The sequence below is a fragment of the Castor canadensis genome, chromosome 14, assembly GCF_047511655.1.
Source record: "Castor canadensis chromosome 14, mCasCan1.hap1v2, whole genome shotgun sequence".
In the NCBI taxonomy this organism is placed as follows: Eukaryota; Metazoa; Chordata; class Mammalia; order Rodentia; family Castoridae; genus Castor; species Castor canadensis.
In genome coordinates this window covers 36,735,644-36,807,732 of record NC_133399.1, presented here as the reverse complement: position 1 = coordinate 36,807,732, position 72,089 = coordinate 36,735,644, and the positions used below count along the sequence as shown (strand labels likewise).

Here is a 72,089-nt window from a genome sequence, read left to right as displayed (position 1 = left end):
ACTATTGTAACTCAGCTAATACTAAATTGCACATAGTCCAGGGACAGAAATGGTACCTAATGGAAATATGGGAATATGAAAAAGGGAGGGAAACCAGTCTCCCCTCCAAAATAAATTAGTACAGGATTCAGAGGAAAATGATGAAAATGGATATCCAGAGCCAGACTCCAACAAAATAAAGATAAACTATACCAAGGAACCCAATGAAGCCCAGAACACCACTCTGAAAGAAGAAATCCTGCAATCAATCAATGAGGTTTTCATAGAGATGTTACTAGGCATGGTCAATCAAATGTACAGGAGGCACTCAAGAAAATCCAAGACAAAAATAAAGAATATGAGAAAACACAAAAACAAAGAAATGAAATCATAGGAGCCCTAAATAAAAACCAAAGTGAAACAGAAAACACTATAAATAGATAAATGACAGGGATCACCATATACCTATCAATACTAACATTAAAAATTAATGGACTAGATTAAAAAGGAAGATTCAAACAATATGCTGCCTACAGGAAACCCACCTCATTGACAGAAATAACCACTGACTGAGAGTGGAAGGCTGGAAGAAGATTTACCAAGCCAATGTCACCCCCAAAACAGGCAGGGGTAGCAATACTTATCTCAGACAAAGTAGACTTCAAACTTACATTTATCAAAAGAGATAAAGAAGGACACTCCATACTAATAAAATGGGAAATACACCAAAAAGGAAATAACAATTATCAACCTACATGCACCCAATGTCAATGCACCCAATTTCATCAAAGATACTCTGAAGGATCTAAAAACATATATAGATTCCAACACAGTGGTAATGGGAGACCTTAATACCTCCCTATCACAATACGTAGGTCATCCAAACAAAAAAATCAATAAAAAAATCCTAGAACTAAATCACACCGTAGATGAAATTGACCTAGCTAATGTCTAAAGAATATTTCATCCAACTTCTGCACAATATACATTCTTCTCAGCAGCCCATGGAACCTTCTCCAAAACTGATTATATCTTAGGGCACAAAGCAAGCCTCAGAAAATATAGGAAAATAGAAACTATCCCGTGTATTCTATCTGACCACAATACATTAAAACTAGAAATCAACAACAAAAACAGCAGTAAAAAAATGCAAACAATTGGAAGCTGAACAACACAATGCCCAATAACGAATGGGTCATTGATGAAATAAAAGAGGAAATTTAAAGGTTCCTGGAAGTTAATGAAAATGAAAACATGACCTACCAGAACATATGGGACATGGCAAAGGCAGTCCCAAGAGGAAAGTTTATAGCCATGAGTGCATATTTTAAAAGGTCAGAAAGATCTCAACTCAATGATCTAATACTACAGCTCGAACTCCTAGAAAAACAAAAACAAGCAAGTCCCAGAACAAGCAGGAGGAGAGAAATAGTTAAAATAAGGGCTGAAATTGATGAAATAGATTTTAAAAAATACAAAGAATCAATGAAACAAAACGCTGCTTCTTTGAAAAAATAAATAAGATTGACAGACCCCTCACAAACCTGAAAAATGCAGAGAGAAAAAACCCACATTGGTAAAATCAGAAATGCAAAAGGGGAGATTAAAAAAAAACACCACAGAAATCCAGGAAATCATCAGAGATTACTTTGAGGGCCTATACACCAATAAATTTGAAAATCTTAAAGAAATGGACAGATTTCTAGATACATATGATCATCGAAAACTGAACCAAGAGGATATTAATAGATCTATAACAAAAAATGAAATTGAAGCAGCAATTAAGAGTCTCCCAAAAATGAAAAGTCCGGACCTGATGGATTCATTACTGAATTCTATCAGATGTTTAAAGAAGAACTAATACAAACCCTCCTTAAACTATTCCATGAAATAGAAAGGGAAGGAAAACTGCCTAACTCATTTTATGAAGTTAATATTACTCTTATCCCAAAACCAGACAAAGACACCTCCAAAGAAGGAGAACTATAGGCCAATTTCCTTAATGAACATTGATCCAAAAATCCTCAATAAAATAATGGCAAACTGAATCCAACAACACATCAGAAAGCTCATATACCATGATCAAGTAGGCTTCCATCCCAGGGATGCAAGGGGGGCGTTCAACATAGGCATATTATTAAATGTAATACAGCACATCAAATGAAGCAAAGACAAAAACAGCTTGATCATCTCAACAGATGCAAAAAAGGCCTTTGAGAAGATCCAACACTACTTCATGATAAAACATCTAAGAAAACTAGGAATAGAAGGAAAGTACCTCAGCATTATAAAGGCTATATATGACAAACCTACAGGCAATATCATGTTTAATGGTGAAAAACTGAAACCATTTCCCTTAAAATCAGGATTGAGACAAGGGTGCCCACTATCCCTACTCCTCTTCAACATAGTACTGGAATTCCTAGCCAGAGCAATTAGGCAAGAAGAAGAAATAAAAGGAATACAAATAGGTAAAGAACCTGTCAAAATATCCTTATTTGCAGATGGTATGATTCTGTACCTTAAAGACCCAAAACACTGTACTCCACTGTACACCATAAACAGCTATAGCAAGGTAGCAGGATACAAAATCATCTTACAAAACTCATTAGCTTTTTTATACACCAACAATGAACAAACTAAGAAGGAATATATGCAAACAATTCCATTTACAATATCTTCAAAAAAATCAAATACCTAGAAGTAAACTAAACAAAGGATGTGAATGACCTCTACAAAGAGAACTACAAACCCTTGAAGAAAGAGATTGAGGAAGACTACAGCAGGTAGAAAGTTTTCCTGTGCTCATGTATTGGTAGAATCAACATAGTAAAAATAGTTACACTACCAAAATCAATCTACATGTTTAATGCAATTCCCATCAAAATCCCAATGACTTTCATCACAGAGATTGAAAAATCTACCCTAAAGTTCATTTGGAATCACAAGAGACTGTGAATAGCCAAAGCAATACTCAGGAAAATGAACAATGCTGGAGGTATCACAATACCCAACTTCAAACCATATTAGAAAGCAATAACAGAGAGGATTCCAAGATGGTGGCTAGAGGGAGGAAGCAGAAAGTGTGCCTCCTGTAGTGAAATATTGGAGAGACACTGGAGACACACCTTACAGGCAAAACCACCGAGAAGAGGCAAAACTTTGACCCCTCCACACCTCCAGCCAGCACAGAGCATCTCCACTTCACATTAAATGGAGAAACCAGAAGGGCCCCCGGCCACCAGTCACCCTGCTCAGTTGCCTTGGGAAGATACGGAAAAGTTTTGTTCTACTTTATGTGTACCCTTTGATGAGACAACTACAGAACAACATCTGATGCACCATCTTCAGGATTGGAGACTGAAACAGACACCAAAATTATTAAGACTGAAACTTCATTGCATTTGAACTTGGAGGGTTTTTTTTCCTATTTTTCATTTTGTTTTATTATATATATATATATATATATAACTTTCATTTACTTATTTATTTTTATTCTTTTTATTTTTTATTTTCATGGAGATCCTCTCTCAATCTCTTTAATGCCTGTTCAGCTTACTGTTGATTAGTACACTAACGCTCCCTGTTTAAACCTTTGAAACTTTTTTGTCTGATTCCTGGTTTTGTTTTTTCCTACTTGTCTGTTTGTTTTTTCCTTTTCTTTAACTTCTTCCTTGCCATCTTCTCTCACCCTTCCATTCTAATTATTACCATTGTTTTTATTACAAGATAGAAAATGCTTAATTGCACACAGTACAGGGACAGTAACAACATCAAGGGCAATAATAGGAAGACAGAAAAAACAGGGAAACCAGTTTTCCACAGCAAAAAATTAGTGCAGGAACCAGAGGGGAATGAAGAAAACAGATACTCAGATCCAGACTCTAACAAAATGAAGATAAACTATGCCAAAAAACCAAATGAAGCCCACAAGAATAATTTAAAAGAAGACATACTACAGGTACTCAATGAGAATTTTATACAGATGATACTAGATATGGTCAACCAAAATGTACAAGAGTCACTCAAGAAATTCCAAGACAACAAAAATAGAGAATTTGAAAAAGCAAAAGAAGAAATAAAGGAAACCATAGAAGCACTGTATAAACACAAAAGTGAAACAAAGAACATGATTAATAAACAGATAAATGAACTCAGGACAAAAATAGACAACATTAAAGAGGAAACCACCCAGGATATGGAAAACCTCAGAAAAAAGAATGAAACAGAACTACAAAACAAAATGGAAGGCCAATCCAGTAGAATAGAACAAATGGAAGACAGAATCTCAGAACTTGAAGATGAAACAGTAATTAAAGGAAAAACCAAAGAACTATTAATTAAACAACTCAAGACCTGTGAAAAGAAAATGCAAGAACTCAATGACTCCATCAAAAGACCAAACTTGAGAATCATGGGCATCGAAGAAGGAAAAGAGGTGCAAGTGAAGGGAATGCGTAATATATTCAACAAAATACTAACAGAAAATTTCCCAAATCTAGAGAAAGATATTCCCATACAGATGCAAGAGGCCTCCAGGACACCAAACAGACCAGATCAAAATAGAACTCCCCATGACACATCATCATTAAAACAACAAGTTCAGAAACCGGGAAAGAACATTGAAGGCTGTAAGAGAGAAGAAACAAATAACATACAAAGGTAAACCCATCAAAATCAGAGCAGACTTCTCAACAGAAACATTAAAAGCAAGAATAGTGTGGGGTGAGATCGTCCGGGCACTGAATGACAATAACTTCAACCAGGATACTCTATGCAGCAAAACTATCATTCAAAATAGATGGAGCAATAAGTCTTCCATGATAAGCAGAAACTAAAACAATATGTGATCACAAAGCCACCAATACAAAAGATTCTTCAAGGGATTCTGCACACAGAAAGTGAAACCCAACTTAACCATGAAAAGACAGGCAGCACCAAATCACAGGAAAAGAAAAAGCAAGAAAGTAGAGAGTAACCTCAACTTAGGTACACACAATCAAACCTTCAAACAACTAAGACAACTAAATGACAGGAATCACCACATACCTATCAGTACTAACACTTAATGTTAACGGACTTAATTCACCCATTAAAAGGTACCGCTTGATGGAATGGATTAAAAAGGAAGATCCAACAATTTGTTGCTTACAGGAGACCCATCTCACCGACAGAAATAAGCATAGGCTTAGGATGAAAGGCTGGAGGAAGATTTACCAAGCCAATGTCCCCCAAAAACAGGCAGGGGTAGCAATACTTATCTCTGACAAAGTAGACTTCAAATCTACATTGAAAAAGAAGGACATTCCATACTAATAAAAGGGAAATAGACCAAAAGGAAATAAGAATCATTAACCTGTATACACCCAATGTCAACGCACACAATTTCATCATACATACCCTGAAATACCTAAAAGCATATATTAACGCAAACACAGAGGTTGTGGGAGACTTTAACACCCCATTATCATCAATAGATAGGTCATCCAAACAAAAAATCAATAAAGAAATCCAAGATCTAAAATACACAATAGATCTAATGGACCTACTTGACGTCTACAGAACATTTCATCCAACTTCTACACAATATACATTCTTCTCAGCAGCCCATGGAACCTTCTCCAAAATAGATCATATCCTAAGGCACAAAGCAAGCCTCAGCAAATATAAGAAAATAGAAATTATACCATGCATACTATCTGATCACAATGCAGTAAAAGTAGAACTCAAAAACAAAAGTCAAGACAAAAACATGCAAACAGAGGGAAACTAAAAAACTCATTACTTAACGAACAATGGATCATTGATGAAATAAAAGGGATAATTAAAAAGTTCCTAGAAGTCAATGAAAATGAAAACACAACCTACTGGAACTTATGGGACACAGCAAAGGCAGTCCTGAGAGGAAAGTTTATAGCCATGAGTGCATATATTAAAAAGACTGAAAGATCCCAAATCAATGACCTAAGATACATCTCAAACTCCTAGAAAAACAAGAACAAGCAAATCCCAAAACAAATACAAGGAGAGAAATAATAAAAATAAGAGCTGAAATTGACAAAATAGAAATTAAAAAAAACATACAAAGAATTAATGAAACAAAAAGTTGGTTCTTTGAAAAAATAAACAAGATCGACAGACCCCTGGCACACCTGACTAAAATGAGGAGAGAAAAAACCCAAATTAGTAGAATCAGGGACGCAAAAGTGGAGATAACAGCAAACATCATGGAAGTCCAAGACATCATCAGAGACTACTTTGAGAACCTATATTCAAATAAATTTGAAAATCTTAAAGAAATGGACAGATTTCTAGATACATATGATCATCCAAAACTGAACCAAGAGGAAATTAATCACCTGAATAGATCTAAAATACAAAATGAAATTGAAGCAGCAAGAGTCTCCCCAAAAAGAAAAGTCCAAGACCTGATGGATTCTCTGCTGAATTCTATCAGACCTTTAAAGAAGAACTGATACCAACCCTCCTTAAACTGTTCCATGAAATAGAAAGGGAAGGAAAACTGCCAAATACACTTTATGAAGCCAGTATTACACTTATACCAAAACCAGGCAAAGACACCTCCAAAAAGGAGAACTATAGGCCAATCTCTGAAATGAACATTGATGCAAAAATCCTCAACAAAGAAGGGCAAACCGAATTCAACAACACATCAAAAAGATCATTCACCACGACCAAGTAAGCTTCATCCCAGGAATGCAGGGGTGGTTCAACATACGAAAATCAATAAACATAATAAACCACATTAACAGAAGCAAAGACAAAATCCACTTGATCATCTCAATAGATGCAGAAAAAGCCTTTGATATGATCCAATATCATTTCATGATAAAAGCTCTAAGAAAACTAGAAATAGAAGGAAAGTACCTCAACATTATAAAAGCTATATTCGACAAACCTACAGCCAGCATTATACTTAATGGAGAAAAACTGAAATCATTCCCTCTAAAATCAGGAACCAGACAAGAATGCCCACTATCTCCACTCCTATTTGTACCGGAATTCCTAGCCAGAGCAATTAGGCAAGAAGAAGGAATAAAAGGAATACAAATAGGAAAAGAAACTGTCAAAATATCCCTCTTTGCAGATGACATGATTCTATACCTAAAGACCCAAAAAACTCTACTCAGAAGCTTCTAGACATCATCAATAGCTACAGCAAGTTAGCAGGATATAAAATCAACATAGAAAAATCATTAGCGTTTCTATACACTAACAATGAGCAAACTGAAAAAGAATGTATGAAAACAATTCCATTTACAATAGCCTCAAAAAAAAATCAAATAGCTAGGTGTCAACCTAACAACAGATGTGAATGACCTCTACAAGGAACACTATAAACTTCTGAAGAAAGAGATTGAGGAAGACTATAGAAAGTGGAGATATCTCCCATGCTCATGGATTGGTAGAATCAACATAGTAAAAATGTCTATACTCCCAAAAGTAATCTACATGCTTAATGCAATTCCCATCAAAATTCCAATGACATTCACTAAAGAGATTGAAAATGTACCATGAAATTTATATGGAAACACAAGAGGCCACGAATAGCCAAGGCAATACTCAGTCAAAAGAACAATGTTGGAGGTATCACGATACCTGACTTCAAACTATATTACAAAGCAATAACAATAAAAACAGCATGGTACTGGCACAAAAACAGACATGAAGACCAGTGGAACAGAATAGAGGATCCAGATATGAAGCCACACAACTATAACAAACTTGTCTTTGACAAAGGAGCTAAAAATATAGGATGGAGAAATATCTAAAGTTGATATAGCAAAGAGTAGGAAATACTCTGGAGTTAGTAGGTATAGGTAAGAACTTTCTCAATGAAACTCCAACAGCACAGCAACTAAGAGATAGCATAGAAAAATGGGACCTCATAAAACTAAAAAGCTTCTGGTCATCAAAAGAAATGGTCTCTAAACTGAAGAGAACACCCACAGAATGGGAGAAAATACTTGCCAGCTACACATCTGACAAAGAACCAGAATATATAGGGAACTAAAAACTAAATTCTCCCAAAACTAATGAACCAATAAAGAAATGGGCAAGTGAACTAAACAGAACTTTCTCAAAAGAAGAAATTCAAATACCCAAAAAACACATGAAAAAATGCTCACCATCTCTAGCAATAAAGGAAACACAAATTAAAACCACACTAAGATTCCACCTCACCCCTGTTACAATAGCCATGATTAGCAACACCACCAACAACAGGTGTTGGCAAGGATGCGGGGAAAAAGGAACCCTCTTACACTGTTGGTGGGAATGTAATCTAGTACAACCACTCTAGAAAAAAATTTGGAGGCTACTTAAAAAGCTAAATATTGATCTACCATTTGATCCAGCAATACCACTCTTGGGCATATACCCAAAAGACTGAGACACAGGTTACTCCAGAGGCACCTGCACACCCATGTTTATTGCGGCACTATTCACAATAGCCAAGTTATGGAAACAGCCAAGATGCCACACCACTGACGAATGGATTAAGAAAATGTGGTATCTATACACAATGGAATTTTATGCAGCCATGAAGAAGAACGAAATGTTATCATTTGCTGGTAAATGGATGGAATTGGAGAACATCATTCTGAGTGAGATTAGCCTGGCCCAAAACACCAAAAATCGTATGTTCTCCCTCATATGTAGACATTAGATCTAGGGCAAACAAAACAAGGGGGCTGGACTTTGAGCACATGATAAAAGCGAGAGCACACAAGGGAGGGGGTGAGGATAGGTAAGACACCTAAAAAATTAGCTAGCATTTGTTGCCCTTAACACAGAGAAACTAGAGCAAATACCTTAAAAGCAGCTGAGGCCAATAGGAAAAGGGGACCAGGAACTAGAGAAAAGGTTAGATCAAAAAGAATTAACCTAGAAGGTAACACACACGCACAGGATTTTAATGTGAGTTAACTCCCTGTATAGCTATCCTTATCTCAACTAGCAAAAACCCTTGTTCCTTCCTATTATTTCTTATACTCTCTGTTCAACTAATTAGAGATAAGGATAAAATAGTTTCTGCCAGGTATTGAGGGGGTGGGGGCGAGGGAGGGGGGAGGGGGGAGAAATGACCCAAGCCTTATATGCACATATGTATAATAAAACAATAAAAAAAGAAAAAAATGCTGGGTGAGGCATTAGAAATAGAAAAGTCACCCTGAAGCATTTTGCTCACAGTCTGTGAACCCCGTGCCAACATACATCAGGAATACATCAAAAATGGATTTCAAGAAAATAAATAAAGTTTCTTATATAAAGATGATTGTGAACACTGGCCCTCCACTCCAGAATCAAAAAGAATAAACATTTTATGAAACAATTTGCACTTTCTTTCCCCCTTCCCTTATTTTTACACTTTTAACAGGTTTTAATGGGTTAGGTCCGCTACCTCACACATAGGCATGATAGTCAATATTATTCACCCCTTTCATACATAGACGAAATCCTTTTTGCTATGATTCTGTAGCCCACAATGCTCTTTCCCTTGAGGTGTTAATTTGATCAAATACAATACATGTGTATGGAAATACCATCATGAAACCCCTTTATACAATTAACACAGCAAGTGGTACAATAGAAAATGCTTTTCCATTTTAGTATGATCACTAGCAACATGATTTCACTGCTGAAATCTCAACTACATATTTTATTACATCTCTATTTTTATTTTTCTTCAGTATATCTCTGTCATGTTATTGTCAATACTGTTAAAATCCAAACCCTAAAGCAATGATTGTTAAAGCTGAGCACCAGAACTCAGCTGTGTCCTAATGCTTCCTGAATGTGTGACTGGTATAGTCATTCTTATGTGGGATTGATTGTGTTCCCTTTGCTTTTTAATATTGACTGAGAAACAACTTTATTTGAGTGAGAAAGCTTTTATATCTTTATCATGAATTATTTAGTACATATGGTATTATATGACCTTTACTAAATATCTACTTTCAAAATCCATGTTGCTCACCATTGATACTAAAGATTCTGCTCTATATGTAAGAGCAATAGAAATGACAGGTTCAACCATTCAAAAAAGTAAACTTTGTGATACAAATTGCTCCAAATGGAAGTACATTTAAATATCTGTTTATGAAAATGGATGGTACTGGAGATCATGATGTTAAGTGAGATAAGTGAAGCTCAGAAAGACAAATATCACATTCATTTGCTCATGTGTAGAACCTAGACTTCAAAAAATGTGCCTGGCTGGGTGCTTTGGTTCATGCCTACAATCCTAGCTAATGAGGAGGCAGAGAATGGGAGGATCATAGTTCAAATCCACTTGGGCAAATAGTTTGTGAGAGCTTATCTCAAAAAAAAAAAAAACCATCACAAAACAGGGCTGGTGGAATGGCTGAAGTGGTAGAGCTAGAGCACCTGCCTATCAGGTGTGAGGCCCTGAGTTTCAAATTCTGGTACTGAAAAAAATAGTAATATGATATAGACTGTAAAAGAGAGGCTGTGGACAGGGAAAGCAGGAGGTAGGAAGTGGTGGAAAGGAGATGGTGATGGGAAATGGGAAATGACCACTAGAGAAGTGTTTATATATAGACACATACATATATATATATATATATATATATATATACACACACACACACACATATACATATTTCAAATATATATATTTTTTCAAACACATAGTTTTCAAATATATATATATAGAAATATATATATTTGAAAATAGAAATGAATGTCATCAAAACCAGTAAAAAAAGGAGGGAAGAGAATGGACATGGTCAAAAAAGAGTAATATAGACAGAGGGAATTTGGTTAAGGTACATCATATGGATATTATAAATTAATTTATATATGCTGTCCAATTAATTTATGCTACTAAAAAGCAATTTATAAAAAAATACATTTAAATAGTTGAAAGGTTTCAGTATTACCATTACTTTGCCCTGAAGACCTTGATATGAATTTACAGTGACAATGTCATTGGTAGCATTCATTTTTCACAAAAAAGCTATTTACAAAAACAGGGTTTTAAAATTGAACATTCACCACAGAAGTTTCTGCTTTTATGTTTTACTATCCTCAATTTCTCACTTTGGATCTCCCTCCTATATATGCTTATGATTCATAGAAATGACTTATGAGTCTTGAGATATTTAATCAAGGTTCAAAATGCTTATTGGAGAGCTCTCTGCCTTGACACACATTCAGGAGGGGGAGGTAAATGGTTCATTAAGCCCAACAGACTGGCCCCACAGCAGGAATGCATGTTTATAGAAAATAGCCCACTTTAACTCCATCTGGTCAACCAGTTTATTTATTTGATGCACCTGCATAAAGTGGTTCTTCTTCCAGTACCTATTTAATTCAATGATGTTAATCAATCTTGCATCAGATGTCTAACAGCAAGTCAGAGAATGTAATATATAATGATTACAAGCAGTAAAGAAAGTTACTTACTTTAAATGTGTCCCATTTGAGCTGCTTTCATTTCTTCCTCTTTCCTTTCTTCTTCCTTTCTTTTTTCTTTCTTCCTTTCACTCTCTCTGTCTCCATTTCTTCTTTCTTCCTTTCAGTATCTCTCTTTGTCCCCCTGTCTCTGTCTCTCCCCTCTTTCAGGGATTGAATCAAGGTTCTCCCTCATGCTAAACACAAGCACTATCAGTGATCTATTCCTCCAGCCCCCCGCTCTTATTTCTTGAAGACTTCAGTAGAGACAATACACAAACATTTCAACTATCTAAATGATCAAGACTGAAATTATGAAACAGAAAATCTAAAAAAAGCAATCACACACAACTAAGGTTTGGGGAGTTCCTTTCGCATTTTATTGGATACATTAGCCTATATAATAGGCAGAATCTAGTTCTTTAGGAATCAAACTTTGTACGTTTTTCATTTAACAAACATTCACTCTGTACTGGGCATTGACAGCTTTATGTGTTAACTACTGAAAACATTCCCTCAGTTTAGTGCAGCAGCATCTCTATTTTATAATGTTGCATTCTACTAATTCATCTCCTTCCATTTATTGACACACTTCTCACATTCATCCACCACCACATTTGCAGTGATCTATCTGCAATTCAAAAATGAACATTGATGTCCAAGCATCTTTGAGTTACACGTAAGTCCTATCATAACCTGACTTCTGCCCAACTCCCCATATTTAGTTATTTTTGTTGTCTGCACTTTTCTCTGGAATACTACAGTACTGGTGATGCCCTCCTCACCAATCACTACATTTTGTAAAACATTTATTACTTCTCATCCTCTCATGCTACTGTGTTTTATGTTCTCACGCTTCTCTGCCCTCTATCAGCCCAGTGTCACTTTTTAAATGTTAGGTCAGGCATTAGAAATAGAAAAGTCACCCTGAAACTTTCACATAGATTGTGAAGCATTCACCGTCTATGAATCCAAGTGCCAGCACATATCAGGAATACAACATACAATGGGTTTTTCAATGCAGTACAATTTCTTATAAATAGATGATTTAAAAGACAATGCCCTCCATTCCAGGAGCAAAAGTGATAAACATTTAAAGGAACAATTTATTCTTTCTTTCCCCTTTAAAGAGTTTTAACATTTTTATTGGGTTTCATAATGCCACCTCCATACATAGTCATAATGTTCCGTATTATTCACCCCTTTCGTAATAAACATTATCCTCTCATATTCTCCCAGTCCCCACAGTCGTCATCTTTGATCCCTCTAGAGATGTGAATTTGATCAAAAGAGAATAAATGATATACAGAATTAGCACAGTGAAACCTCCTTTATACAGTTTACATACACTAGTAAAAATAATTTACACTTCAAGTGGTTTAAATACAATTGCAATATAAGGTTTTAAGGTAGCCCAAGGAAAGCAAGTTCTGTTCAGGGAAAGAAAGCCACAATCAAGGAAGACTAGAGATAGTGTAGTGCCTGAAAAGAAAAATGTTGACAGAAGCATTTCAGATGTAAGGAACACACTGTTTACAAATAAAGGTGAAAATAACAGCATGTGATGAAGAAATTGCTTAGCAGGTTGTTTAAAATTACTATTATGAGGCAAAGACTAATCTGGATGTGAATGTATTCATTTCTGTAGTACTTTAAAATTTTATTTCTGAATATAGCTGAAAAATTTATTTCTGAATATATGGCCACTTACATTAATTGGATAAATTTATGGGCTGAATTCCACCACTGGTTTTGCTGGTCCATACCTTACAAATAACACATGGTAGGACTTTTTTTTTGATAGTACTGGGGTTTGAACTCAGGGCCTCATGCTTGCTAGACAGGCTCTGTACCACTTGAGCCACCCCTCCAGCCCTGATGGTAGAAATTGTTGGCCACCATAATTGTGGAACCAATTCCTGTGACAAATCCCTCAGATCCCTATGTCCTATGAATTCTACTTCTCTGGAGAATATTTTCTCCCCAAACATTTCTTTTTCTTTTTATTCTATCTGATCATATTTCTGGAAACATTCTCTCAGTTCAAGCTTATGAATTCTTTATTTTGCTGTTTCCTCCACACATACAGTGGATGCAATATGAATGTTGCAAACATGAATGCACCTTAATGAGCATATGTTTTATAACCTGAATCCTTCCAACTCTCTATCTTCAGCCCTTTCCTATCTGTCCTTTTCTCTGGCATGACTAAACTGCTGGCAATACTACCAATCACGGTATTTTCACACAAACATGCACACCATGCAACACTTCTCTTCCTCTCTTACTACAGCTTTCCATGACATCACACTTTCCTGTGCTAGATCTTCCTAGAACCTCACTTTAAATGTAGATCAGGCATTCTTAAGAGAAAAGTCATCCTGACACCTTTTGTTTGCATTCTTCAAATCCCAGTGACAGCACATATCAGAAATAGAATGAGTTTTGAAGTAAACTAATGACTGCTTATAAAAAGATGACTTAAAAGATTGTTCTGTCCACTCCAAGAGCAAAAGGGAGACATCTTTAAATAAACAATTTACAGTGGAAAAAAGTAGAAAAATAAATTACAAAGTTGGCTGTAGGTAGAGCCAGGCTTTTTCATTTCTTATCAAAGTAAATTTTTAGTTTTTTGTGTGTATCTTGAAAATCCTCAAAGATTTTTATAAAATAGGTTTTTGAGAATTAGCTATCTTTAAAGGACAGCTAATGGTTCTCTATACAAACAGTTTGAATATAGACTTGTAGAAGGGTAGTTCATGAAACTATGCCTTTTCTCAACACACATGGGGCGAATGGTATAACTACTTCTCTCTGTTACTCTAGCTCACACATCATAAATTTCTTGATTCACAGAGGTGAGAAGGTATATGAACCTCATGTAGAAAAACTGCAAAATAAGTTTTCAGTATTGAAATATGACTGTTAAAAGAAAGAATCTGAATTTCACAGAATTATTAAATACTAACCACCTGATCCATTTCAAGCAAGGAGGCACCTTAGAAAGAGAGGTGACAAACTAATACCAGCTGTGACCTAAGTGAGAATGTGAGCCTATATAAGACCAGCTCAGTCCCTTAGAGTGTCAGCATGGGATCAGTACACAGATTTCCAGCTAGGAAGTGGGCAGTTGGTGTCCTGTGCAGATAGACACTGTGGCCTCCTGGGTGTCTCTTTCACCATTTACACAGAAGTTACATTTGGAACCAAAAACCAAAATGGGCAGGTCCAAAATGCCAGATTCTTGGATTTAGGGGCATAGTAGAAGCACTCACAAACACACCCTGAGTGTGGGGTTTGACCATCTGTGTAGATGGATCCCTACAGATATTTCTAGCTGGACTGAGGCACCTGGGCACAGACAACTGCCAAAACAGAGAGACAAAGGTGAGTCTCAAGTGGGCCCAGAACTTTCTGGCCTCTAGCACTGGGCAGAAGGGTGAGTAAGAGGAGGAGGGCAGCAAACAGAGAGTGCACTATGCTCTGGTCAAGGCCATGACCAAGTCTTAAGATTTCTGGGGTCCTTTGAGAACCTGAATCCTTGGTGTTCATTTGTCCACATGCAAAAGAGCATAATGCAGTCCTTCTCACACCCCTGGAAGGCATTCGTGCTGCTGATCATCACCTCTTGAATGGGACTCCAGATCCCCTATCAGACATAAGGCTGCCCCCAGTGAAAGGTAGGCAGGAATTCCCCAGGACCCAGGACACATGGAGGGAGTTGAGACATGCCATTGAGTGCCACTAGCAAGCGGGGGCCTCCCACCTGCTTGCTGTGTCTACAGGCAACCTGGAACTTTGACTACCCTGTCTGTACTCTCCTGCCTCTCATTTTCTTTCTTGCATTTTTCAGCACTTGGGTATGAACCCAGGGCCTTGCACACATTAGGCTCTCTGCCTAATTAGCTCTCTGCCACAGAGTCACATCTCAGCCTGTTTGCTTACTGTTCAATGATAAATGTACACACATATCACCAAAGACGACGTAGGAAGAGAATAGCAGGCACTCACAATGCTTCTGAGCCTCTGCATCTGGGTTCATTTCCACATGGAGGAGGAACTAGCACCCTCTACTGTTACCACACTTGAGGGTACCCTGTGAGGTTTATGAAGGACAAATGCTGTGTCCTTTGTGGGCAGCACCAACTGCACCATTCCTGTCTAACCTTAAAGAGTTTACTATGTTTACTCCAAAAATACCCAAGAATACCACTTTGAAGCATGCACACACTTTAGCCCATGGTTCTGACTCTGTGTCTCATGCCTGATTGCAGAAGACACTGGCAGGGACACTGGTAATGTGCGATCAAATGGCCTCCCAAACTGCTGGATGATTCATGATTCTGCAAATGTTCTGAGCTCAGCCAGTGATGGGCATTCCTCACAAAGGCCAACTTCAAGGTAAACATCTGTTATGTGATGCAGAATGTAATGTGGCACCCAGGCATCGGTGGCAGGGCACCTGAAATGGACGTGGCTAGTAGCTCATGGTGTGCAGAGAGTCACTGAACCACATGTACTGCGGAAGCAAGGAGCATCTGCCCTCACAGGCTGTGATGGTGACAATCTTGTCAGGTATGGCACCTGCTTTCAGCAGATTCCTGGTGATCCTCTCCATGTTGGCAGCTTCTGTCCTGACAAGACCGAATTTTCAGATGTGGGCTCTTCTGTCCCAATAGAGGCTGTTCTGGGGTAGGGATACCCAAAATCCAGCCTGGCATTTCCCAATAGCTACCCAGGGGACAAATTGAGGCACAGAGACATCATAAAGGTCACATTGGTATTGCCCACTCCACAACCTGTTGCCTATAGTGGGCTTCCTAATCCTTCAGTATTGTGGTCAGAGGAATGGAAAAGACTCACTTGGGGCTTAAAAAGGAACTCAGATAAAAACAAACATATTGGATACATGTGGAAATGAAGTGCTATAAATCTACCATCTGAAAGACTTTCAGTGCCCCACACAGGTGGCCCCCAAAGCCTGCAGATGTTTACCTGTTCAGATAGGATGTGCTGAACTGGCCATCTTCTCCTGGCCCTGAGTCATACAGAAGAACATGGGTTTATAAGGCTGGGTGCCCTGGAAGTCACAGACTTTCTGCACATGGTCCACTACCAGCAGGGGAGAAAAAGACACAAGATATCATATCAGAGACACACATTTCAGTGCCTGCCATGTCGACTGAACCCAAAGATTGCTGTGTGAACACTGAACTAGCATCTGAACAAAGATGACTAGGACTGAGCGAGGCCACACAAGGGCTGAGCTGCCACTCGCTGAGCTGGCACTAGCTGAGTTGCTACCATTTTCTCGAGGCCCATTTAAGATATACTTTGCTTAGCCCAGGACTATGGAGTATTCTATTTCCTTCTAGAAATGTAACTGTCACAGCTTAGAGAAACTGTAAGACCTTATGACTGAACTTGTGGTCTCACTGAGCCTCACATGTCATTGATTAGGGTCCAGAGATTGTCACTCCAGCCTCACTGCTCTTATCCTGAGCCCTGGGCCCCACCATGTAGGCACCTCTAGCCGCTGTGCTATGACATGGTGTGAATGAGCCACCATTACCTTCAGGCCCTTCACGCTGATGTGGCCATACCTAGCCATGTGTATGTCCTCACACTTTTAGCATAAGATGGTCAATTCATAGATATTTACCTGCTCCATTGGAATTTTCCACTCATGGGTGAGAAATGGCCTAAACTGACACTGAAGATGGACACTCCAGGACACCCTGTGGAGTCATTATGTTGGATGGTGGTTACTCATTCCAGAGTATTCCTGTATGGTGATCACTGCCTACAGCATGATCCTAGATAGTAGTCACTGGCTTCAGTATGACCTTGGATGGTGGTCACTGGCTTCAGTGTGTTCCTAGATGGTGGTCACTGGCTCCAGTCAGTCCCTGGATGGTGGTCACTGGTTTCAGTGTGTTCCTAGATGGTGGTCACGGGCTCCAATCTGGCCCTGTACGCTTGTCATTGACTACAGTGTGGCCTTAGATTGTGATCTCTGCAGGAATAAGTTTGTTCCTGGGAGCTGGTCAGAGTCTGTCTCAAGGTTTCGGTGCTGGTTACCCAAGTGTGTGTACATGGTGAGGCCACAACAAGTGCATGGTTTGCTTATACTTCATAGAGAACTTCTGGAGATGTGATGACTGGGTGTTAACCATGTGAAATGGGACAACAAAGAGAACTCACTAAGAGCTTGGGGCTTGGGGAAACCACATCTTCCTTCCTGGCTGTGCCACAGGAACAACATTGTGCCAGGTATCATCTTGGCAATAATGAGCACCAAGTGCCAGGACCCAAAAAGTAACTTCAGTGAGGAAACTGGCCTTGTTCTCCATCTTTGCAAGTTGCTTTACTGGCTGTTTGAATGAAAGTCAGTTGTCCAGGATTGGCTTCTGTATGGCATCCTGTGATGGGTTCAATCACTGGAGACATGCCGGGGATCCCAGATGGACATGTGAGGCTGGAAGAGAGCAAGTGGTTTTAAAATTTTCTGGCTGACCATGTGTCTTCCAAATGGCACAATTTGGCTCAAAGAGGCTGTTCCTGCAGGCTGGGTCCACCCTCCTCAGACCCATGTTGGGTCTTTGGCTCCCATGTGGCTTTGTAACACTCCATGTTGGCTATTTGAGCCCAGCCTTGGTTGCCTTCTTGCAAATCACAACCAGGCCAGCTGGCAGTACCACCCATGGGTATCAGCTGTGAGAGAGAGCCACACAAATTGAAACTATCAGGTGTGAAATGGCCCAAATGGCACAAACAGGGAATGAAGGGCCCTGGATCTATATCCCACCACCAAGAAATTTGATTGTAAGCCGTAAAAATGTGGGCAGAAAATATGATCAGAACACATAATGACTTGAACAGCACTAAGTCACAACACTGCGTCTTCACTCAGGACCCATCATGGCCAGGCTTTGAGTGTGGAGCATAGGCCTGTGGGTCCATGAGTTCCCTTCAAGGAGCCCCTCCCAGGGCCTTTGTTATTCTTGCCTGCACTGCAGGTATCAACTAACATGGCAGGAAGTTGTAGGGTCATTCACACTGGCTTCCATGTAAGCCTGCAGCAGAGGTGGGGCCATCTACCTGCTTGCACCAGAGGAACAGGGGATGAATGTGGACTCATTTTGAGCAGCTCTCTGTCAACTGTGTGGTACAGGGGGAGGTATTGCTTCTCGTGCACAGATGACAGCTCCACAGACTCCTCCCTCAGCTGCAAGCTTCTGCAGCTCCAGCATTCTGTAAGAATTGGTGGTTTGGAAGGTGGAGTTCAGCACACACCAGGCTGTACCTGAGCCCCGGGGCAGCCCAACACCCACCTGCCCATGTTCCTGATCTGGTTATGCTGGGCCAGGAAGGACACCATGGAGTCACTTGCCTTGTGGCTGTTGGCACAGAGGTTGAAGGTTTTCAGTCCCATCTGTCTGTCACCTGATTCACAGACCTGGGACGAGATGCCAACATCCCAGCATTTCCCCAGAGGAAATTCAGTAAATGCTAATGACCCAAGACTGCCTCAATTCCCGCACAGACAGCAGGGACACCTTGGGAAGATGGCCACAGGCCAGAGCATCATGACACCCGAGAAGCTGAAGCCCCTATAGCAGTTTGAGCTTCCTGTCTCTCTGCCTAGACCTAACTGTCCTGAACCAGGAGAAGAGCTGCTAGCAGCTACACTCCACATCTTCTCCTGCCTGTCCTCAATGTGGATGCTTCTGAATGGCACAAGCACAATGGCACTCATGACACACTGACCAGCATTATGACAGAAGCAGGCCATAAAGGTGGTATTTAAGACCAGTAATGGAAGGAACCGAGTGCCAGGTTTCATGGGACACCCCCACTGTCTCACCACCCACATACCAGATCTCGTCCCAGGAATGCACATCCTATCCACTGCCCTGTCAAGACAGGTGGTAGGTGAGGGTGGATGATGTTGTCATCTTCCAGTGTCCAGGCAGCCCTGGATTAGGAGCCACGGTCTCTGCAGCACAGTCTTCATGATGTACATCTGAAAGGCCACATGGTAGTTAGGGGGGCAGTTGTTAGGAGCCCTCCCTGAAGGCCACAGGAGGAGGTTGTGTTGTGAACCCGAGTGTGGTTGAGGGTGCAGAGCCCTTGCCTATGTCAGCAACTACATCTTGATGATTCTGTCCTTCAATTCATGGCTGCGTGTCTTGTAGCCTGATGCAAAAGACTTCCACAGAAAATGTTTCCATTTCAACACACTCTGCATCCTGTGAATAGAGTACTGGGTGTGTGACATGCATCGTGATGAGACACCTCTCGTGGATCACCTCTCATCACCAGCATGATAAGACAGCAATCATAGACACTGGGCATGGACAACAGTGACCCCGACAACAGCAAGTGACTGCAAATCAGAGGGTAGAAGTGCCAAAGGAAAGAGGGCAGACATACCTGCTAAACAAGGTCAACTTCCACATGAAATCTACCTGGAAGCAGTGAGTGACCTCCATGGGTGTGCCCACACTGCTGCAGAGTTCAGTATGACTCTTTCACAATAATCTGGTCACTGAGTTAAGCTTGTTTCTTTGTCTAAAGTCACCTCTCCCAGGGGACTTGGCTCAGTCTTTACTTGGTGAGTTACAAGACCCTTTCTGGCAGCACTGACAGTGAACAAAGCCAAAGTGCAGTCAGAGAGCAGTAGCCCTGTGGAAAGCTTCTGCCATCACAGTGAGCTCTAGTCCCTTCTTACTCTCAGTCTTGCATGCACACTCAAACACAAAAAGAGGAGAGGAGTGGAGCTGTCTTCTGACCTAGGATTATAAGGTGCCACCAGTTTGGAACTCCTGCATGAGCAAAGAGGACACATGCCTTTCTCATCCAAGGTTAAGGGTCTGGGGTTTTCCTTGGTGCAGCTAAAGGTCAAATGGACCAGTACCCATGACCCCATACCACACCCTGCCACCCATGATCCTATGACTCTCCTGCAAGCTGCCCTGCCCTGCACACATGAAGGATACTATTGGGAACCTTGATGACATGGCCAATTTCTTTCCACAGGGATGCCAGGTCCCCATTGCACCTCAGGCAAATCTCATCGCCCTGCGTGGGCCACAAGTCTTATGTTGGAAGCAAGAAAGTCATCACTTTTAATGTGCTGTCGTTTCTACCATGAAGAATTCAAATCAATGGTGGAAATAAAATTATTGGTCACACATAATTTAAAACATGAAGTCACCTCTTTATCAAATTACGACTAAATCCTCATTTCAGTGTCAGTCTTGGGCAAAGTGAAGTAGGAGATTTGTTCTTGTTATGGGCCAGGCCTCACCTGAATGTGATGTTATCTTGAGTCTGAACACATGAAGAAAAGAGCCCTGATTAGCCTTTGAGACACACATGGGCCTGGACTCCATGTGTCCAGGTTGCTGCTGGCTGTGAAGTGCAAGAAGGCCACACAGCACCTTCACAGTCTGACTTTGGGGTGAAGCAAGCAGCAGCCACAGCCTGGGCACATCTGTGAGAGAAGTGATTCAAACCATCAGACCCAACACAAGATGGCCCCATCAGCAGACTTCACAGAAAACAATGCCATACCCCAACAGGATACCATCCAGGGGCAGCTTCTTCTTGGTCATGAGCAAGAAGCTGGTGAAGAGGAACAGAAGGAAGTTGACGGCTCTGGAGCTTCTGTTCACTGGTCACATTCTTTTGGGGGAGCAGGCACAAGGTCTAACTCTTGTATCTGTGGGCAAAGCAGTGAACCAGACCATGAGGGCTTTTGGTTGGCTTTAAGAAGAGGAAACAGGCAGGCTGGCACCTGTTGTGCCAGGCTGATACCCAGGCTCCATCCAGTCAGAGCCTAAGAAGGAGACATCACCACCTAGGAGAAACTTGGTTAAGGCTGCACCCTGAGCCCTGCATACCACATCACCTGTGTCTCCTTCAGCTTCTTCTCATAGTCCACCTCCACCTTGCAAGGGGATTAAAGATGTTCTGGTATTGTGTTTTTTCCTTTCATCTCCTGCTTTTCAAAGTCCAACTTCTTCACCCTAACTTCACATGTGCCTGGAGCCAAGGCTGCTATGGGGTCAGAAGACAGTCCCTGTCAATAGCCTCCTTTCACCTGCCTCACAGTGGTTTTGGTGGCATCTTTCAAGGTCACTGATCAGGCCCTGTTCCTGCTTCTGGGGGTAATAGCCACACCTCAATTACTGCAGGCCAGGAAACTTTATAATTGCCCTGGGAACAGCTGCATGACATAAGACCATAGGACCTGAGTCCTGCCACAGTGGAGGCTCTGGAAAGCACCAGGAGTGTGGCTGCCATCTGGAGAATGGGATAGGCCTGTGCCTTCCACACAGGCAGGCCTCCTGACTGCATGTCAGAGCCTTCCTTCCTCCAGGCCATCACCTCACCTGACGTTACAGCAGCAAATGCCAGCACAGAAGGCTGGTGATTAAGCCATGAACTGATGGATGCCACCCTGATGGTCTACCTGCCATTCAGCACCACAGTGAAACAGCTGGCTCCAGCAGGAAGTCCTCAACCCACCCCAGGGAAGCCCACCACTATGGCCCAGACAGGAGGCTGGGCCAGGCAGATGGAGTGGTTCAGGTTGACATGGAACACAGTCTTGGCTCAAAACACAGGGTTAGGGAAGAGTGATGGGGTTTCCAGGGAAGGTGCCAGATCTCTGAGCTGCAAAATGGAGCAGACACCATCGGCTCTGAGAAAGCCCTGCCACTCACTGCAGTGGATCAAAGCCAGTCAAGCAAGTGAGTGGGACCTCATCCGGTACCTCCCAATCCCCCGCCTCACCCTCTGTCCCCAGTAGAAGTTCCCACCTCACAACACGTGACATGTTGTGATCCCCAAAGCTGTGGATGCTGTGTAGGGTCTACACAGCACTTGGTTGTCCAGTACTCCTCACCAGTCATTTGTAAGAACCTAAGGACAGGGGTACCCATGGAGAGATGCTGCCCACAGGGCGCATTCTGCTTATTGCCAAGGGAATCTGGATTACTAGGAACATATATGATTAATGTGCCTGGATGTAAAGCCTTCTCATTAGCACCAATTTAATATTCTTCTTTAGGAAGGAATCCACTGGTTAAATTGAATAATTTGCTGTGCTTGAAAAAAAATTTTTTTAAATAGGGAGGACCAAAGTCAACTTTTGCATGTTTTTTGCTTTTGGCATTACTAGAATGCAGCTCAGAGTCTTACATGTGCTAGGAAAGTGCTCTAACGCTGAGTTGCACCCCAGCCTGAATTTATGGATTTTAATGAAATGATAATATATGATCAGATGTACCTCTTTGTGAATCCTGACGTCTTTTTAAAAAATTGTGATAAAATACATGTAACAAAATTCATCATCTAACTGGGCATGGGGGCACATACCTTTAATCCCTGCATTGGGAATGCTGAGATAGGAAGATGGTGAGTTCCAGCCCAGCCAGCACTAAAGAAACAGACATTGTCTAAAAATTATTTCCACATCTAAATCTTTTTGTTTTTTTTTTTTTTTTGACTAAGAGTCTACTACACCATCCCGAATCATTTTTAATTTTACATTTCAGTGACCTTATGTCAGGAATCTGAAACTCAATGGAAGAAAGAAAATACCAATCCTGCTCAGGTAGTACTCCAGGCCTCAACTAACGGGTTGAGGAAGAAGTCATCAAGTTTTATCTTAGCATGAAAATTCTGTGGATCGCCTTGGAATAAATGTTCAGTGTAGAAATATCTGGCTGAATTGAACAGAAGTTTCAGAATGGCCTCCTCTGGCATTGCATTAGAACTGTGAAGACGGCAAAAATGGACATTTCGTTTTTCCTGAGGGACTCCTACGTGACATGCCTTTTCTAAAAATATATGAAAAGAGTAAATAAACTTTCCCATTAAACAGGGTATTAACATGAATAATTTGTCACCACATAGCAGCTTTATTTAATTTTAAGTTAAAATTTGTTCTAAGGAAGTACATATGTTTCTACAGGGTTTACTAACTGAAAAATAATTCAAACAGTGCATAGAAAAATGATGGCCACTTCTTAAGCTAGATTAAGAACTAATTTTTTAAAACCCTCAAATATATTTGCAGGCTTTTGCTTTCACCATTGGGAGAAATGAAACTTTTGGAACTGAGGAAAATCTCAAATCAACAGCCTCTGTGCAGAATGAGACAACTGAGTTGGTGATCAGGCATCATTAAATAGCTCTTGAGGCAATTGTCTCCTTCCTTCATCACAAAGGCATTGCAGGTGTGACCTTCCATTTCTGTCTTCCACACATTCCTTCACACTGATCAGGAAAGATTTTAACCACTTTGTGAATTAATCTTCAACTTCATCCTCATTTTAATCTTTCTCTTTTAATCTTCTCATCTGGAACAAAAAACTGCTAATGAGAGTTTCTCTCATGGAATCCTCTCATGATTACCTGAAAGATGACAGTCAAACAAATTTGCCAATGCCAGACTGGCAAGGGGCTAAGATTAATGCTACTTAATCTTAATACCCTATGGGTTAAGGTATAATCCTCCAGGGATAGTTGTACTTTAACATTTCTATTTATGGCAGTGCTGGTAAGCAATTTATAACAATATGACTGCCTTAATTAGAAAGATTTTAAAAACTTGGCAGAAAATCTAAGAGATAAGGTTAATTATATGAAATATAAAGTGGGAAAATGCCATATAAAACCAAAAGGGGGATGGAATATAAATCATCTTGCACTAATATTATTTTCCACTAATATTATTTTCCAATGTTACATTATTTACTAAGATTTCACATGAAAATAATCTGATAAAACTCTTTCACTAAAATATATACCTTATAGAAAAATTATTGACCTATAAAGGAAAATAGTTCCCCCAAATTGTTCCTTTATGTCATGCTTAATTTACATACTCAGCTATCACTCTCTTGAAAAGTCAAACATCTCCTGATTTCTCTGGTAAGAACTAACTAGAACATTTTGTATTTGCACAGGTTTAACAGGCCTATGCTACTTTTCTGTGCATTAAGGAGACCACAAAAACACCACTAATCTATGAACTAATGCGTGCTGACTGAACCAGATATTTTAATAATAATGATACACAAAATAAACTAGCTGCTCTCTAGTTTTTGTATTTTGTACCAATAGTTGGTTTTCATAATTTTCAAAATTGGTCCACAAAATAACCAAATGCTACACAACTATCTCAAGCTGCCTAATGGACTTGAACTTTTTCTGTACAATTCATACAGCTTGTCATTGGTGAAATGATTTTTAGATCCCCAGAAACGGATACTTACTGTGAATGTATTCAGGTTGTTGGGTGGGAAGCTTTCATTACATCTACAGTAGAGGCAGGGACGGTGTGCTGTCGTCCTGAAATGCTGGAGAGGAGGAACGTGATGAGTGCTTTTATGGTAGCTCTCATTTAAAGGGTTTTGGTATCATTGCTACCTTAGCATGGATCATTTGAGTCAAGGCAGCATAGGGACACTTTCAAAGACATAAAAGTGCATGGAGACATCAGAAGTATTCACTAAGAGCATAGAGCCCTAAGAAGTATGTCATCAGAAGTAGAATGTATGAGCAGGAGACCTAAGACTACACTAAAACTGTTAACATTTGCCTTTTTAACAGTTTCAAAAACTATCGCAATCACAATAAAAAACGGTGGCACAATAAACGTAATTTAGAAAAAGTGAGATGAAAATATGATAAACAGCTGGGTGTGAGTGGCTTGGGCCTGTAATCCTAGTTACTCAGGAGGCAGAGATCAGAAGGATCAAGGTTCAAAGCCAGCCTGGGTAAATAGTTTGTGAGACCCTATCTTAAAAAACTCATCACTGAGAAGGGCTGGCATTGTGGCTCATGGTGTAGACCCTGAGTTCAAACCCAAGTACCACAAACATGTGACAAATATGATGGTAATTAATTATATGTTCTCGTTTAAATAAATGGCAAAGTTTAACTTATAAATATAATGTAACTTTTTTAGTTAACAGGCCTACAAAATTGATAAAGTGCATTCATGTCAGATTCAATGAAGGTATACACATTTATCTTTGCTTAAAGGATTGGGTGTGAATCATTCACTTTTGATTAGCAGTAAACTTGGGAAGGTCAAGGAAAATCTACAAGTGTTATGAAATACAGCAACCCTGAAATCGTTTGGAAGGTAAAATCTTGCCTGTCAAATATACCTGTAGTTACCAGCAGTAGTACTCATTTTCTAAGTCTAATTTAAATGCAGCTTGTACAAAAAGAAACTGTATCAGTTTCCTTACATTTATGGAGTTAAATTTAAAAAATGATATGTCTTCAAAGTGAGTTACATAACTTTTTAAAAAAATTACATAATTTCTGATTCCATTATTAAAACACATTATTGCAACCTTAATAGAATATGTATAAGACAATCAAACAAGTAAGTATTAGTTACATAAGAAATGTGACACACAAAGAAAAAATGAAAATACAGCTAACCCCGCTCAGGTAGTGGTCTAGGCTCTCTGTTGAGGAAGGAGCAAACAAGCTTCCTCTTGGGTTGCAACTTCTATTCAGTCCCAAGTTACAGTGCATAGTCTCATCAGAGAGGCAGCCCGTGACAGGCCTTGTCCTCATAGTGTCGAGTATAGGCCTGTTGTGCTCAGTCCTCAAGAGCAACTTCTTTGCTTCTTCTAGGCACTCCTTAGTCCTGCGAATGCTGCAAGAGGAAAATACTTAGCATTTCATTTGTAACTGAAGGACTCCTACCTAACTTGCCTTTTAAAACAACATGTCTGAAGAATAAACAAAATATCCCACTGAGCAGAATATTAACACTAAAAATGTCAGAGCATAGCTGCTATATACAATGGTGGGTTTAAATTTCTCTACAGGTGTAAATGCATTACTGAGGGGATGGTGAACTAAATGTAGTTCAAATAAAGAATGAGGGAGAGAAATGGTAGCCACTTGATATTAGATGTATTAATTAAAATGGCATGTTGTACACTTTAAGTATATATACAAGTCACAAAATAAAACTGGAAAAAAAGCTGGGAATACTTTTATTTAGTAAACCTACTTAGGTGTTCCTAAAACTATCCCATTTGCAAGCACGTGTTTTTACCATCTCTACCTTCCATGGGTGAAGTTAAGCATTTGTCACAGAGGAAGACTTCAGCAACACCTCTGGGAAGAACAAGGCAATTTAGCTAGTGATCAAAAATAAGTAAAATAGCTCTTGACGTCATTATCTCATTATATCCTCACCAAGGCAATATAGGAGGGCCCTGCTCTTTCTGTCTTGCTCACACCCCATTCAAGGGACCAAGGACCTATTTTTTGATCACTTTGAAAACCAATTTTCACTTCATCCCATTTTCATCATTCCTCTATACCATGAATATGCCTCCATGAAGAAAAACTATGAAGACAGTTTGTCTCCCACCACCCTCTGTTGGTACAACAGTGACCATAAGCAAGAGAAACTGCCAAGCTCCAGAATATGCCTGCAGTTCTAATATCCCCTTGGGATGAATTAGGGCAGAATCCTCAAAGAGCAGCTATTCCTTAATACTTCTAGTTGTTGAGAAGCAGCATTACTGTGTTGGTTAGAGAAAATCAAAATAGGAGAAAATCTGAGGTCTAGTTAGATAGGAGATGTTAATTGGGAAAATGCCTTATGAAACAAAGAGAGTACATAACATAAGCTACCTTGGGATAACTTTTTAAAAGAAATTTCACTTACTAACATTATTTTGCAAAGCTATATTATTTAGTTAGATTTCACAGCCTACATACTACTTAAGCCTGTTTCACACTAAGCTTTTGGCGCTGAGGAACAACTCAGAGCAACAGTCTGTGGGCAGAACGAGACAGCTGGGCTGGTGATCACAATGCCCTCTAATGGCTCTTGAGGCAATTTTCTCTTCCATCCTCACCCAGGCCTCAGAGAGGGGCCTTGCCCTCTCTGTCTTACATACACACCATCACACTATTTTTTTACCACTTGGTGAAATAACTCTCACTTTATCCCCTTGTTAGTCTTTCTCTGTATCGTTACTGTGCCTTTACAGAGAGTAGGAAAGCTCTAAATACTGTTTGTCTCCATGCATCATCTGCTGGTCACCCCATGGACACAGACAAGGAAAGAAGCCAAGTGCCAGACTTGGGTCAGAAAACCAGTATTAGTTTTACTTGTCCCATTGAATTCAGTGAACTGAGAAGCATTTTTAACTGATTAACTATCTTAGTTAGAATGATTCAAAATACTTAGCAGAAAGTCTGAGATATAAGGTTGATTACATGAAAATAGTACGTGGGAAAATGCCATATAAATCCAAAAGAAACTAAAAAGGACATTGATATGAATGATCTTCGAATAATATTTTAAATGTATGTTCATTTACTAACAATATTTTCCAAAATTATTCTATTAGTCAGCTTTCACATCCTATTAATCTCATGATCCAGCTTCCCTAAAAGATATGCATTACAGAACAAGTACTAAGCTTAAATTATTGCTATGATTCCCTATTTGACTTACATGATTGGTTCATGTTGCAGTGCGTTTAATTGACTTAATTCCTCTAGGTACTCCTTGTTGTACTTTTCCAATTCTATTTCATTTAATTCAAGTTGAATTTGAAGTTTAGCTGCTTCTGATTCAATGTTTTTAAGAATTGATTCCATCTGACTTTTTCTTAAATTCTTATAAGTTCCTTGAGCTTTTGCTTGTGTCTAAATTAAATAAAATTATATATTTTAAAACTAATGCCTCAAATGGTAGAGTACTTACCTAGCAGGTGCAAAGTCTATAGTTCAAAGCACAGTCCTGCCAGAAAAACCATAATAATAATCAAAATAACTTGATGTACTTCATTACTTTAGTTTTGAATCAGTGCTGAGGGCAATTTTAGGTATGTGAAAAAGATTTTGCAGATCAAAATATTTATCAACATCAAATGTGTTGCATCTGCATTATGAGAGAATGTGATTCGTTCTTTGCCTGTGAACAGCACCTGTGGATTGATAACCAGGTCCTTTCCTATGCTAGACAAGCACTCTGCAACTGAGCCATATCATCAACATTGAATTAGTCTTCTGTTAGTACCTGTGAAATCTGATAATACCAAGAGTAACAGAGTCAATTAAAAAATTTGAATACTGAAGAGTGTAGCTTATGAACAGTTTTAGAGTGTGGAATACTCTGGACCTAGAGAACAAACAAAACCCACAAGGGTTTCCAATGATTTTGTGGAAGCTTTCTGGCCCTTAAAGTGACTGAAGGGAGGGGCTTTACATTCAGTGAAAATAATAACACCCAAACCTGTTGGAAGGGAACTATTGGACACAGCAGCTGGAAGCAAACTGACATGAGAGACAAGCTAAAGAAAGGCTCAAGTACAAAGGATTCAGGAGTTATGAGGTTTAAATTCATTTCCCCATTTATAGCTTTTACATTTTTCAAAAAGGCAAATAATGCAAAGCTTGTAGGATAACTTTGTAGAACAAATAATACTTGATAGTTTTGATTAAGAGAGACCAAGACAGGGAAAATGAAAGAGGCCGTTGGACCTTGGAAGTTCTACAGAGAGTAAGCAGGATGAAGAACCTACTCAGCTGCAAACACTGGTATTTCTGAGGCAAATAAAAGACAGTGTGTCCACAGGCAACAGCAAAGAGCCACAGAAATCAGTCCCATGTTTAGGGGTAATTCTTCAGCACAGAAGTGGCAGCCATGCATCAGTGCCTCTGTGGGTAACCCCGACCATCCCTCTGCAAGTTGAGTGGTGGGTTAGTAGTTTAGCAGAATGTTGGGAGTGTGTGCTCTAGGTAACTTATCACTTAGTAGTGGAGTCTTCACCCTCTTGTAGCCACAACCTAGGTATGTCATCCCCATCTTGACAAAACTTCAAGCCTGAGCCGGAAGCCATAACTAATACTATGGGAGGCATTGTGAGGAAATGATTGTTATCTTCAAATGGAAGGAATATAAGCTATTGTGGCCAGAGGGCAGTTGTGCTGGGTACAGAACATGTTATTCTCTAACATTCATTCCATACATAAGGCAGAAAATTGGTCAATCATTGATTCGCTTCTAAGGAGTGAAGTGTAATAAAGATGATGCTATTTGACTTCCAGTGCCAAGACAGAGCATGTCTTTACCTCAGACTCCTTTCCAGACCGAACCTCCTTGTTGGGAGGACCTTAGGCCACAGAGAGAGATTTTGTGTTCCAGTGCAGGGGCTCCACCTGCCTCTCACTGATGAAATTTCAGCCAATGTTCAACAACAACCACAGCAACCAGACATATTAGTGTAAAAAAATACTTTCGGATGACACAGTCCACACCCACCCCCACAAGGCTGTGGGCTGTGCCAACTGATTTCAAAGGGAACAGAGACAAGCTGCTCTCAACAAGATTTTCCCAAACCACACATGAGGGAATAAAATGTTGTTTTAAGCCATGAAAATTTGGGTAATTTACTAGAGAACAATAAACATGAAAATGGGTTTTAAAAAGAGACAGAAACAACAACTTACTCACAAGTCTGTCTCATTAAATTAGGATCTGGCAAGTACTTGTTGATGGCGATATTAATAAGCAGCACCCAACAAGCAGGAGAAAGGCATTAGGAATATAGAGGAGTTTTCCTAAAGTTCCCTTCAACTGCAAGTTTTTTAAGTCAGGCAAGTGTGCCTCTCTAGAATATTCCCTCAAATTAGGTACAAGAAAAAAATCAGAAACAAGGAGACACATGCCTTGAAGTATAATACCTGAAAAGCAACTAAAACTAGTTTGTTCAATACGCAAAATCAGATGTTTTCATTGATTTCAAACAGCTGATGCTAAAAGTGAATGTTATCTTGAATATTTAGCAACATAGTATTATATCATCATTTTCCTTTCCTCAACTAGGAAATAAAAGAAATGTCATAGAATCACTCTTCATGTTATTAGAAGTTAAACAAATTAGTGTCCTTCAAGTGTAAAGAAATTGAATACAATTCTTCTTTCCTTGCCTTATGGCTGATTTCCTGGCTTGATGGTCCAAACTTAATCTTTTCCTTCCTGTTGGAATTTATGAATTGTAATGAGTTAACAAATTATAATGCAATTAGAGTAAGCTGAGTCAGAAGACCTTGTGGCTGAGATAATGACGGGAATGGGAGTGGAGAGGGAGGTGATGGAAGAGAAAAAGAAACAAAGGTTTCAACATAGAAAAGAAAAGTAACAGACTCAGTCTTTATAAGCCTTACTACCCCTCAACCTGTTATGGAGTCGGAAGGCATATGATGGCATGAGTTCCATTAAGAAGCAAAAAGCCTCCATGGGAGCACAGTTAGAGACATTCCACTACATTGACTTTTATCATTACATAAGATAATTGCATATATACAACAGGAATGGGAAAGAGTTCTCATTTTAGAATTCTGCTTGATTTGGTGCTGGTATAAGGATTGGCATATGACAAATGAGGAACTAAAACCAATCCCTCATATTTATGGTCAGTCAGAATTAACCACATATGAGAAAACAATTAAACGTGAGAAACATTCTTTTCAATAAGATATGATGCTGGGACAACTGGATAACCACATTCAACAGAGTAAAAAGAATGCAAGTGAATAAAGTTAGACCAAGTACCATATAAAAGTTAAATCAAAGTATAACAATTAAAGTAACAAATGAAACTATAAAGCTATTAGAAGACATAGTCATAAAGCTTCATGACTGGACTTGAAAAAAGTCATAGATAAGACATGAAAAGAAAAAACTAGGTAACTACATTTCATCGAGAGTACATATGACTGTAAATAGTAAAGATGCCAAAATAAAAATAAGAATAGAAGCCACTGAATGGCAGATATTTTGAAATCATGTATCTCATAAGGGATTTCTATCTATGGTATCTACAGGCTTCTTATAGTCAAAAGTAAAAAAGAAAACCAGATTGAAATTCAAATAGACATTTCTCTGAAGAAGACATTTTTATGGCCTATAATCACAAGAACAGACATGTGCTCTATACCATCCCATAAATCATTAGGAAAATGCAAAGGAAAAGCCCCATGAGGTACAAATTCACATCACTAGGATAAAATCGTCTTTCAACACATGATGGAAAACTGGTTTTGGCAATGATGTGGAGAAATTATACTCTTCAGACAAGGTTGGTGGAATGAGAAATGGTGCAACCATATTGGAATACAGACAGGCTCTTCAACAGATTTAGCAAAGAGTTCTACATAACTCAGCAATTCCACTCATAATTATACAGCCATCAGAATAAAATCCTCTCAGACATTATATACATATATATATACATATATATGTATATATATATATATATGTTCCTGTCCACATCAGCAATATTAAGTAAATCCAAAAATGGAAACACTCCTATGTTGCATCACTGATGAGACGATAAAATGTTTGGTGCATGCATACAACAGGACATAAGTGAGCAAAAAGAAGGAGTTAAGAATGGACACCTGCTCCAACAGGGATGAAACTTGAAAACACTATGCTTAAAAGCCAGCCAAAATAGAACCTAGACCACATATTATGTGATTTTATTCATATGAAATATCCGGAACAGACAAAACTATAGAGATAAAGTGGATTGTTGGTCCCCTAAGGATGAGCAGGGAAATGGGATAGTGATGGTTAAAATGTATGAGGATTCTTACTCTTTTCTTGACACGGTTTATCCCATAGACCATGCCTCAGTCTCCCATGTGCTGGGATGACATGTGTCATGCCCACCTAGGTTTTATTTTTAGGGTGATAAAACTTTTCTAAAATTATGGTGGTGGTTCTGTAACTGTGTGAGTATACTACAAGTTATGGAATCATGCCATTTCAATGACTGATTTGGGGAGGCACATTAACTGGATTTCAGTAAAGCTTTTACCCAAATACTGACTTAGTACTCATGCTTTGGGGTCATGTCTTGGTGTGCTTCCTGACTTTACATCATCAGCCAGGGTTCAAGTAATAATCAACGAAATACCATTCCCTTTTAATAAAAAGGTGATATTATCATTGATATCAAGTCTGTAAAATTTAATACAAATCTTCATTTCATAACTAAAGCATTGGAAGTTTTATATTTCCAAAATTAAGTGCCGTGTGTCTCAAAACTGATGACAAAATTACCTTATGACTTAGCTTATTTGTCTCAATAGCTGGTTCAAATTGATGCTTTTGTACATCTCTTTCCAAACTGTTTTCTTCATTTTTGTATTCACTAAAATTAACTCGTTCAATTTTAGAGGACTTCTTTAATCTGCAGAAATATGCAGAATGAAAAATATATAATTACACAATATGTAATTAATTATTTTGAGTATCTCTATGTAAAAATTAACATATTATTACACATTAGCTATAATCCAGAGTTTCAATCTGACATGAAGAAAATATTTACTTATATGTGAATGCTTTCTAAAATTAGGAAAATACACTTTGGTATTTTTTCATCACTGTGTAGAAAGAAAAGACTCAGAAAATACATTAAAAAGGATTACAGTGGATTAGCTCAGTTTTAGAGAGCATTCTTAGCATGTCAGAGAGATTGCATCCATCTCAGAACACACAAAAAACCAAAAGAAAACATCAAGGAATTCACTCATCTAGAACAGTAGACAGGTGTAAACATTCTAAAAGTCTGAATGGAGGGGGAGGGAAAAGGATGCAAAATGCAAGTAGAGAAATAATGGAGAAAGGTTTGAAAACTGTTTTACAAAGAAATCTAGAGGTCTTTGCTAGCACAATGCTGACAAAATGCAAGTAAAACAGTAAACGGAGAGAAAATATTGACTAGAATCAGAGAACAAACACATGTACTCAACAAGGAAAAGAAAAGCATCTAAATGTGGTTTGGGTTATAAATACTCTGAACTCATTCCACTTTGTGCCTAATAGTACAAACATGATTGTTGGTTTGAGTCTTCATCCCTAATTTAATCCTATTTTGTATGTATGGAACACATATGAAGGCAGTCTGCTTTATATGTCGATTCTGCATCCAAGAATCAACCAGTCACAAATGGAAAATACTTGATGAAAGTAAATGCATGTGCACTGAACCTGTGCAGACCTTATTGCTTTTCATTAGTCCCAAAAAAGGACCATGTAACACTTATTTATACAACATTTACATTTTATTAGGTAATCTAAAGATGATTTACACTATACACATGGAGGTGAGTAGGTTATATGCAAATACTACACAATTTTATATAAGGGGCTTAAAAATACATGGTTTTAAAATAGTAAGTTGTACGAGGACCAAACCCTACAGATACCAAGAGTTAGTGGTACATTAAATATGTTTTTGTACAAATGATATACATATAAATGGAAACATAAGACTAACCATAGGATCCTGCCATACCACTCCTGGGCATATATGCAAAGGAATGTGTGCCAACATACAATCGAGTTACCTACACACCTTTGCTCATTGCAACACTACCCACGATAGCCAAAGTAAGCAATCAGACTAGGTGCCCATCAAGTGAGGAATATACAAAGAAAGGTATAAGACGGGGTGCCCAACAAGGGGTGAATGAATATATATTCATGTATAATAGTTATACAAAAATGGAGTTTAGGTTTTAAAAAATTATAGTTAAATCAGCCAACAAACAGTTCATATATTTTGTAATATTTAAGGTCTTACTCAGTGAGCTCATTTTGTAATTCTACATTTCTCTTCTTTTCATTCTCCAATTCTTTACAATACTCAAAGACGATTTTTCCTATCTTCTTATAATCTTCATACTTTAAAAAATAAAAATAAAGTTAAGTCTAGAGACTCACTTTCTTTTCCTAAATATGTTCTTTTCATGCCTTCTTGAGTAATGTGTGTTTACATTTTATAAATCTATCACCAGTAAGAGAAGATTATAAAAATAATGACTTTTTAAAAAATGACAGAAAGAGGTTTATACTTCCAGCATTATAATCTCTAAAATTCAATTTGCCAAAATTTGATTACAAGAAAATTGAAGAATTTACACTTGTTAGTGACAAATTTAAAGAGTTCTAATACTTATCTAGTAAAACTAACATTTTTGTTAATAGTTCAGTACATTTAAATCATATTTACCTACTCAATTTTGAAAAACGTCCTTATTTCCACTAAATTTTTGATTCTCACCTGATTTTGAGATGAGAAAAATATTCTCAATCTTGATAAGCATTTTCCCTTGAGTTTCAACTTTTCCCTTCCCTTTATCCTTTTTCTGCAATATGGAAATGTTTGCTATGGTTCAGGAAAGCATAAATTTGCCTGTTTGTTGTGCCTTTCCCATGAAGCTGTTTCTCCCCTTCATTTGGACTCTCCTGTTCTTTAATACGTGGTCTCATATACAAATCTGTTTTTCACTATTTCATACTTGCAAAACATGCTGACGTTTCAAAGCTATCATCTAAAAAACTTGAGGGTGATCAAGAACCTTTAAATGTCTTTATCCTGCTTTGCTGGTCAGCCACATTTTCTAACAGTGGCCACGCTCTCCACTTCATTAATAATTGCAGCACCCTTTGGAGTTTAGTCCTATCCTTTTTATTTCCATTTTAATATTTCCTCAGAATTCTTAAATTTCAAGTCAGTTTCCCTGATCCACATTTCCAGCCCTGGCTTCTTTACTGAGGTCATTTGTGTTTTTCTTTCTTCCTTTTTCTTTTCTTACAGACAATAACCACAGAAGGCATTCCTTGGTGAGGGTCACTTCTGCAGACAGATAACCTCATACATTTCATGTTAATCCTTATTAATGCTATGTGGAGTGCAGTGATTTTCCAATCTTGTGGGTGGGAGGGGCCCTATGTCCTTAGGATATTGACTACCGAAGGTACTTTGTCTTCTTTTCTTTCACAATGTGAGACTTTCCCATAAGGAGCTGATTATGGATTGCACCTCTTTATCTCATGAAGAATTTCCTTTTCTACAGAGACATGACTGTGACAAAGATTTTTTCTAAAATTTCTTGCAGATGTACACTCAGCTATGTGGTTTTAAGGCTTGAGTAATCTAGAGCTCCCTCTTCTTCCTAAACCACACTCTTCATGCTGAAGTGGTATATGTCAAGTATGGTAATCTCTGGCACATGGACCTATGACATGAGCACATTCTGGAAAAGTTGAGAGCTACAAGTCAAGCTGACTGAAATATCTTGTATTAAATTTGATTCACATTGAAGAGTTCAAAGTGACTAATATTCTACTTCACATTCCTAATTAATTTCTTTGGGAATCTGCCAAACATTCCTCAGTATTTTTAAATAAATTTAATAGGTTTGTGTACTCCTACATTTTGAAAATTTTGATACCTTAATACATTTCTGTATGCAATTTATGAATAGAGTGTTTCCTGCTTATGAAAATATTTTGACGCCATGTGTATGACAATTATGCAAGCAAAATGGGACTAATTTGTATTTTTAATTTTTTCTATGATGGTAAAGGTCACTTGTACCTTCGCTGAAAGGTGTGTATGTGCACACAATGTTTGGGTCACTTCTTTCCCCTTCCTCCTGCCCCCTCCCTTACCCGCCCACCAGCTCCCTCCCTTACCCCCCCTTACCCCTCACTACCCAGCAGAAACTATTTTGCCCTTATCTCTAGTTTTGTTGAAGAGAGAGTATAAGCAACAGTAGGAAGGACCAAGGGTTTTTGCTAGCTGAAATAAGGATAGCTATACAGGGAGTTAACTTGCATTGATTTCCAGTGCATGTGTGTTACCTTCTAAGTTATTTCTTCTTGAACTAACCTTTTCTCTAGTTCCTGCTCCCCTTCTCCTATTGGCCTCAGTTGCTTTAAAGTATCTGCTTTAGTTTCTCTGTGTTGAGGGCAACAAACGCTATCTAGTTTTTTAGGTGTCTTACCTATCCTCATACCTCCCTTGTGTGCTCTCTCTTTATCATGTCATCAAAGTCCAATCCCCTTGTTGTGTTTGCCTTTGATCTAATGTCCACATATGAGGGAGAACATATGATTTTTGGTCTTTTGGGCCAGGCTAACCTCACTCAGAATGATGTTCTCCAATTCCATCCATTTACCTGAGAATGATAACATTTCGTTCTTCTTCATGGCTGCATAAAATTCCATTGTGTATAGATACCACATTTTCTTAACCCATTCGTCAGTGGTGGGGAATCTTGGCTGTTTCCATGACTTGGCTATTGTAAATAGTGCTGCAATAAACATGGGTGTGCAGGTGCCTCTGGAGTAACAGTCTTTTGGGTATATCCCCAAGAGTGGTATTGCTGGATCAAATGGTAGATCAATGTCTAGCTTTTTAAGTAGCCTCCAAATTTTTTTCCAGAGTGGTTGTACTAGTTTACATTCCCACCAGCAGTGTAAGAGGGTTCACTTTTCCCCACATCCTCGCCAACACCTGTTGTTAGTGGTGTTGCTAATGATGGTTATTCTAACAGGGGTGAGGTGGAATCTTAGTGTGGTTTTAATTTGCATTTCCTTTATTGCTAGGGATGGTGAGCAGTTTTTATGTGTTTTTTGGCCATTTGAATTTCTTCTTTTGAGAAAGTTCTGGTTAGTTCACTTGCCCATTTCTTTATTGGTTCATTAGTTTTGGGAGAATTTAGTTTTTAAGTTCTCTATATGTTCTGTTTGTAAGTCCTTTGTCTGATGTGTAGCTGGCAAATATTTTCTCCCACACTATGGGTGTTCTCTTCAGTTTAGAGACCATTTCTTTTGTTGAGCAGAAGCTTTTTAGTTTTATGAAGTCCCATTTATCTATGCTATCTCTTAGTTGCTGTGCTGCTGGGGTTCCATTGAGAAAGTTCTTGCATATACCAATTAGTTCCAGGGTATTTCCTACTCTTTCCTGTACCAACTTTAGAGTTTGGGGTTTGATATTAAGATCCTTGATCCATTTTAAGTTAATATTGGTATAGGGTGAAATACTTGGATCTAGTTTCAGTTTTTTGCAGACTGCTAACCAGTTTTCCCAGCACTTTTTGTTGAAGAGGCTGTCTTTTCTCCATCATATATTTTTAGCAACTTTGTCAAAGACAAGTTGGTTATAGTTGTGTGGCTTCATATCTGGGTCCTCTAGTCTGTTCCCCCGGTCTTCATGTCTGTTTTTGTGCCAACACCATGCTGTTTTTATTGTTATTGCTTTGTAACATAATTTAAAGTCAGGTATCGTGATACCTCCAGCATTGTTCTTTTGACTGAGTATTGCCTTGGCTATTCGTGGCCTCTTGTGTTTCCATATAAATTTAACAGTAGATTTTTCAATCTCTTTAATGAATGTCATTGGAATTTTGATGGGAATTACATTGAACATGTAGATTCCTTTTGGGAGTATAGACATATTTACTATGTCGATTCTACCAATCCATGAGCTTTGGAGATCTCTCCACTTTTTATACTCTTCCTCAATCTCTTTCTTCAGAAGTTTATAGTTTTCCTTGTAGAGGTCGTTCACATCCTTTGTTAAGTTGACACCTGGGTATTTAATTTTTTGAAGCTATTGTAAATGGAATTATTTTCATATATTCTTTCTCAGTTTGTTCATTATTAGTTGTATAGAAATGCTTCCAAGTTGTAACAATCTTGCCATATTGCTTCCTAGAAAGGAAAGCACGAATGATAGGACAATTATGGTTTTCTCGGTAAATCGTTCTATAGTGTTCACTTCCATCAACAAATTGATACTCTGAATTATGCATTTGTCTTTTCTGAAGATGGACTGTTAAGTCTTGAAAACCTGATGAACACAGGTGAATAAAATCGCTTCCTGACCTGAAAATCTAGGAGTAATAGGTGACTCTGTACTGTCCAATTTGAGCATTTATACCTATGTTTTTAATGATCTTCTCTTTCTTTTTTGGCAGTAGCAGGTATGAACTTGAGGTCTTGTGCAAGACTAATAAGTAATTTACCACTTGAGCCAAGCCCCTTTCTCTTTTTGCTTTAGTTTATTTTTCAAATATAGTCTTGCATTTTTTCCCAAAGTTGGCCTTGAACCATGAACATTCCATTCCACTTTCCATGTAGCTGGGATCATCAGTGTATGACACTATGGCTACCTGTGTATTCCTTTAAAATTCCAGAGAAAAACACATCCCTTGAGCAAAAAATGATTTATAGTGTCCTATCATCTGTTCTTGATGAAGAATACAGATTACAAGCAATTAATTCTCCAAACGTCACTGAAAACCTTAATTTATGAAATAAATTCAGGATTGTAGACAAAATCACTTGAATTTCTCGAAGGATTAAAATTTGTTTAAAATATTAGCAGGTACTTAAACAAATTTCTCTACAACAATTTCCAGTAGCCAAAGGTGTTAATCTGCTACAGGTTTATTAGTGCATGAATAGCTAAAAAAGCAAGTATGGATAAAATTTGGGTTTAAAATAATCGCAATACTTTTGTTCAAGTCTTACAACCAAAACCAAGAATTTTATGAATTAAACTTCTATACAATCACAGGAAGCCAGTAGTAGCAGCTAGTGGTGTCAATACGGATTCAGAAAACCCTTTATCAATGAGCTTTTCTTATTTCTTTAAATATTCCTATATAGTTCTAGAAAAATATTCCTCTACAGTGTGGCAGAAATTAGTAAGAATGTGACTTACCAAATTTTCTAGGTTTGTTGCACTTTCTTGCTTAAGCAGCTTAGTTTTCATTATTTTCTCTTTATCAATAGCTTTTGACTTGAAGTATTTCTGTTGAAGCCTAAAGGTATATTTAAAAATTATTTTTCTCACATAAAATGTTTAAAAATACCATATAATTTTGAACAAACTTCTGAAAGAGTGATTACATAAATTCTAAAATATTTTCTTGGAAAGCAAATGATTTGGTAATTATATTGGTCTTCTCACTGTGTTCTGTTGATAAGGTGCAAAATTAGGAACAATCTAAAAATGAGGTATTTACTTTTGCTTTTTTGTTGTTGTTGTGGATCCAGCCCAGGGCCTCACTCAGGCAAATAAAGTGCTCTGCCATTGAGCTACTACCCAAACTCTAAATTCAAGTAACATAAGAATTTCAGGTCCTAACACATATATACTTATTATCATTATTTGATATTGTTCTAATATGACACTATTTATTTGCATTACCAACACTGTAAGTCATACCTTTTTTGATTATCTTGAATTTTCTCTATATTTTGTTTGGTCATCATGCGTTGATCCTGTGCCTCTTGAAACTAAAAGAGAGAGGAGAAAATCTTTACTAATATTTTGGCACAATTCTGTCTATCAAGTATTTCTGGGATGAAATTATATTGTGACATGGGCAGACCCCCTCAACTCCAAACTGTGAGCAGCTTTTGAACTATAAGTGCAGCATTAACTGTGTTATTGCAACAGGGATCAAATAACCCACACAGACTAAAATAAAACTGTCTAGCTCTTTAAAGATAACTTTACTGACCTTGCTGTAGTATTGAAACACATTATACTTCTTAAAATTTTTATTTTACTAGATACTCAAATTGGTAAAACAGGAAAAAACAGGAGAGGTGTTTATTGTAAGCATTTACATTTTTGTATTCCAAGCACCACATCAGTTGAAAAGTTCACATATACAAATTCATAGAGCTACACCAGTAATGAAAAACATCAACAGAGTTCTCTCCATAGATACTAGATGTTCATGGAAAGTTTGAGAGACATAATCTACACAGATACATGAATTCCTGGGTCTGAATTCCAGCTCTAACATTTCCTAGGTATGAATTTATGAGCAAGTTAACTTTTTGTGTTATAGTTCCTTCATCTATTTAATGAAAATAGTAACAGTCTACACATCACTGGACTGTGGGAAGATTAAACTTGGGAATATTCAAAACGTACTCCAAAGAGTAGTTGGCACATAGTGAGCTATCTATATGTACTGATGACGTTCATTTTACAATGCAGTTTATGTTCTAATAAAGTTGATCTTTTAGGCAGGTTGCATGCCAGTGGAAGAGATAGGTCTTTTATATAAAGTGCACTGAACCCTTCTTCACATCATTGGAAGTGGCGGCTGATGGGGAACACGAGGCCCCGATTGCATCTCCAGCACTTCAAGAAACTCTCATGAGTTCCACAAGCCAACAGCACTTTTGCGCACTTAAAGTAAGCTATAGATTTCTTATTCTCACGACTACTCAGTGGGCAATGACTATGTAGCACAATACAACTGACATGACAATCAGGCAAGTTAAAGCCACTGAGCTGAAAATGTTGAACTTTATTCTGAAATCAAGTCTCCCAAAGCAATTCATTCCCAGCAACTATTCGTGCCAGGCACCTTTAGAAAGCATTCTTATGAACAGATAAATGTTACATGGGGTGACATATCAGAAATCTAAAGGCAAAACCTTTTCTGTTTGTCACATGGTATAAATCCATAAATGCAAGTTCTGGCTATATAATGACAGAAACAAAGTCTATACTTTCCCTAGCAAGAAAAGTAAGAGTATTTGACAGAATAATTCTCTACTAGCTTAAATGCTGTTAATTTTGTATTTAATTGCTGAAATATTCTGAGAATAAAAGGCCAGTTATGTCAATGTCTCAAATATGAAACTATCAGTGTGTTATCAAATAGTTAAGTTTATACTATCAACAGTTAAGCAAAGATATTTTCAATTCACTCAAGGAAGGTGATATGCATAAGAGGTATTCTTTCTGCTTTGAGGTAAATTTACATCTGTACATTATGAGTCATAAAATGAACAGTAGTTTACTGCATAGATAAGTTGTACTTCATAGATAAATGCTGAAATGGGTAATTTCATTGATAGTAAGAACAGTCAGAGGGAGCTTCATGAGTAGGAAGAAATTGTGTGCCAGGTCTGAACAAGTGACACAAATGAGTAAACAATGAAAAAACAGAAAGGGCAGCATGACCATAGGCAGGGAGATCATGCAACCATCCAATTAACTCAGAGGATAAAATCCACGGCAGGGGAAGCCACAGATGGCAGAAAAGTAAAAATTTTGTCCACCAGACTCTGAGTAAGAGTCTCTATAACACAGAAGAGACTACATACTGGAGATCAAAAGACAGGAAGAGCACAAAAACCATAAAGAATGAGAGGGCAGTTGAAAAGAATGACAAAATAGAAAAGCAACAGAGCAAATTAAGAAATAGTTTGAAGCTCTATCTCAGCTCTCCTTGCAGGAGGTGAAGCTGAGGCCTCCACCACAAGTAAGCCAGATATCCTCCACAACAGACTGACAGTCCTAGGTGGGTTAGAAAAACTACGCCTCCTGCAAACTTCAAGCCAGTGCAGGGCTTTAGCTGGATTGTAACTGCCTCAGCATGTAACAGGCCAGACATGACCAAATGATATAATCTTTCCTTCTCCATGTCTCAGAGAGCTGTGGAAAGGCACCATCATGAGAGAGGGCCACCTGACCTAGACTCAGGTATGCAGGGGGACTTGAAAACAAACAGCAATCACAGCTTAGGGCATCTTGAGATACCTGGCCACAGTGTATGAGAGGAGATGGCCACAACTTGGAGATGGAGAGGTTTTAACTTGGGTTGAACTGAGAAGATAAAGACAGCTTGGGAAGGGAAAGAGCCAGTGTTTGAACAGCCATACCCTACCTGCTTGTGGAAAATTTCAAAGAGAAAGCATCTAGCCTTTGCTAGCAGAGAGCTCAGGTTACAGAATCTGCCTGTACATAGCCTGTAGGGAGACTACAGCAACCTGGAAGATTTGAAAATTCACAGCCTAAGGTGTTCTGAGACTCCCAGCCACAAAGTCTGTGTGGGAGAGTGTCATCAAAGGAGAGAGGGTTTTTTTTTCTTCCTTTCTTGTGGTACTTGGACTTGAACTCAGGGCTTATACCTTGATCCAGTCTACCAGCCCTTTTTTGTGATTTTTTTACGTTATTCAAGATACGGTCTTGTGAACCATTTAGCTGGCCTGACTTCAAACCATGATCCTCCTGATCTCTGCTTCCTGAGTAGCTAGGATTACAGGCATGAGCTACCTACACCTGGCTAGAGTGAAAGGTTTTGACTGGGGCAATCTGCAAGCAACAAGTAGCCCAGAGGTTGGTGTCCCCGCCCTATCCAGTGACAGCAGCTTCATTGAGTAAGGCCAATTGCAAAAACCAAGCACCTACCCTCCAAGGTCAGAGAACTCAGATTACAGAAGCTGCATGCAACCTACTTGCAGGCAGGTGAGCATTCAGAGGGAGCATCCTGGGGAATTTAAAGGATCAAAGCTTGGGGAGTTCCAGGGCTTGGAGCCACAGTTCTTGCTTGTGCAACTACCACCAGAGGTAGATGTAAATAGGGAGAGATTTTAAGAGTGGCAACCTGGGGGATCCTGGCAGAAGTCATTAGCAACCAAAGGCTTAGAGTTTGGAGGCCCCACCCTATCATTTGATTGCAGCTATGTTGACTAAGTTTCCCATTTTGGAAAGAGTGCCTGTCCACTCAGATCACTCTACAATTCAACAGGAAGTCTCACCTCCCTATCTATGGCTGTGCAGTCCTAAAACATCTATGCTGGCAAAGTGCTTTGTTAAGATAACTGCCCTGGAGTGTGTCAACCACCTGGTATTAGCTGCCCCTTCTTTGAAGGCCCCTCCTTCACCTTAAGGTAGGAATTTCCTCTGTTGGTCAAATCCTCCTTACTAGAAAATTCAGCTTTGCAGATCAACACCATCCACAAGTGCAAACCTGCCCTCCTGAAGCTGTTCCCATGAAAACTGGCTTGAGGGATGAATGTGGGGAATACACAGGGAATCTCAAAACTTGCCAAGAAACATAAACTCCTTTTTAAAAATTTCATGTAATTTGTTTTGTTTGGTTGTTTCTTTTAAAAAATTGTTGATTTATTGTCAGCAAAAAATGTCTTTATATCTTAATTTTTCTCCTCATTTCCCAAATGACTATTTTTCTGTCACCATTGTATAGTGCTTTACCATACTATTATCTCCTAAACTTACCACCCATTTTTCCTATTTTTGTACTTCTTCCCTTCTCCATGCTCATCTCCTATATTATTCAATATCTAACCCTTATACCTTTCAATCAATTTTAAGTTTCCAGATCATCCTCCCTAGGAACCAGAGTCTTGTTTCTATACAGCCTTAGTTAAGAATTACAATTGTGTCTTCCTCATTCAAATGTTTGGTTTATTGCTGAATTTTGACCTTGTGACTGCACTAGATTATCCACATATGCAAGGAAGTAAAAGGGAAGCCAAGCACTTGGACAAATCAAAGGGCAAAAAAAGAATTACGAAAACAGGTCCGTGTCACACTTTCAAACACTACCGCAACAAGGTAACTGAATTCAAAGATAATGAATTGACTGAAATGTCTGATAGAGAATTTAGAAGCCCACTGTTAAAAAATAATCAATGACAAAGACAATTCAAATAAACAGATAAGTGAAGTTAGGAAGTCAATTTAAGACCTAGAAAAGAAATCCAGCAATGTGGAAGAGATAGTAAGTGAGGAAATGGAAATTATGAAAAAATACCAAGTAGAAATGGAGAAATGAAAACCACAATAAATCAAATAAAAACCACAGAGGATAGCAATATCAGGAGACAAGATCAAGCAGAAGAAAGAATACCAGAGATGGAGGCCAAGATTTAGGAGATATTGCATACAGACAATCACAAAGAAATAAAAATACCTATGACTACAACATATAAGAAATCTGTGGCAAGATATAAAAACCAAGCCTCAGAATTCACAGGGTGGAGGAAGAAGCTGAAATACAAAGATACATACAATGATATCATAGGAGAAAATTTCTCATGTCCATGTAATGATATAGACACCAAAGTACAAGAGGCATTTTGAACTCCAAATTGACATGACCAGAAAAGAACAACTCTACATTGTATCATAATTAAAATGTCAAAACTAGACAACAAATAAATGATATTGAAATCTGCAGGAGAAAAAATGCCAGCTTATATATAAAAGTAAATATATAAGAATCACCACATCTCTCTCAGAATAAATACTAAAAGTCTAGAAAGCATATATCATTATAATTAAGCTCTGAGAGAGATTAACTGCCAATCAAGAATACTATATCCCACAAAACTATCCATCAACTTTGATCAAGAAATAAGGACATTCCAGGATAAGGACAAGCTAGAGTGGTTTATATGTTCACCAAGATGCATTACACAAGATAGTCAAAAAAATATTTTACATGGAAGAAGAAGAAAACCAACCACAAGCACAAGATGTCATGAAAGAATGAAACTCAAAGGGGAAATGATGAACTCATGAGAGCTAGGAAATTTTCAAACATGATCAACTCAGAAAACTATAAAAACCTGAGGATGAACAATGCCAAAAATAAAGCACAATCAACATGAGAATCTACCCAAAATAAGCAGTCAGTAAATGTCTCTCAGTCATTACCATAAATGTAAACAGACTTAACTCTTCAATCAGAAGACATAGCTTGTCTGAGTAGTTCCAAAGTGAGTTTCAACCATCTGGTTTTTTTTTACAAGAAACACACCTCACAACCAAAGACCAACATAAACTAAAAGTGAAAGGTTGGAAAAAGACGTGCACCAGACATGTGGAAATTGAAAGTAAGCAGAGGTAGCTCTTGTCATGGCAGACAAAGCAAATTTTAGTCATAAAATTAGTAGAGATAGAGGTCACTACATACTAATAAAGGGAAAACTATGGCAAGAAGACATAACAACTCTAAATACATAGGTCCTAAAAGTCAGCATCCCCAAGTTCATAAAACAAACACTTCTGAGCATAAAAGAACAGGTCTAGATTCAATAATACTGGGAGATCAAAACACTCACTCTCATTAATAGACAGAACATCTAGACAAAAAAATTAAAAAGATATCTGAGAACTAAACAATACCATGGGTGAAATGACCTTAACAGACTTTTATGGAGTATTCCATCCTATGGAAGATTACACATTTTTCTCAGCAGCCCATGGAACTTTCTCCAAAATAGATCGCTTCTTAGGCCATAAATCAAGTCTCAAATAAAACAAAAAAAGTAGGAATCCCTTCTTATCCTCAGAGACCATAATGAAATAAAATTAGAAATCAATACCAAAGAAAAGTACAAAAACCATTCATGAAGACTGTACAACACACCTTTGAATGATCAAAGGGGTCAGTGAATAAATTAGTCAAGAGATTCTGAGATCTAACTGAAAATGAGAATAAAACTAACCAGCACCTGTGGAACAAAGTGAAGACAGTCTTAAGAGGGAAGTTTATAACCATGAGTACCTATATCAGAAAATGAGAGAAACCTCAAATAAATAATCTAATTGTGTACCTTAAATTTAGGAAAATAAGAATAAGTCAATCCCAAAAGTAGCAGATGGAAAATATTATAAAAACCAGGGCAGATACCAATGAAATGGAGATGAAAAGAATGATACAAGACCCAACGAAGTTGGGTCTTTGCAAAGATAAACAAGATGGACAAACCTTTAAATGATTTAACCAAAAGAAGAAAGGAGAAAGCCCCAACTAATAAAGTCAGAGATGTAAAATGGGATATTACAATGGGCAGCAATGAAATTCAGATTATACAGGAATATTTTGAAAACTTGAAAATCAAGAAACAGAAATAATTTTCACATGTATAATCCATCAAAACCGAAGCAAAATCTTAGGTTTATAATAACCAGGCCCGAATGGATTCCCTCTTGAATTTGATCAGACCATTAAAGAGCTAACACCAATGCACCACAAAGTATGTCAGAAAATACAAAGAGAAGGAATACTATCAAATTCATATTATGAAGCTAGTATTACCCTATTACCAAAACCAAGTAATGTTGCATCAAAAAGCAGAAGTTACAGGCCAATAACCTTGAGGAACACAGGCTCAAAAATTCTTAATAAAATAAGTGAAACTATATCCAACAACACATTACAAAAGGTCATACACACTGTTCCAGTAGAATTCATGCCAGGGATGCAAGGATGGTACAAAATATGCAAATCAATAATCATAATACAGCACATAAACAGAATTAAGGACTAAACATGCACCATCATCTCAATAGATGCAGAAAAAGCCTTCAACAAAATTCAACATTTTCCCCATAAGAAAAGAGGCAAGGTGTCCACTCTCCCAACTCTTATTTAATACAGTACTGGAATTATTAGCCAGAGCAGTAAGGTAGGAGAAAGAAATAAAAGAGATTTAATTAGGGAAGAAAGAGATCGAACAACTCTTATTTATAGAAGATATGATCACATGCCTCAAATACCTACAAACTCCACCAAAAATCTCTTATATCTCATAAACACATTCAGCATAATAGCAGAAGACAAAATCAATACACAAAAATCAGTAATATTTGATATATGAACAATGAGCAGTCTGAGAAAGAAATCAAGAAAACAACACCATTCACAATATCAAAATTAAAATAGCTAGGAATAAATTTAATGATGGAAGTGAAGACCTATACAATTAAAGGTATAAATCACCAAAGAAAGAAATCAAAGAAGACATTAGAAGATGGAAAGATATCCCATGCTTATGGATTGGCAGAATCAATATTATGAAAATAGCTACATTACCAAAAGCAATCTACATGTTCAATGCAATCCCCATCAAAATTCCAATGACATTCTTCACACAAAGGGAAAAAATGAATCCTAAAGTTCATATGGAAGCAAAAAGACCTCAGATAGACAGAGCACTCCTGGGCAAAAAGAACAACACTAGAGCTATCACAATACAACTATACTACAGAGTAATAAAAACAGCATTTTTGTGGCACAAAAACAGACACAAAGAGCAATGGAACAGAGGAGAAGATCCAGACAGAAACCCATGCAGCTACAGCCTTTTGATTTTTAGGCCTCACCCAAAACATGCACTGGGGAAAAGAAAGCCTTTCTGACACATGGTGCTGGAAAAACTGGATATCCACCTGTAGAAGACTGAAACTAGATTCTACTCTTTTACCGTGTACTACTATCATTCAAAGTAGCAGTATGGAGATTCCTCAAAGTAGATGAAGGATCATAATGTAAATCTGAAACTATGAAACTATTAGAGGAAAGAAGTGGGAAAACTTAAAAATATTGGAATAAGTAAGCACATCTTCAAAAACTCCAATAGCTTGGCAATTAAGAGAAAGATTTGACAAGTAGGACATGAAACTAAAAATCTTCTGCACACCAAAGAAAGCAGTCACTACCCTGAAGAGATACCTACAAAAGGGGAGAAAGTCTTTCCAGGTATACAACCGACAAGGGGTAAATAACCAGAATACACAGGGAGCTCAAAACCCTAACCCTCTAGCTACTCAGGAGGCAGAAATCAGGAGGATCACACTTCAAAGCCAGGTGTGGGCATAAGACCCTATTTTGAAAATGCCTAATAGAAAAAAGGGCTGGCACAGTGGCACAAGTGGCAAAGCACCTGCATGGCAAACACAAGTTCCACTACCCAAAAAAAAAAAAAAACCAACTTAACCCTGCAAAGAATCAACAACCCAATGAATTAATGGACATGATCTGAACAATTTTCAAAAGAAGCACAAATGACCAATAAATACATGAAGAAATACCCAAAATTTGTGGCCACAGAGGAATGCAAACTAAAATGATGTTGAGATTTCATCTCTCTCTAACCAGAATGAGTATCATCAAGAACCAAACAACAACAAATGTTGGTGAGGATGTGGGGGAAAAGGAACCCTTAACCACTGTTAGTGGAAATGTAAATCAGTAGTACAACTACTATGGAAAGTGGTATGCAGGTTCCTCCAAAAATAAAAATAAACACATCATCTGCTCCAGTGATAGCACTCCTTGGCATATATACCCAAAGAAGTGTAAGCCAGGATACAATGGAGCCACTTGTATAGCTATGTTTACTGCAGCACTCTTCTCGACAGCCAAGCTTCCAAAACAGCCCAGATGCCTTACAAATGATGAAAGGACCAAGAAAGTGCAGCATGTAAGATAATATGAATAATTTAATATCATACTATATTTAGTTAATATATTTATTGTATGTATTATATAATATTATACTAGAATATTATATTATCTTTATATAATCTGTATATTATATACAAATATAATACAATCTGTATGTATTATATATATAATGGAGTATTGTTTATTATAAAGAAGAATGAAATTATGTTATTTGCAGTTGAATGGATAGAGCTGGAAATCATCATTTCAAACAAAGAAATAAAGGATCAAAAGGACAAAGAAACCATGTTTTCCCTCATATGTGGAAGGTAGGTTTAAAGTACAAATTCATAGATAAATATATACATGATCTTATACACACAAATATATATACATATGTATATAGAAAGAGAGAATGAGAGAGCGTGATTGTAATAATGGGTCTGTCCAAGGGGAGTAGAGGGAGACTGAAGAGGAAAAGAAAATGATAGTGAGTGAATCATAAAAAATACACTGCATCTGTGTATGAAGATAACATAATGAAATTCACTGAAAGTTGCTGTATAATAGAGGAGTAGGTCACTTGAGAGAGTGTGTACTAGAAGGGGTTAATCTGATCACAGTACCATGTACACATATATGAAATACCAGACCCTATTTTATCAATTGTTATATCCTTAAAAAATGAATGACAGGAAGTTAAAATGGGGCCTGTCCTGGGATAGATACCAGAGATGGGGGGACTGTAAGAAGAGAAGGTGAAGGAGGGTGAATATGGTCAATGTACTTTGCATGCATGTGTGAAAATAGAACAGTGAAGCCTGTTACTATAGGTCTAAGAAAGAGCAGAAGTGGAATGAGGACGAATGATGGGGGGGGGGCGTCAATCTGATTGATGTACGTTGTAAGCACATATGTAAATGTCATACTCAAATCCCCCTGTTCAGCTAATACATACTAATAAAACATTCAAGAAACTAATGTCAGGGAGATAGAAATATATGCCCCAAAACAAATGTTCATAGCAGTGTTATTAACAATAGGCAAAAACTGGAGTCCAAGATTCATCAACTTGTGAACAGATAAGACGTACAGCAGCTCAGTAGAATATTGCTTCACTGATTCTTGCTAAAACACAGAACTCTCAAAATATTGTAAATGAAAGAAGCCAGTCAAAAAGGAGTAAATATTGTATGACTCTATACATTGACATGTCCAGCATATGGATATATTTGGGACAAATCAATTGGAAGTTTTGTAGGACTGGAGGAGATGAAGAGAATGGGACCCCGTGTAGTGGAGCTGAATTAATCACATAACCTTATGCAGACAGCTACCACCACGCCCCAGTGTGTGTATTATGTATATACACATATGGCTTAAAATCTCCAATATTTCCCATGATGTATGCAGTTGGTTTTAAAATATATGCACAGGAAATACACATGAGATTTAAAAGTTACTAAAGAAAATACCTCAGAACACATTTTCTGTAGCATTGTTTCCATCTCCTTTTCTTTGTCGAGATGAGCTGACAGAATCCCATCTTGAAATATTATGTCTTCCTGTACTTGTAACAATTGTCTCTGGAATTCATTTAAGTCCTCTAAATCCTAAAGATACATTTTATTAAATTTTGGTCTCATTTCTTTGAAAGGGTAAAAACCTAACATGTTATTTAATGACAGAATCCTAAAAAATATAAGTTGTCAAAAGGAAGTACGAAACCAAGCAAAAGTTCTTATTTTGGCAGGTCTGAGGTTTGAATTCAAGGCCCTGTGCTTGGTAGGCAAGTGCTTTATCACTTGATCCATGCCTCCGACATTTTTCTTTTAGTTATTTTTCAGATGACATCTCATGCTTTTTATCTGGGCTGGCCTTAGACAATTGTCCTCTTACCTATGTGTCCTGAATAGCTAAAGTTATAGGCAAGAAACATCACATGTGGCTTACTTATTGAGATGGAGTTTTGATAACTTCTTTTCCTCCCATGCTCCTCCCAATCTCTGCCTACTGGCTAACTGGAAATGCAGACATGAATCCCCATATCCAGCCACAAATTCATTTTCCCACATGTATAATTCAAATTTGTAATTTTCTAAATGATAACTAAATTTTTCAATGAGCAAAAGCAGTTCTTCAATACAGGCAGAGATAATATTGTGTAATATAATCTCTTTACAGAACTTTTAACTCATTTTCTTATAGGTTCAAAGCTAGTTAGCCAGTATTTGAATATTAAAAATGCCTAAATTAACATTATGTTGATACCAAACTCAATTTGCCTTCTATTCCTTTATCCAGAAAACATATACTTGTTGAGTGGAGTAGCTCATGCTTATAACCCCAGCTACCGAGGGAACAGATTTGGGAGGAATGTGGTTCAAGACAAGCCAAGGCAAAAATTTAGTGAGAGCCCATCTTAGCCATCAAGTCAAGCTGGCATGTGCCAGAGGCCCAGCTATAATTTTGGCATAGGTAGGAGAATCTCAGTTTTAGGCCAGCCCCTGACCAAAACACAAGACCCTATCCATAAAGAAAACAAAGGCAATAAAGGCTGAGCTGTGGCTCTAATGATGCAGTGCCTGTCTAGCAAATGCAAGGCCTCAAGTTCAAACCACAGTACTGAAAATAAGAATAGAAAATATATGCTGAGCATGTATTAGATGACAAGATTTATAGTAAATTTAGCCGCAAAAGTCATTTATTTTTAGGGTAGCATAACATTCCATTTTAAATCTAAACAAAACAGTAATATGGCACTTTACGATGTTTGGTTTAAAATGGGCTATATAAATGGTGGTCTTATAAGATTACATGGCCTAGCAATGTAGTACGTGTGGTAAGTGAGTGGAAGCTAATGTTTGTGTTGTTTTCACAATGATAGAATTGTGAAAGAATTGCCAAACAACACATTTTTCACATCATATCCAGGTTGAAACATGACCACATATATAAAGTCCAAAGAATATTACAAGTAATGTAATAAGAGAAATTTGGAAATAACAAGTCCTTACCAAGGATCAATTTACCTGTTTTAACTGTCTTCTTGCAGTCTTTATTTCCATGTGAAGTGCTCTAAGACTCATCTTGTGTTGTTTCACTTCAGCTTCTTCATTATATTGCTTTTCTTTTACGCTTAAGGATAATGCAATCTTTTCACACACAGGATGAGGATTTCTTCTCTTCTTGGCTTGTTTTAAGGAAAATCTGTAGGGAAATATGCTTATCTTAAAATTCTTTTGGGGGCTGGCAGAGTGACTCAAGTGGAAGGATGCCTGCATAGCAAGCATGAGACCATGAGTTGAAACCCCAGTGTCACCAAAAATGTATAAATGAAGAAAGAATAGAATTTCTTTTCTCTGAAAATGAAAAAGGACATTGTGCAACCTGACTCTTCATGTGTTGATTCTTTTCTTAAGATAATTTTTATGTTCTTAAATATTTTTACTCAGGTTTTTAGTTGTACACTTCCATCTCTACCAAAAGACATACAAAGTTTAATGGAAAGAACTTTACATTAATTCATAACTTTGAGTTACTAGCAATTCTGGCAGATATTATGGAAAAGGAACTTTGAAGTTGTTCATTAAAGGAACAATATAAACACTGTCTTCTCACACAGTTATAACCACTCTTCAATTAAGTCAGAGAATTTAAAATTCTGTACAAGTTACTGTATACCAAGGTGCATAAATTTACCGGAAATAAAATTTTATCTTCATGAAATATTATTGGTATCTCTCAAAATGATTTATAATGGAACATGTCACCTTCAGATGTTTTTCACACAACACATATCTGGACTCAAGACTAGCTGCTAAGGAGTCAAATATCTGTTGTCACTTTTTATGTTTCTTTTTACCTTGTGTAAATTATCTATCTTATGGACAATTTTAAAATCTCACTTGGAATATGATAGGAACTAACTATTAATTCAATAATAAAAGAGTTCATGTTCTTATGACAGTTTTAAGTTAATTTCATGTAAGCATGAGAGAGACACTGAATAACTAATTAGTAATCACTATCCATTTCACTTTTTACTTCTGTTGAATGAGAATAAATCCACTGTGCACATCACGCTCACAGGTAGAGGGCTGGCTAGCCTGCATGCGGCCCTGGGTTTGACACTCAACAACACTAATTTAAAAGTTTTATAAAAATAAAAACTTGATTTTTGATAAAAACAACTATTTCTTACACTGTTGGAGGACTTGGGAATGAATACAAATCTTTTTGAGAACATTTTAGAAATATTGATTAAAGTCCTTTTTAAGTACTCACACTTTAACCATGTAATTCTATATGAAGAATTTATTCAAATAAATAACTAGAAATATATAAAATTATTTATATATAGTATATTCCTTCTTGTGGCATCAATTGTAGTACAAAATGTTTTAAAAACCCCACAAAATTCAGTGTATCAAATAGTGAGGTTTTAATATGATGGGTTACCACAGAGCCATTATAATTTTGATTATACAAATATACATGTAAGTATTAGATGTATTCATGGTTTACAATTTGTCTTATTTATTTCCAAGAATTTCATGCTCCACAAACCTAGTTCTGTTTCCCTGAAAAACTCCATAAGGTAAGTCTGCACTTATTAAAATTCCCCTATGCATATATAGGTATAACAAACAGTTGACATATTTCTTTAAAGCTACAATGCCATACCTGGAATTGATATGTTCTTTCCATTCCAATAGTTCAGGCTTTAAATGTGTTTGACTCTCATTTGAATTTGGTATCTCTTTTTCTAGTTCAACAAACATAGTTTCCAAATTTTTATTTTCTTCCTCAAGTGGCTCATTTTTCTTATTAAAGAGCTGTATCCCTCTTTCAGATGACAGAAGTGCCTTCTGGAGTTGCATTATATAATGAGATGCTGAATTAGGGAGAAAGCAGATAAAAATAAAATACATGAGTACTTTCTTAAACCCCACTTTCCTACTCTCTTATCTTCACTCTGAACAAATGGATATTGAGTGCCTACAATGTGGAGGAGCATAGTCTATTAAGCTCCTCAGGTGAAACAGTCTAGATCCTTGATCTTGGTTAGCTTAAAGTCTAGTGAAGAGGACAGACAGACAACATGGCCACATAATCTCACTAGATGTTGGAATAAAACAGAGTTCTATTTACACTAGGTATTTATCTGCACTGGGAATAGGAATGTTTCCCAGAGGAAGACATGACTACATGGAAAAATAAAGGATGAACAGAAAGCAGTTAGAGAGAGGGTTATGTGAATTCTATCCATGATACATGCACTGAGGTTCTATTGCAGTCTGCGTCTATCCAAGGGAGAGCACGGGGTACTGATTTTTGTTCCTACCAGATGCAAATGAAAATATAACAGTCAAAATACTTTAAATAATTTTTGAGAAAATGGACTTTAGACAACGAAATCTGACCAACAATGAAGGAAGCCTTCCCAATGTCCCAGCTCTCTTTGTGCCCAGGGATCCAGGACAGGACACCTGGAGAAGAAACTGGAGTGGTGCCTACCATAACTCCTTGGGATGAGGTACTAAAGCTGGAAGTCAGGTAAAACCAAGGAAAATAGACATTGCAGAACAGGGCACTGGAGATGATACAACAGTACAGAGAAAGAACCCCAGTGATCTTCACAGGCTCCCCTTGAATATTTAGCAGAACAATGAACACACATGAATATCAGAAAACTTCCTGAGTTTGAGCATAAAACATAGAAGAAAGTTTGGGAAACTGGTTCAATGTTCACACAGTACCAGAAAGTGTGGAACTCATGAGACACAGGACATTGGGTAGAATAATTAGAAAGTTCTTTTTTCAGCAGTGGATAATTAATCCTAGGCAGAACACTGTTCTGATACATCTAACAGGTCATGAAAACAAAACCAAGAAGGACCAATCTGTTTGTAGGTAACTTAAATACTTCCCAAAGGAAGAGTCAAAAAGAGAACCACAGGTATGAAACATATTTTTTAAAGTCAAATTGCCTGCATAAACCTGCAGACCCAAGAGATGAGCAACACACACATGTGATTCCCTTACCCACACACCGGGAACACAACACAGTGCAGCCCCTGGCAGACTGAGGCCCCCCCAACAAAACTGCAAAGAATAAACAGTGAATTGTAATCTAACACTGACAGCAGGGATGGGTTGGAACACTGGGTGTGCTCAGGAGGACAGGTATGGGGCAAGGAGCCAAACTTTCAGTGAACAAAGGCAAGGTAGGAAAAGTAACAAAGGCTGAGAGTGGGGGTGGAGCAACAAGCCAATCTCCCAAAGCAGGGTCCTGGTGGATCGCTGAGCTAGTCTCTGGGACTGAGGGTGGTACTCAAAACTGAATTGCCCCACCTTACTGGGGGAGGAGCTGACCAGCCAGAGTTGCAGCTGTAGGGCAACACAGCTGCTGCCTGGTGGAACAACATCAGATCTGACCACTTTGCAAGAACTGGCAGTGAGTTACCTCAGGTCCCAATTGCATGCTGCTCTGTGGACAGAGGAACCAAATATTGCTCACAAGCCAGTCATCTGGTGAGAGCACTTCAGAGTCCCCATTGCAATGAACACCCCAAAAGACCAGGAAAAGTGGGGGGGGGAAACTCCAGCAGTCTCCACCCCAAGCTGTCTGACAAAAGGGGCAGCACATATCCCCACAGGATAGGACATCAAAGGAATAAGTCCAGAACTCTTACAAGGCAGACAGGACATTTTGTTGTTGCTGTGCCTGTTTTTTTTTTTTGTATTATTAACTTCACCATCACTACTTTCTTATCACTATTCTTACCCCTCTCTCTCGCCATGTTTTCACTTCCCCCACCTATCCTTCCCCAACCTGTCACCAAAAACCTTCCTTCATGCACATTCAGCTCATGCTGAAAGCTACTGTATCAACCATATACACTCCAGCCCTGCAATTCCTGACATTAGCACCCTCCACTATAACAGCTTAAATATGTCCAAACACACACAAGGGCCAAAATAATAACAGGAAATTTCCCCCAAATCTCGAGAAACAATTGCCCATTAAGGTACAGGAAGAATCCACACACCAAACACACTTGACCAAAATAGAACCTCTCTATGGCATATTATCATTACCACAGAGAACAGAGAAAGACTATTGAATGCTTTGAGAGAGAAAAAACAAATAATGTATAAAGGTAAACCCATTGAAATTACAGCCTATTTCTCAACAGAAACCTTAAAATCAAAAGGGCCTATAGTGAGATATTCCAGGCACTGAATGAGAATATTTATAATTTCAGCCCTAGGATACTATTATTCAAAATTGATGGAGAAATAAAATTCTTCCACGATAACCATAAACTAAAACAATATATACCACCAAGCCACCAATACAAAAGATTCTTCAAGGAATTTTGCACACAGAAGATGGAAGGAAACAAAACCATGAGAGGACAGGTAGTATTAAACTGCATCAGAAGAAAACACAAGTAATCAGAGAGTAGTATCAATTTGCTGCACACACTCAACTCCTTAAGAAACAAAAACAACCAAATGGCAAGATTTACCACATATCTATCAATATTAAAGCCGAATGTCAATGGACTCAATTCCCCCATCAAAAGACATGATTTTGCAAACTGGATTAAAAAGCAAGAGCCAAAAATCTGTTGTTTACAAGAAATGCATGTTATTAACAAAAATAAACACTGGATTAGGGTAAAATGCTGGAAGAAGACTTACCAAATTAATGGCTCCCCAAAACAGGCAGGAGTAGAAATACTTGTGTCAGGCAAAGTAGACTTCAAACGTACATTAGTCAAATGAGACAATCACATCTTACTAATAAAATGGGGCAATACATCAAAAGGAAATAACAATTATCAACCTTCATGCACCCAACACTAATGTGCACCAACTTCATGAAATTTACACTAAAGGACTTGAAAGCACATATAGACTCCAACACAGTTGGAGTGGGAGATTTAAATACCCCTCTATCACCAAGAGATACAGCATCCAGACAAAAAATCAGCAAAGAAATCCTACATCAAAATGACACCATAAAACAAATGGACATAACTGATGCCCACAGAATATTTCTTTGAGCAACAGCACAATATATATTCTTCTCAGCAGCCCATGGAAATTTCTGTAAAATAAATCATATCTTAGGACACAAAGCAAGCTTGAACAAGTATAAGAAAATACAAATAACACCCTGCATTCTATCTGATCACAATGCATTAAAACTAGAACTCAACAAAAAAAAGCTGCATCAGAAAATACACAAAAAATTGAGGGCTGAACAACACGTTATTCAATGATCAGTGACTCATAGAAGAAATAAGAGAGGAAATCAAAAAGTTCCTGAAATTTAATGAAAATGAAAACACAACCTGACTGAACCTATAGGACATAGAAAAGGTAGTCCTAAGAGTAAAGTTTATAGCTGTGAGTGCATATAAAAGGGACAGAGATATTGAAAATAAACAACCTAAGGTTACATCTCATACTCCTAGAAAAACAGGAACAAACAGCAGAAGGAGAGAAATAATAAAAATAAAGGCCAAAATTACTGAAATAGAGAGAAAAAAATGATACAAACTATCAATGAAACAAAAAGCTAGTTCTTTGAAAAATTAAAAGAGACTGACAAACCGCCTAGAAAATCCCTAATGTGAAGAGGGAAAAGACCCAAATTAATAAAGTTAGAACCAAAAATGGTTAATAAAGTTAGAACCAAATAAAGTTAATTAGAATAAATAAATAATAAATAAAGAACCAAATAAACTTAATAAAGTTAGAACCAAAAATTATCAATAGCAAGCAACAAGGAAATCCAGGGAATCACCAGGGACTACTTTGAGAACCTATATTTAAATATATTGGAAAATCTGAAGAAACTGACAAATTTCTAGATATTTTTGGCAATCCAAAACTGAACCAAGAGGATATTAACCACCTAAACAGATCTGTAACATGTAATGAAATTGAAGCAGCAATTAAAAGATTCCCATAAAGAAAAATTGAGGACCTAATGGATTTCTGCTGAATTCTACCATATCTTTAAAGAAGAACTAATACCAACACTCCTTAAACTTTTCCACAAAATACAAAGGGAAGGCATACTACTGACTCCTTCTATAGGCAATATTATACTCACCCCTAAACTGGACATGAACACATCCAAAAAGGAAAACTACAGGCCAATCTCCTTAATAAACACAGATGCAAAAATCCTCAGTAAAATGATCGCAAACCAAATCCATCAACATATCAGAAAGTTCATTCACCATGGCCAAGTTGGCTTCATCCCAGGGATGCAGTTATGGTTCAACACACACAAATTATTAAATATAACACAGCACATTAATAGAAGCAAAAACATAAACTTCTTGATTATCTCAATAGACACAGAAAAAGCCTTTGATAAGATTCAACACCGTTTCATGATAATACCTGTAAGGAAACTAGGAATAGAAGAAATGCACCTCATCACTATAAAGCCTACATATATGACAAACCTATAGTCAACATCATACTCAATTTAGAAAAACTGAAATCATTTCCCCTAGAGTCAGGAAGGAGATGAGGGTTCCCACTCTCCCCACTCCTATTCATCATTGTCCTGGAATTCCTAACCAGAGCAATAAGGCAAGAAGAAGGAATAAAAGGAATATGAGTAAGTAACAAAAAAGACAAACTATCCCTACTTGCAGATGACATAATCTTATACTTTAAAGACCCAAAAAAATCAACCCAAAAAGTCCTAGATGCCATAAATTAGCAGGATACAAAATCAAATTACAAAAATCAGTAGCATTTCTATACACCAACAATGAACAAATTAAGAAAAAATATAGGAAAACAATTTCATTTATAGTAGCCTCATAAAAATCAAATACCTGGAATATACTTAATAAAGGATGTAAATGACCTTTATAAGGAGAATTACAAACCACTGAAGAAAGAGATCACAGAAAACTACAGAAGGTGGAAAGATCTCCCATGCTCATGGATTGGCAGAATCAACATAGTAAAAATGGATATATTACCAAAAGCAATCTACATGTTCAATGCAATTCCCATCAAAATCCCAATGACATTCACCAAAGAGATCGAAAAATCTACCCTAAGTTCATTTGGAAACACAAAATACTGCAAATAGCCAAGGCAATACTACCTGGAAGTATCACAATACCCTACTTCAAACTATACTAAAGAGCCATCACAATAAAAACAGCATGGTACTGGCATAAAAACAGATATGAAGATCAGTGGAATAGAAGAGAGGACCCAGATATGAAACCACACAGCTACGCCCACCTAATTTTTGACAAAGGTGCCAAAAACATGATTGAGAAAGACAGCCTTTTCAACAAATATTGCTGGGAAAAGTGATTATCTGCCTTCAGAAAACTGAAACTAGATCCGTTTCTGTCACCTTGTACTAGTATCAACTCAAAATGGATTAAGGACCATATTATCATACCCAAAACATTGAAGTTCATACAGGAAAGAGCAGGGAATACACCGGAAGCAATAGGTACAGGCAAGAACTTCCTCCATAGAACTCAAGTGGCTCAGCAACTAAGAGAAAGGATTGACAAATGGGACTACATGAAATTAAAGTCTCCCAAACAACAAAAGATATGGTCTCTAAATTGAAGGTCTACCCACAGAATGGAAGAAACTATTTGCTAGCTGTACATCAGACAAGAGACTGATAACCAGAATATACAGGGTTCTCAAAAAACTAAACTCCCCCAAAATCAATGAACCAATAAAGAAGTGGGCTACTAAACAGAACTTTTTCAAAGGAAGAATTCCAAATGGTAAATAAACACATGCAAAAATGCTCACGATCCCTGGCCATAAAGGAAATGCAAACCAAAGCCACACTAAGAATCCACCTCACTTCTGTTGGAATTGCTACCATTAAGAATACCAACAACAACAAATGTTGGTGAGGATGCAGGGAAATTGAACCCTCACACACTCCTGATGGGAATGTAAGCTAGTACAACCACTATGGAAAAAACAATATGGAGACTTCTTAAAAAATAGATCTGCCATATGATCCAGCAATACCACTCCTAGGGATACACCCTAGGAGTATATCTCTTATGAGACTCAGATTATTATAAAGGCACACCCAGGTTTATTGCAGCACTATTTATAATAGTCAAGCTATGGAAATGGCTAAAAGAGCAGCTATACTCATACCCAATATAGTAGACTTTAATTCAAAAGTAGTCAAAAGAAACAAAAAAGGTCTCTCTCTCTCTTTCTCTTTCTTTTTGTGACAGATTCTCACTATGTAGCTCTTGCTGATCTTGAACTTTCAACTCTTCTGTCTGAGCCTCAGAAGATCTGGAATTATGGGTGTGTGTCATGTGTATATGTATGCAGTAGCCCTACCTTCAGATTTCTTTCTGTTTTCTGCAATTCGCATTGATACTTCTTCATGAACAGTCAATCCAGAAACCTCTGAGTCTGGTTCAGATAACTGTTGTAAGACACTAGATTCATCCATATCAGTTACTTGTGTTTTGACCTAAAAAATAAATTTATAACATTTCAAAAATGTCCTGAAAATACATATTCGATATATTAAATGTACAAATGTGGTAATTATCCATTGTTTTATATAAGAAGAGCACAGATACTTCTGAAAAAACTGATATTTTTCAAAAGGATATAAATGACATTTATTTTTGCAAACTAAATGTCTTTTCATAACAAAAGACTATATTTCTCACTTTATATTTTATGATAAACTTTAGGATATATTTTTATAAAATTTTACTGCCTTTTACATTATACCTTTCAGAAAAAAAAATACTATTTTAAATTGCATTTTACAATACCTTGTTATTTTCCTTAGATGGTTTCTTTTCGTGCCTACAAAAAACATTAAAAAATAGGCAAATATTAAATATTTAAAATACAAAGAATGTCTAAACTATTGTTTCTTAATAGAAAACCTTGGCATTTGTTATTTATTCCTCTTGTTCACAAAGATTAGACACTGTTTAAAATATAGAATCTTCTACATAGGTGGTAAACTCTAAACAAAGTGTAACATTAAGGATCAAACAAATATTACTAGTAATGATATAACAAAGGATTAAATTTAGATGAAATGTTCTAATAGTCAAAGCAAAAGAAAAATCCCCAAACTACAGTTATTATTTGATCTAAATAAATATGCTATGGGTGTGTTAGTATCACTTTGAATAAAGATAAAATTTTACAGGTGCTAAAGCTATTTAAGATCTTGTAGGAGGGAGATCCTTTCATAATAATGATCAGCATTCACCTTTTCCAGGCCTGCTATGCATTGGTGGAGTGGCTCAAGTGGCAGAGCACCTGCTTAGCAAGCACAAGGCATTGACTTCAAACCCCAGTACTGCTAAAAAGTGCAATAGACAATTGCTGTGTATTATCCTAAGCACTGTACATGGGTTAGAATTCATGGGTTAGTCAGGTAAAATATTAGCCACTATATACAGGAAGGAACTAGAGAAAGAAAGACCAAATACATCTTCAAGTGTGTAAGGATGGTCAGCGGCAACCAAGAATTCAAACCCAGGCAATCAGTCTGCACACGTGTTTCACAGTATTCTCTAACAATCACATTTGTCTTCATGTGTTTAAAGAATTAAAATAGCAGATGAGAATGGTTGAGGAGGTGAATTCATGTATGATATAGTTGACACTTTGTAAGAACCTGTGTAAATGCCACAGTGTAACCCCACCCATCACAACAATAAAGGAAAAATAATGAAGAGAAAAACATCAAGAGATTGTACAAAAGTGTCAAATTCTTTCTTATAATTACAAAAAATAAAATAGCAGATGAGTCCATATTATCATTCCAATTCTGATTCTAATTACAAATAATAATTTCCACATACTGCAAATATTTTTATGAATAAATGATTTTAGGCAAACCTGGAAATTTACTTTCAATGAATGAAAGGCTGGTTTTCAAAGAAACTCCCTGAAATCCATCATTCATCTATTACACTGTAAATTCATGCATTCAATTAATACTTAAGTAGTGTAAATACATAGCAGTGATTTTTGAGATAAAGGAAAAAAGGATTCTATAGTTTATAGTTTTATAATTCAAAAGTAATATTTTTTCTATATTGATTACTTCTCTGTTGTACATAAGCAAAATCTTCACCCATTCTGCATAATCTGTACAACTGTGAGACTCATACGTCTGAATTTTTACAATAGCTGACAGAATGATAGCTACTTATGGAGACATTGTCAAAGATGAGAAATGACTAAATTGTATTTAGTATGTCCCACGAATTTTTATGTGTTATTATATAATTTTTAAAAATCAATGCATGATAGCATAGTTCTCAAGTTATCCTCTGAATAGTCAGTCCCATTAGGACATTCCATTTCTGAAAGGAATATGGTAAGTAATTATTCAAAGTAATTACAATAAAAATATAAACATGAATAGAAGCTCTAAGAACACTTAGTTTATTTAAACCCTCAAAGATAACATATCAAGCATTCTAATAGGGGGGCATACAAACAAAATTAAGTTAAATGAATATTTCTTCAACTGGATCAATTTTAAGTGTGTAAACATACTCTAACAGCTTCTGTTTTACAATAAATAATCTTTTTTTAAAGTGCTACATTCTCTTCTTCTCCATGGCCTTTCACAGTAAAAATTCTTTGAGGAGTTGACCACACTTATCCACTCCAGCAAGACTTCCATGGCAACACAACATCATCTTAAGTCAAGTTAGCCAGGTTGAGAAATCCCAAGGCCCATATTTTCTCTCATATGTTGAATATAGGTCCAATACAAATACAAGCAATATTATGACAAACAGATCATGCTAAGGGGAGGTCACCTCCCCACAATGACTGAAATATACCTTTACAGACATCAGGGCCTTATTACAAGAAACCCACCTTCAGACAGAAACAAACATTGGCAAACGTGAAAAGGTGGAAAAAGTTTACCAAGCTAATGGCCACCAAATACAGGCAGGAGCAGCTATACTTATATCAAATAACATAGATTTCAAATGTAAATTAGTCAGAATGGACAAAGAAATTACCTTCATACTAATAAAATGAGCAATACATCTAAAGGAAATGAGAATTGTTAACTAGTATGTCCCCAGTGTTGTTGCGCCCAACTTCATTAAACATACATTACTGGACATACAAACAAAGATAGACCCCAACACACTGAAAGTCAGAGACTTCAGTATTCCTCTATCACCATTAGATAGGTCATCCAGACCAAAAAAAAAACTCAACAAAGAAATGCTAGAACTGAATGACAGCATAGATCAAATAGACCTGACAGTCATTTATAGAGTATTCCATCCTGAAACAGCACAGTATACACTTTCAGCAGCCCATGGAACATTCTCCAAAATAGATCATATTTTAGATCACAAAGAAAGTCTCAGCAAATATAAGAAAATGGAAAAAATCTCCATGCATTCTGTCTGGACGCAATGGAAAAAAACTACAATTCAAGAATAAAATAACAAACATCAATGAGGATCAAACTCTGTAACATTGGGGACTCCCGGCTGTGGAAGGCCTCCCTACACTGCACCACACTGAAAAAAGCAGCACCATTTCTGCCCATCAGCAGGATCCAAAGCTGCTTGCATATGAACAGGTGAGCATTAGGCACCATACACAACTCCCCTACCCACCCCCCAGGAATTTAATCCAGCACAGCCCCTAGGCTGAATGAACCTCCCTAGAAAAACTGAAAAACATAATCAGTGAACTGTAGTCTAACACTGAGAGTGGAGGTGGGAGTGGAACACTGAACCTGCCCCAGAGAACGGGGTGAGGTAAGGAAGTGAACTCTCAGCACCAAACTCTCAGTGAATCAATGCCAATAAGGCCAAAACATGAAAGCATTTGATGTCCCCACTCCAGAGGAACTAATACAGAAACCTTAAAGCAACAGAGGTGAACATGAGAAGGGGATAAGGAACCAGTGTAAAGATCAGTTAGAGATCTAACTGATCAACATGGGTCATAAACATGGGTACACGAAAGCAAGAGTAGGAATCTCTCTGTGTAGCTATTCTTAACTCAACTAACAAAAATGCTTTGTCTTCCTTATTATGCTTGTGTCTTTTCTTCAACAAAATTAGTGATAAGGGCAGAACAGGACCAGCCTGGAACTGAGTCGGGGAGGGAGGGAGACAGTGGGGGAGAGGGGCAGGGTGGAGAAAGTCCAAACAATGTATGCACATGTGAGTAAATGAATAAAAAAAGCACAAAAGGCTGAGAGTGGGGCAGGGCAACAATCTAACCTCCTAGAGAAGCTGCTAGCACCCAGCAGAGGCTGGGAGAGACACAAAGGCTGAGAGCATGAGTGGAGTGACAAGCCAACCTCCCAAAGGAGCCACTAACATCAAGCAGAGGTTGGCAGAAGTACAAAGGCTGACAGCAGGGGTGAGGCAAAAGGCAAACTCCAAGAGGAGCCACTAGCACCCAACAGAGGTCAGGATAAGCACATGGGGTGAGAGCAGGGGTAGGATGACAGGCCAACCTCCCAAAGCAGGTCAGGTGGTGGATCCTGGAGCTGATCTCTGGGAGAGAGGGCAGCATTTAAAACTGAATTGCCCCACCTTGCCAGAGGAAGAGATGACCAAACAGAGCTGTAGCTGAAGGGCAATGCAGCTGCCACCTGGTGAAAAACAACAGCTCTGATCACCCTGCATGAGCTGGCAGTCTTATCTCACCTCACAATTCCAACTACTCTTGTGGACAGAAGGACCAAATACTACTCACAAGATAGTCACCTGGTAAGACCACATCAGAACTTCCACTTGTATGCCAATACCAGGATTGGACAACTAAGGATTAACTCCAGAACTTTTACCAAAAGACTGAAGTTTTTTTATGGTTCCTGAACCCAGTGTTTTTATTACTTGTTTCTTTCTTTTTTTCCCTGTGTTATTAGCTTCGCCATCACTATTCTCTTATCCCTATTCTTACCTTCTTCACTTTCCCACCTTCTCCTGTGCTACAATCCATGTTCTCCCTCCCAACTACTCTTTCTACCCCTTCTCATCCACTCTCTCCCTATCTTCACCTCCCTGTCCTATCCTCCCCAACCTGTCACCACACTATCTCTCCCTCCTACATACTCAACATGCACTGACTAGCCTACTGTACCAATTGTACACAACCCCAGCTCCTGTAATCCTGGACACAAGCACCATCCATGACAACAGAAACACACCCAAACACACAGAAGGACCACAAAAACCAGCAGCCCCCATTTCTCTTCCCCACCCCAGCCCTTTTCCTTCTCCTCTTTTTAGTGCCATCTTTACCAATTCTCTAAAACCTATAACTAGTCTAGTAAAAATTACCCCCACAACTCCTACTCTTTATGGATATTATCATCAAAAGGTTCTCTATATAATATTTAATCAACTGGTCTAGCATTGAATCTGTGAATTTGTTATTGCTAAATTATTCCTCCAGGCCAGGGACTGAAAGAGCACTTTGGCATAACGAACAACCAAGTCAGTCACAACAGAAAAATTAAATCAGAGAAAGAAAACAGGCAATTAAAACCACCAGCTAACCTACCAAAAACATAGTTGCATAGCACCAAGAGGTGTGATTGGAAGAAGAAGGGTTGGGAACCACTCACCTCAAAAAATAACTCAATACTGGATTCAGTAGAAAATGAAGAAAATGGATATCCAGTTCCTAACCTCAACAAAACAATGATTAATGTCACTAAGGAGCCAAGTGACACCCACATAAAAACAGTCCAAGAAAAAATTTTGGAAGATATCACTGAGAAATTCATGGAGAAGATACTAGACATGGTTAACCAGAATGTATAAGATGCACTCAAGATATTTCAAGACACCAAAAATAAAGAACATGACAAGACACAGACAAATAAATGAATTCAGGGAGGACATCAACAAACACCAAAGTGAAACAAAGGACACCATGAGAAGAGAGATGTATGAATTAAAGATGACAACACAAAATATAAAAGATGAGTTGAACAAAGATAGGGAAAACTTCAGTAGAAAGAATCAAAAAGAAATCCTGGAAATAAAAAGTCTCATTAGTCGAACAAAAAACACAATGGAAGGCCACTCCAACAGAATAGAACACATGAAGAAAGAATCTCAGAGCTCAAAGATAAAACAGAAATTAAAAGAAAAAGAAATCTTAGTCAAACAACTCAAAAGCTGTGAAAGGAACTCAGCAACACAATCAAAAACATCAAACCTGAGAATCATGGGCACTGAAGAAGAAGAAGTGCAAGCCAAAGGGATACATAATATATTCAATAAAATAAGAACATACAATTTCTCAAATCTCAAAAAAGTTTTGCCCATTCAGGTGCAGGCATCATCCAGGACACCAAACAGACTTGACTAAATTAGAACCTCCCAGCAGGATATCATCATTAAAACAAGCACAGAGAACAAAGAAATTGTTAAAACTATAAGTGCAGAGAATTGAAGGCTGTAAGAGAGAGAAAAAATATAAAGGGTAAACTCATCAAAGTAACAGCAGATTTCTCAACAGAAATCTTAAACAAAAGAAGACTGTGGGGTGAGGTATTAGGGGCACTGAATGAAAATAACTTCAGCCCTAGGATAATGTACCCAGCAAAAACTATCATTCAAAGTTGACAAAGCAATAAAAATCTTCTGTGATAAGCAGAAACTAAAACAATAGATAACCACCAAGCCACCTCTACAGATGATTCTACAAGGAATTCTGCACATATAAGATGAAAACAGACAAAACCAGGACAGGACAAGAAATATCAAACCACAGGGGAAGAAAAGACAAGTAATCGGAGAGCAGCAATGACTTGGCTGCACACAACCAAATCCTTTAACAACAATAACAACAAAATGGCAGGAATCACCATATACCTATCAATATTAACACTGAATGTCAATGAACACTTAACATCTCCATCAAGAGACACCATTTGGCAAACTGGATTTAAAAGGAAGAGCCAACAAAATGTTGTTTACAAGAGACCCATCTTATTGACAGAAATAAACACTGGCTTATGGTGAGAGACTGGAAGAATGTTTACCATGCCAATGGTCCCCCAAAACAGGCAGGAGTAGCAATACTTAGATCAGACAAAATACACCATAAACTTGGCCAAACGAGATAAAGAAAGACACCTCACACTACTAAAAGGGGCAACATATGAAAAGGAAATAACAATTATCAACCTATATTCACCCAATGTCTCTACACTCAATTTCATCAATCACACAAAATGACTCAACAGCACATATAGACTCAAACACAGTGGTAGTGGGAGAATCTAATACTCTTCCATCACTAATTGATAGGTCATCCAAACAAAAAATCAACAAAGAAATTCTAGAACTTAATGACACCATAAATCAAATAGTCCTAACTGAGGTCTACAGACTATTTCATCCAACAACAGCACAATATATATTCTTCTAAGCAGCCTAGGGAACGTTCTCCAAAAATGTATCATTTCTTAGGTCACAAAGAAAGCCTCAGCAACTGTAAGAAAATAGACATAAACCCCTGCATTCTATCTGATCACCATGCATTAAAACTAGAACTCAACAACAAAAACAACTGCAGAAAATACACAAATAATTGGAGGCTGAATAACACACTGCTTAATGATCAGTGGATCATAGAAGAAATAAGAGAGGAAGTCAAAATGTTCCTGGAAGCTAATGAAAATGAAAGCACCACCTTTGAGAACATATAGGACATGGCAAAGGCAGTCCTAAGAGGAAATTATATTGTCATGAGTGCATATCTTAAAAGGACAGAAAGATCTCAAATAAATAGCTTAATGCTACATTCCCAAACTTTTAGAAAAATAAGAAAAAGCAAAATCCAAAACAAGCAAATGGAGAAAAATAATAAAAATAAGGGCCAAAATTATTGAAATAGGGCCAAAAAATATACAAAGAATCAATGAAACAAAAAGCTGATTCTTTGAAAAAATAAACAAGCTTGACAAGCCTCTGGAAAATCAGACAAAAAGTGAAGAGGGAAAGGACCCAAAATAGTAAAATCAGAAATGAAAAAAGGGAGATAACAATAAATGCTAAAGAAATCTAGGAAATCATCAGAGACTACTTTGAGAACCTATATTCAAATAAATTTGGAAATCTTGAAGAAATGGACAAATTCGTAGGTACTTATGACCATCCAGAACTGAACCCTGTTAACAACCTACATTATACCACATAATGAAATTGAAGCAGCAATAAAAATTCTCCCCTAAAAGAAAAATCCGGGACCTTGAAAATTCTCAGCTGAATTCAATTCTACCAGACCTTGAAAGAGGAACTAATACCAACATTCCTTAAACTTTTCCATGAAATAGAAAGGGAAGGAGCACTTCCTAACTCATTGTATGAATACATCATTACACTTATTCCAAAACCAGACAAAGACACATCCAAAAAGGAGAACTACAGGCCAATCTCCTTAATAAACATTGATGCAAAAATACTACATAAAATAATGGCAAACAAACTCCAACAACATGTCAGAAAGATCATTCAGCATGACCAAGTCAGCTTCATCCGAGGGATGCAGGGATTGTTCAACAGATGCAAATATATAAATGTAATACAGTCCATTAATAGAAGCAAAGATAAAAACCACTTGATCATCTCAATAGATGCAGAAAAAGCCTTTCGTAACATTCAACACCATTTCATGATAAAAGCGCTAAGAAAACTAGGAATAAAAAAAGATACCTCAACATCATAAAAGCTATGTATGATAAACCTGTAGCCAACATCGTACTTAATTGGGGAAAACTGAAACCATTTCCCTAAAGTCAGGAATGAGAGAAGGATGCCCACTCTCCCCACTCCTTTTCAACATACTCCTGGAATTCCTGTCCAGAAAAATAAGGCAAGAAGAAGAAATAAAAGGAATACAAATAGGTAAAGAAATAGTCAAAGTATCTCTATTTGCAGATGATCTGAACCTACACGTCAGTGACCCAAAACACATCTCCCTAAAACTCCTAGACACCATAAACAGTTTCAGCAATGTAGCAGAATACAAAAATCAAGTTATAAATTCAGTAGCCTTTTATGCACCAACAATGAACAGACTGAGAAAGAATATAAGAAAACCATTCCATTTTCAATAGCCTCAAAAAATTCAAATACCTAGGAATAAACTTCACAAAGTATGTAAATGACCTCTATAAGGAGAACTACAAATCACTGAAGAAAGAGATTGAGAGATCGAGGAAGACTATAGAAGGTGGAAAGATTTCCCATCTTCATAGATTGGCAAAAGCAATATTGTAAAAATGGTTATCCTACCAATAGCAATCTGCATGCTCAATGCAATTCCCATGAAAATCCCAATGGCATTCATCATAGAGATTGAAAAATCTACCCTAAAGTTCATTTGGAAACACAAGAGACCACGAATAGCCAAGGCAATATTCAGAAAAAAGAGCAATGCTGGAGGTATCACAATACCTGAATTCAAACTATACCACAGAGCCATAGCAATAAAAACAGCATGGTAATGGCACAAAAACAGATATGAAGACCTGGATATGAATCCACAAAGCTATGCCCACTTTATTTTTGACACAGGCACCAAAAATATACAATGGAGAAAAGACAGCCTCTTCAACAAATGTTGTTGGGAAAAGTGGTTATCTTCCTGCAGAAAACTAAAACTGAAGCTGGAACCCTGCCTATGTCCCTATACTAGTATCAACTCAAAGTGCATAAAGGACCTTAATATCAAACCCCCATCATTGAAGTTAGTATATGAAAGAGCAGGGAAAACTCTGGAAGCAATATGTACAGGCAAGGACTTCCTCAGAAGAATTTCAGCAGCTCAACAACTAAGAGAAAAAATGGACAATGGGACTACATGAAATTAAAAAGCTTCCACACAACAAAAGAAATGGTCTCTAAATTGAAGAGACCACCCACAGAGTGGGAGAAAATAGTTGCTAGCTACACATCAGACAAAGGACTGATAACCAGAATATACAGGGAGCTCAAAAAAAACTAAACTCCCCCCAAAGTAATGAACCAATAAAGAAGTGGGCAACAGAACTTTTCAAAGGAAGAAGTCCCAATGGCCCAAAAAAATATGAAAAAATGCTCACCATCCCTGGCCATAAAGGAAATGCAAATCAAAACCACACTACCATTCCACTTCACTCCTGTTAGAATAGCTTTCATCAAGAACACCATCAACATCAAATGTTGACAAGGATGTTGGGAAAAAGGAACCTTCATACACTTCTGGTGGAAACATAAACTAGTACAACCACTTCGGAAAACAATATTGATGCTTCTTAAAGAACTAAATATTGATCTGTCATATGATCCAGCAATGCCATTCCTAGGGTTATACCAGAAAGAATGCAACTCGGGTTACTACAAAGGCACCTGTGTACCCATGTTTATTGCAGCACTACTCACAATACCCAAGCGATGGAAACAGCCAAGATGGCCCACTACCGATGAATGGATTAAGAAAGTGTGGTGTTTATACGCAATGGAATTTTACTCAGCCACAAAAAAGAATGAAGTTTTGTCATTCGCAAGAAAATGGAAGGAACTGAAAACATCATCTTAAGTGAAATTAGCCAGGCTCAGAAGACCAAAAATTGCATGTTCTCCCTCATATGCAGATTATAGACCCAAAACAAATGCAGTAATATTTTTGGACATGGGTCATAACCTAGCAGGGAATGTGCACTGGAGGAATATGGAAAAGGAAGGAAACCTAAAACTTAAATGTAGTTGATGTGCTTGCTGTAGAGGAGCTAATATAGTAATCATAAACTGGCAGAGGCTACTATGGGAAGAGGACCAGGAAGTACCAAAGAGGTCTGGCAGACATGAACCAGTGTGGGTTGCAATACACAAGTGCATGGAAGCAATGCTAGAATAGTTCTGTATAGCTATCTTTACCTCCAACTAGCAAAACATGGTCTTTCTTATTATGTCTTATGTATTCTCTTCAACAAAATTGGAGAACAAGAGTGCAGAACAGGTTCTGCCTGAAAGCAGGTGGTGGTGGGAGGAGGGGCGAGGTGGCCAAAACAATGTATACATATGTATGTAAGTAAATGTAAAAATTGTAAAATAAAGAGAAAAAATGTTTGTCTTTTTTTGAATGAGGTTTTTCATATCCTCTCCCTCAAAAAAGTATAAAAGAAACAGGAGAAAATAATCAAACACCTAGAAACTGAGTAACACATAACTCCATGATCAGTGGGTCATTGAAGAAATAAGGGAGGAAATGAAAAAATTCCTATCATTTAATGAAAATAAAATCACAACCTACGAGAATCTATGGAACAGCAAATGCAGTGCTAAGGCAAAAGTTTATAGCCACAAAGGCATATGTTAAAAACCAGAAAGATCTCAAACAAATGACCTAAGGCTTTATCTCAAACTCCTAGAAAAAGTAGAACAAGCTAAATTTAAAACTAGCAGAAGGAGAGAAATAATAAAAAATAAGGACTGATGCATGTTTTCTTTCATATATGGAATAGATACCCAATAAAAATATAAACAATATGATGAAAAACAGGCCACACTAGGCGAGGTCACTAATGGAAGAGAGAGGGTAAAAGAAGGAATTTTAAAAGGTGAATATGGTTGATATACTACATGTAAAAGAATAAATGTAGAATTTTAAACCTGTTGAAATCACCAGAAAAATGGGACTAAGGTAGAAAGGAGAAAATTAAAGGGGATGTACCAATTTGTGTTAGAACACATACATATATGGAAATGACACTATGAAACTCCCTGTATAGCTGTGTTATACAAACAAAAATGTCTTTTTTAAATGGAGAACAAGAAGGTAAAACAGGACCTCTCTGGGGGTTGGTACCAGTAGGAAGAGGGGAGATATAAGGAAAGGGTATAGGAGGATGAATATGGTGGAAATATTATGTACTGTGTATTGTCTGACCACTGCATAAAAATGGAAAAACGAAACCTGTTGTAACTATTCTAAGAAGGGTAGAGGGTGGATAAGGGAGAATGATGGAGATGATGACTCTATCTAAGATATAATGTAAGCACTTTTGTAAAGGTCACCATGTAACCCAAGTACAACAGTAATATGCTAAGAAAAAAATGAAAATGGTGAAAAAAAACAGACTGCTTTTGTCAATGTCGCTTGTCCTCATCTTCACCTTTCAGCACTATTGATAGTATGGAGGATTCTCCTACACCCTCTGTATACTATATAGTCCTGCTCTATTTCCACAAAAATAATCTTTGCTAGCATTCTTTCACAAGGAAATAAAAAACATGGGTATTGCTTCAGTTAGGCCTGATCTATTTCACTTAAACTGCAACCAACCTGTACTTGTAGTAGGCCACCGTTAATGAATCAGACTTCTCAAACATTGGTATAATCACAGATTCTTGTGTTCCATTTTTAATTATCCTTTTCTTTACTTCCTTCATATTCAAGGAAGAATTACTAAAATACACTTCAAAAAGTTAATATTTTTGAGTAATTCTGCTGAAAATAAAAACATACAATTTTGATAAAATTACAGCTCTTCTCCATCTTAATTTATTGATTATTAAAAAAGATGTATCAAAAAATACAAGGAAATATGTTTTCCTCCAAAAAGTAAGTTGCAAACAATTGTGAATGAATGTTATAAATATAAGTAGACATATAAAAAGTTATATCTTAGAACAGAAAGACTACACAAGATGTAAAAAAAGAGGAGCTCACCAGGCAAAGTA

At 37.5% G+C, this 72,089-nt stretch overlaps 2 long non-coding RNA genes across 2 annotated transcripts; both read right to left on the bottom strand.

Annotated features, from left to right (window-relative positions):
* Positions 1 to 22,806: 22,806 nt before the first annotated feature.
* Positions 22,807 to 26,010, bottom strand: LOC141416806 (uncharacterized). Its single transcript, XR_012441383.1, has 3 exons — positions 25,894 to 26,010; positions 24,711 to 24,794; positions 22,807 to 22,867 (listed from the first exon to the last, which is right to left on the bottom strand). It is a non-coding gene; the product is annotated as an uncharacterized lncRNA (long non-coding RNA).
* Positions 26,011 to 32,591: 6,581 nt separating this feature from the next.
* Positions 32,592 to 39,115, bottom strand: LOC141416808 (uncharacterized). The gene is made up of 3 exons (XR_012441384.1): positions 39,024 to 39,115; positions 34,089 to 34,189; positions 32,592 to 32,690 (listed from the first exon to the last, which is right to left on the bottom strand). It is a non-coding gene; the product is annotated as an uncharacterized lncRNA (long non-coding RNA).
* Between the last annotated feature and the right edge of the window lie 32,974 nt (positions 39,116 to 72,089).